At 42.3% G+C, this 72,089-nt stretch overlaps 1 protein-coding gene and 1 pseudogene across 2 annotated transcripts in view; one reads left to right on the top strand and one right to left on the bottom strand.

The window, feature by feature from the left end:
* The first annotated feature begins 10,079 nt into the window (after nucleotides 1–10,079).
* On the top strand, nucleotides 10,080–58,467 carry LOC309717984 (calpain-7-like; annotated as a pseudogene). The gene is made up of 13 exons (XR_014280708.1): nucleotides 10,080–10,419; nucleotides 10,679–10,782; nucleotides 11,957–12,114; nucleotides 12,254–12,321; nucleotides 12,477–12,710; nucleotides 13,734–13,740; nucleotides 13,830–13,915; nucleotides 14,047–14,140; nucleotides 14,573–14,719; nucleotides 15,106–15,212; nucleotides 15,326–15,446; nucleotides 58,088–58,237; nucleotides 58,340–58,467. The product of XR_014280708.1 is annotated as a calpain-7-like (transcript).
* A 12,682-nt stretch (nucleotides 58,468–71,149) lies between these two features.
* The window catches only part of LOC309716565 (uncharacterized protein), a 2,285-nt gene continuing 1,345 nt past the window's right edge, over nucleotides 71,150–72,089 (bottom strand). The window contains exon 2 of the mRNA XM_082550433.1: nucleotides 71,150–72,089. This exon is cut by the window's right edge and continues 715 nt beyond it. The gene's annotated coding sequence lies outside the window, so the exon portion shown is untranslated.

Below are 72,089 nucleotides of genomic sequence, written 5' to 3' on the forward strand. Positions count from 1 at the left end.
AGGGAGGAGGGTGACATTCTAGTCTGTCTTTAGTAAGCCCCAGTCAACATGAGTGTAACACTTGTTACCAGAACCCTGGCATGACACACACTCAGAGACCGTTGGATGAGTTTGAGTGCACTTTTATTAACAGTGTTGAGAGCTGGAGGCTCTGTGGAATCTGTAGCTTCAGCTCAGCTCTTGTATGCTTCTGCTCCACCAGCCCTCGGCAGCTACTAGAAATATGGAAGTCTTGGTTAGCATGATGAAAATCAGCTGTGCCAGCCGGCCTTGCTTGGCACTGTCCCGTGAACCCAGATCTCCACCCTCCCTGCAGGATAGCCTCAAACCACCCCCTCCTACAACAAGGCATTATTTCATACCAAGACCTTTATTTTGTGAAAGACAGATACGATTTGTAAATCTAAAATTAAAGCTCTCAGTTGACCCAAGCAATTTAAACCTAAAAGAATAATGTTAAAACATTTTATTTTAATTAAGGAAACACAGTTCTTCAATACAAAACATGACAAAATTCTCTCCCCTCCCGGTTACAGAAAGAAAGAAAGAAAGAAAGAAAGAAAGAAAGAAAGAAAGAAAGAAAGAAAGAAAGAAAGAAAGATTTTTTTGATTTTTAAAAACACATTTATTACCAATAAATAAACATTAAGACATCACAAGTTTTGTCACAGGGGAAAAAAACAAAAAAACAAAACTGTCACATGAACATAGGGCTGAATTACAAATGGCCATCTATAACAGAACACACCACATTCTTAAAACACCACTGAGAAGAAAAATATGTTAAATTATCCATCAATGAGTAAAACTGAAACTCTGCTTTAACTCTATATTTAACCAGCAAAATGAAAATAGTTTAAACCCTCTTCTTTGAAATATTATCAATTAGGGCAGGGCGATATGGCCAAAACTATATATCACGATATATATTTGAAAATTTGCGATAACGATATAACTGACGATATAATTTCTGCGAAACAAAATACAACTCCACAACTTTACTAGCGCAGAAAACCCCCATCCATTTATTTTCACTTAAACAAGCAGCTGTTTTTATGTGCATTAAACCTATATAAAAATGTAACAGTGCAAATGCAAATTCCTTGCTGAAAGTTTAACTTCTTAAGCCCCAACGCCCCCTGATACGGGGGCAAAAGGCAGGAGATCAGGTAGGCTTGGGGCTTAAGAGGTTAACCAAAAGGCATTTCCAGTAGAAATGGGCTGACATATCCTGAGCATAACCATGTATAATATCCACTGAAGTTAAAAAGAGGTGCTTTGCAATATTACACTGCAGTGTGCCAAATAAAAAAGTCAAATGTGTATTTTTCGGACCATAAATTGCACATAAGGCACATTAAGCGAAACAAAGCAGTCAGATAAATCAAACTTTGTTCAACTCATTCTTCTTGCTTCCTCCACTTCCGTACTTTTGATTCATTAATGCTGTTTTCTATCACAGCTGCTCTATTCCCATGTTGTTGCAGTATAGTATAGTTTAATGCTCTCATATCTTCAGCATTTTAAGTAGATTATACTGCACAGTTTTCTCATCAATAAAAGAATATTTACTGCATCAGTTTGTCTTCATTTCATCTGAAACACACAAGGATCAAATCTTTGACTTTATGTTTGGGATATTTTCCCAGGAGGAGGAGAAGCATGTTCTTCCACTCACAGAGACTGAAACCAAACGGCCCGTTTCCTGTGTTTAACCTCAGTCCTAGTCTCATGATTCGACCCCTGTGACATTGTTTAGGTCCAATTCACAGCCTGTTCTGCCAGACGTTAGTCTGTTTGCATCTGTAATAACTTTGAATAAGTCATCTTCAGTTAAATGACTCTGAGCATCTTTAAACAAATGCACTTTAATGAACACTGGGCTGCTTTCTAAAACCACTTTTACAAAGTCTCTGATAGATGTGGGAGGAGGAGCGAGGATGACATATATATCAGATGAAGAGTTCTGACTGTGTCACAGCTTAACAGACGTCTCATTGTGTCAGGTATGTTATGCATATGTTTGTTTTGGTTTATTTGATAATCTCACACATTCATTATCTGGTATTCTAATAAACAAAATGATGATAATTGAATAAAGACAACACTTTTTAAAGTTGAACGTTTCAAATGTTAAATATGTTTGATAGTTTTGTTTGAATCATTAGATTAGGATAGAAATGGAGTGAATGACAGAGACATCTGCCTCTTTGTTGATGCTGGTTTAAGTGTTATGATTAATAATGATAGAGCAGCTGCAGATGAGATTCATGAGGACATTCTTCACAATTTTTCAGCTCTCAGCCATGAAGGGGTGTGGACTGATCCTCCTGCTGCTCTCAGGTCTGTAAACTCATCTCAGTCGCCTCATTTATAGTTTGAATAAAACTTCATATCAGAAAATCAATGAAAGCACAAACTGAACTGCTCCATAGTGATTATTTTAAAGGTGTCTGTAAACAAGCTTCAAGCAGTCACAGAAACACTCGTACAATCTCCAAAGATCTTTGTCAAGTCAACTAAACTTCTAAAGGTTTCTTTGGGTCCAGTTAAAAGTTTGATTGACAGTTTAATAGTCGGTAGTTTGTAACAGTTTGTATAAAGTGAAGTAAAAGAGTAAAAAGAGAAAGACAGGAGGGAAGAGAGAGTGCATGAACGTGGCTCTGTTTGTGTGCACTGCTGAGAAAAACACGTTTTTATTTTGGGGTTTTTTTGCCCTGGAGCAGGAAACCAGTGTGTAGGTGTCCACAGGCATTGTAAAACACATTTTAACCAGTATACGAGTTACAGATCCTTTGAAGGACACATATATTAACAGACCGCAACACTGTTCAAATCTCTGTAAATTCTCCTGACGAGTAAAATCGAGCTGAGATGAGTCTGTGACCGCGCTGACTGACTTGTGTCCTCTCTCAGGTTACGTGATGGTCTGCCATTTTCAGTCTGATCAGTTAGTCAGACAGCTCCACCTCGTTGACCTGCAGAAGTCCTGGAACGACGCTCAGCAATACTGCAGAGATGAGTACATTGACCTCGCCATCGTTAACAGCTCAGCTCTCATCCAAGAAGCCCAGAAATGGGCGGGGAGCACAGAGGTGTGGATTGGACTCTCCAAGAGCGGCTGGAAATGGTCTCGCCTCGGTCCAGTTCAGTCATCCTGGTTTCATTCCTGGTCCCCGGGACAGCCAGGGACTGGGGAGTGTGTTACAATATCTAGTGATGGATCATGGTCCACAAGACAGTGCTCAGAACAACATAGCTTTTTCTGCTTTACTGGTGAGTGTTTTGGACTTTGGAACCAGGGTTTGACAAACTGAACATTTGAGCTGCAGGTCTGAATCCGTCTGATCTTTTGTCTTTCAGGCACGGATAGCAGCTTCATCCTGGTGCCGACCTTGATGACCTGGCCTGATGCTCAGTCTTACTGCAGACAGACATACATAGACCTGAGCACCATGACTGATTCAAGTCTAAACACCAAGGTTGCTAACACTTTGACACCTTCTAATCAGGCCTGGATTGGACTGTATAGAAATTACTGGACGTGGTCAATCTCGAGCACAGCCTCAAACCTGCCGTGGGCGCCCGGGCAGCCTGATGACACTCAAAACTGTGCCACAATAGATGCATCAACAGGCTCCTTCTACAGTCATAATTGTAATGAACAACGCCCCTTCCTCTGCTCCAGAGGTGAGTCTGTCCTCTGTGTTTCTGCACGGTCTGGTCGTCCTGGGCTCATCTGGACACTCTTGGCACAACACTGTCGATCCTTTGAGTGGCGCTGTCATTTGATGTTCGCTCTCTCTGTGGTAGAGTATCACTTCCTGTTCCTGTTCCAACACAGGAACAGGAAGTAGTAGTTGAGTAGCTTATCTGCATACCAATTTAATTAAAAACCTTTAGATAACTTCCGTTTTCATAGTATAATCTTCATGTGCAGCATGGCCTCTTCACCTGTCCCTCGTGCACTTTCCTGCTCATTTGTCAGATGTTTAGTTATTCCTCAGCCTCCTTTAGCAGTAGTGATACTTGTAACATATGTAGCATATCTGCAGCTCTGGAGGCCAGGATTACTGAATTGGAGACTCGGCTTCGCACCCTTGAGTCACCCGTAGCTAGCCAGGCCCCTGTAGCCGGTGCAGCTGAAGATAGTGTAGGCCCCGCTGGCTGTTCCCCGGCAGACCCTAAGCAGCTGGGGAAAGAGAGTGGCTGGGTGACAGTGAGGAGGAAGCATAGTCTTAAACAGAAGTCCCAGATACACCACCAACCTGTTCATGTGTCTAACCATTTTTCCCCACTCGGCGACACACCCGCCGGGGGTCAAACTCTGGTAATTGGTGATTCTGTTCTCAGACATGTGAAGCTAGGGACACCGGCAACCATAGTCAGTTTTCTTCCAGGGGCCAGAGCAGGTGACATTGAGAGAAATTTAAAGCTGCTGGCTAAGGGTAAACATAAATTCAGTAAAATCATAATTCACGTCGGCAGTAATGACACCCGGTTACGCCAATCGGAGGTCAGTAAAATCAATATTGAATCAGTGTGTAACTTTGCCAAAACAATGTCGGACTCTGTAGTTTTCTCTGGTCCCCTCCCCAATCAGACCAGGAGTGACATGTTTAGTCGCATGTTCTCCTTAAATTGCTGTCTGTCTGAGTGGTGTCCCAGAAACGATGTGGGCTTCATAGATAATTGGCAAACCTTCTGGAGGAAACCTGGTCTTGTTAGGAGAGACGGCATCCATCCCTCTTTGGATGGAGCAGCTCTCATTTCTAGAAATATGGACAAATTTATTAAACCCCCCAAAATATGACTATCCAGAGTTGTGACCAGGAAGCAGAGCTTACATGCCTTTCTGCAGCTCCTCTCCTCCTCCAGACAGAAATGTAAAGGAGGCACATGGTGGCAACGGAGGCAAGAAAGGGGTAAGGGTTGTGTGGGGTGTTCTGAATAACTGTTTTTGTCATGTAATTGGATTGCACTTTGTCAGACCTCTACCCTAAAACCTGACCAACTTGGGTGTCCCCCCTGAAGGCTTAGCTTCTGCAGGTCTAGCTCTTAGTGTCACTGAGGCACACAAACCCCCTGACCACATTAAGGTGGCAATCACTCAGGGGGAAAACTGAAAAACAAAATAACAAATAATAAAATAAAATATTGCTCATCAGATTCTAACAACTAAAAACATGACATTTACCTTAATTAGATGCCCTATATTAAATACATTTGAATCCAACCATAGTACTTCTCACTATTGCCAATATTAACAAAACTAAAAAGGGTAGGCCAAGTTATATAAAAAAGGCAAATCTCCAAGTCTTGAAAAATAGAAATAAAGAATACATTAAAATATCCATCCAGATCTTCGGAACCAACAACATAAAATCTATCTTAATTTGACAACGGCTGTTGTTGTGATTTGGCGCTGTATATATAAAATTGAATTGAAATTCGGCCTTTTCTTTCTCTGCAGATGTCAAATCTTCTCGAGCCTTGAGGTCAGTGAAGGTTCAGCTGAGGGCAGGATCTGCAGACCTGAACGACCCCACAGTGCAAGAATCCATCCTGCAGCAGGTCAGAGGATACACAGGCCCCGATACAAGGAACAGACTGCTATGACTACTGTGAAATGATAGAGAGCAGTTAGTCTGTGCAGTCCAGGTTCAGGGAAACGTGACAGCACACAGCTGCAGACATACGGGGCTCCTTTAATGGAATCCCATTGGTTTTTGTTATTTAACCTTTTTTCATTCTTAACTTGAAGAAGTCATTTAATTTCTGATTACTGTGAGGAGACGAAGTGACCCAATGACAGGCAATGAGGCCTAATAACAAACTTCAGTTTCATCACCAGCCAGTTCATTTAGTACATTTCCCCCAGAAACAGCACGAACAACGTTTTCTGCTCACTACAGAAACAACGGCTGATTAATGAGGAGCTTCTTTTAATGTGTGAAAACTGTGTTTCAGGTGAGGGAGAAGCTGCTGGAGCAAGGGATCAGAGAAGAGGTGAAGCTGAGGTGGAAGGTGCAGCCTGATGGGAAGATTTTCCACAGAGAGGAGGAGACAGCCGGTTACTGTGAGAAGGAAGACTGTGGGTCGGTTTAGTCTGAACGTTATTGGCTGATGTTCCTCAGATGATCTAATTCAACTAATTTCCATCTCTATACTCTGACTGCTGGACTATAATAGCTTTGCATGACTGCTAGTTGGAAATAATCCTTATTTATCCTAAGCTTAGATCAAAGAGTGTCTGATGAGCTGTTTTATGCCTCTTTGTTTTTTCTGATTGGTGAAGCTAAAGTTTGCAGGTGGACAGGTCGTATCTTTGTTCATCTCTGTTCCTGGACTTTGTGAAGCAATTCTTACCAAAGGCCATTTGTGGACAGAGCATTTAGAATAGAAATGTACCCATGCAAAGTAACTAAATGTTTAAAACTGTGTAACCTTTGACTGAAAATAAATAAAAAATATTATACAATGGAATACAAGTTATTGACCATGTTTATGAATTTTAGGGCTTTTCAAACAACATTTTTTAAGATGTAATATCTCCCACAAAGATACAAAACACAGAAATGACAAAAGCTGTCATTGACCCTGAGTTTTTTGCCTGAGTTTGGAGTTTTTGTATTTACATTTTTGCCTTTTTCTGTACATATAGTGTTCTGAGTTTTGGGGGTCTGTATTACATTTAACAAGGTTTAGCCTTAGTTTTGTCTTTAGGTTTTCTGGTTTAGTTTTCTTTGTGATTATAGATCTGTTCTAAAGTTAAATAATTTTTTGACACATTTCATTTTATTCTCAAGAAAACTATAAATAATTTTAGTTGTTGTAATAAATCTTTTCCATCACTAGCAACATGCTGGGGAATTCTAATATTATGGTCCTTCACATCTACTGTGAGTATAACTTTAAAACTTACACACAAAGTAGTGTGATGTTTTATATTTGATTGTGGGTTTTTTTTAACAGTTATTGTTGCATTAATTTATAAGAAACATGTAAATATATTCAAACCACTTAAAAAAACTAGCTGCTGTCCTTTGTAACCTTATAGTCTCCACAGTTTTAGAAAAACAGATCAAAAATTTGACTGCAGAGACACAGATGCTCAAAATGAAAAATGAGGTGCTGGAGACACAGAAGAAAAACCTAACAGAAATAATGCAACAGATGTCGACATCATGGAGTGACTTCAGTGTTAGTCAAGCTCAATGGAGCAACATCAGCTACAGAGCAGGAACAACAGGAGGCTCAGCTTTAGAGGACTCTCATGTTGTGTATTTAGGTTTTATGCAGATCACTGTTATTTTAGTGTTGTTATCAAAGTTTTGATTTTATTCATTTACTTCTATCTTCTTGTAATTTTATTTTTCCCCACATTAGTTTAGTTAATTTTCAAAGTAAATTTATGCTTTTGTCTCAGTAGTTATTTCAGTATAATAAACCAAATTATTAAAAACTTTTGCCTGAAAGTCTGCTGGAATATTCATATGGTAGGCTCAGAATTTGGCATAAACAGCACGGAAATATGGATCCAACCTGCCCTGTATCAGCAGTTCAGACTGGTGGTGTCAAAATAATGGTTTGAGAGGTATATTTAAATGGCACACTTGGTGTCCTTTAATGCCAAATGAGTCTTGATAAAATTAGTATTGTTGCTGACCATGCCCATCTCCTCATGGCAGCAGTGCACCCATTTTTCTGATGGCTGATTCCAGCAACATAGTACATCATGTGAGTTCACTGTAGTCAAATAGCCCCCATACTCAACAGGTCTCTATTTCAATAGAGCACTTTTGATAGAGTCTTACAAATCTGCAGTAACTGTTTGAAGGTATCATGCTAATATGGACTCAAGTGTCTCTAGATATTTATATAGAAAATATTTCAAGTATCCTCCACATAGAATTAAGGAAGGTCTGACCATAAAAATGGCTCCAACCAGGTATTACTGTGGTGCACTTGATAAAGTGTTTTCTGAGTGTATATAAGAACATACAAGGGGCAGAGTGAGAACTATGCCTCAGACATGTTCAAACAAATAAATAATTCCCATCAACAAATAGATATGTGTGAAAAAAAGACTGACAATCTGGTCCCTATTGACATGAGATACGTTGTTACCACATGCTCACATCTAACAGACAATTGCATTATGTGTATGATGCACATTAAGATAGTTGTATTTATGTGAAAGGTTAAAATCAGAAGCACTGAGAATGAACAGTTTAAAAGATTTTCCTATTGAAAATGTATATCCTGTTTTAGTTTTGGATATACTAAAATCATAAAGAAGATTATTTATTGGGAGTCAAAATAATTTTATTCTGAGTATTTTTATATGTATTGAAAACTATGAGTCACCTCAAATGGTTCCATGGCTTCATGGAGCTATTGGTATTTTATGTACAGAATATATCTGATCTGCAGCAAGCAGATAAAAACAAAATTCTAATTTCCCCATTTGCTGTTTTGAGGTGGCAGAGATTCTCTCTAGATTACATTTTTATATTGAGTAATGCACAAAAATTTTTTCGATTTCCAGTTCCCAAGGATAGTTTTCTTCAAGAGGTATATAAGGCATTCAGAACTATGTTTGCTGTATGCACATCCATAGATAATTCACTTACCTGACCTAAGACTCACAGTGAGGTAAGGTTGGAAAACAGCAACTAAACCATGTGCATAGGTATTCATATATACTCTGCCAGAAACTCTGAACAGGCGTACAAGACCTTAGAGCTTGCATATAGTTCTCAGATTAAGGAATTTAAACACATTTGTGTTGAGAAGTTTTTATCTTGAGGGATTGATCTTGCTCCCATTTTGCAGTTGGGAAGGAAATTGAGTCATCTATTTTAAAAATAACCTCAGTTCAGTTGATTGGTATTAAATCTTGCCTGTGTCACAGGTGCCTCTGTCAGTGCGCCCCAGGGTGGCTGTGGCTACAATGTAGCTTGTCATCACCAGTTGTGTGACTGTGTGTGTGAATGGGTGGATGACTGGATGTGTAAAACGCTTTGGGGTCCTTAGGGACTAGTAAAGCGCTATACAAATACAGGCCATTTACTAATCATTTACTGATATTCAAGAAATTTACTGTTGCTGATTTCATAATTTGATACATGTTATTGGAATTGAGTAAAGTTTCTGTCTTGAATAACATGTTCTTCTTATTGTATTCTAATTTTTGCGTCATAACTTTTGCACTGTCCACTTCCTGCTGTGACAAAACAAATTTCCCACGTGTGGGACTAATAAAGGTTATCTTATCTTATCTTATCTTCTAGATTTTTTATATTTGTAATTCTTTTCTCGTGCCACGAGGGAAAATGTTGCATTTTCTTTTTCTGATATCTAGACTCCAAATGGGTGTTAGTTTACAGAGGATAAGTGAAGATTTAAAACAGTTTTAAAGCAGATTTCTACTCTTCAACTGAGTGCTTGTTCTAGCCCTAACCATGAGCTCTCTAAAAATCTTTGTTTTGACCTATTTTTAAAACATACTGCAATCTATTTTTTTCCATAAAAATTTTGAGATGTTTGAGTGTAGTGACTTAAACCAAGAAATAGAGGGTTTATTAGGGATCAGCAAGAAAAAAATATTTTTGAGACGGGTAAAGTTTTCCAACAGGTAAGATCATCCTCTACCATTTTTAGCAAACAAATGTGATTCTGGAAAAAAAATCCTCATAAAAACGATTGCTCTTCCCCCTTTTCTCTTGATTGGCAGCTCCATAATCAAAATCCTGTGTCCAATGTATCCACTATCCCTCTCATAACCATGTAAGCCTGGTCAGACATAACTTAACTCATTCTGACCCTTTGTATACTTCTGCATCATCCTCTTTCCCATATTTTCATGGTATGGCTCATAAAGAAAAAAGAAAGACTAGACTTATACTACAATATTTTACCAATTGCGAATAAATAACGTTAGCTGTATTTAAAAAAAATTATTCTTCCCTGCTCGTGAACGCAACGTCGTGCTCTTGTTCAACAGTGCTAGCGTTTCTACTGCGACTGCGCGAATTGTCTCCCGGAAACAGTATGGTTGTTTTGGTGTCTGCTAATGTTGTAGTCATTTGATAAAAGGCAGAGGAAAACTTTTACCGTGGTAGTTTTGGCTGTGGGATCAACACCACGTATCAGCATTATCTTTACTATGTTTTTTCCGAGTTGATAGAATGAACAGTGCCAACAGGGAAAAGCAGATATTTTGTTTGTAGACATTTTATAGGTAGCTAACGGTTAGCTAGCCTGTTCTGGCTAACTGAGAGATTGTCACTCTGTCAACAAGTTTTGTTCGACATGGACTCCGCGGCGCTGGAACTTGATGCTGTCACTTTTGCCAAAACAGCTGTAACATATGACCAGAATGGCAAATATAACGAGGCTGTATTTTATTATAAGGTAAGTGCCAATAAGTTTTACCTGTATACGTATGCTATTTTTCAGGGTTAGCATTTTGCTAATCTTAGAAGTTCAAACTCACTTTCATTTCTGTAATAGCCGCAGGATTAGATTTAAGAAGTCTACTACTTCACGAATCAACAGTTTACAGATATATTTGGTCAAAGTTGAGGGTTGCTAGTGTCCCTGGATGCCAGTACTTAGTGACCGGATGTGATACTTTTCTAACCGCTGCCTCTTTTATGTTTGATTTCCATAGGAGGCAGCTCAGGCCCTCATTTATGCTGGCATGGCAGGGTCCAAACTGGATCCAGGAGAAAGTGAATGAATACTTGGATCGGGTTCAAGCCCTCCACAATGCAGGTAAGCTCACCTCACAATAGGCACAAAGGGTTTTGCTTCTGATGGCTTTTCAGATGACTTACAAATGAAGGCTTAATGTGAAATATTAATCACATAAAAGCTACTCTAGTAATATAGAATGAAAATATAGACCTGGAACTGAATATACTCCCATTTTAATTAATGTATGGATAGCTGGAAACTATTATAATAAACACACTCCACATGTTGTTCATTAAACTTGTTGTCTAAAAGACACTCATTATCCTGTTTTACTGGAGTTGTTGATTTATCTTGAGCAACACCTTTAAAGAGGTGAAGTGTTTAATGGGTAAGAAAATGTTTCTCTTTTTTACTGAAAAGGACAGTTTCTCAGTTTCTGTCTGACCAGTTTTTTCCATGACTCTCCTCATGCTCTTGATTTGTGTGTTCACATGGGTGTGGCCACAGAATGTACAAGAGTCCTGTTACCACTAGATGATGTGTAATGCTGGTTATTGCTGTTTAGTGATTTCGATGATATGAAATGTAGAAATTGATTGCTCTTTTTTTCTATCATCTTTCTATCATTTATCCAGAAAGCTACCAAAAAAATCACAACTAAGTTAACTTAGCACCTGTCTGAGCCAGCGTTAACAAAGAATAATAATTACTTCATGACATTTTTAAAGGTGGAGTTTTTGTATGCTGTTGTATTAAGCTGCACCAGTAAACTTACTAAACTGATAGTTTAAGTACTATTTCTGCACTGTTCAAGAGATTAAAGGTGGCTCAAGAAAAGTTGTTGGAAGGTTAAATTCTGTTTTACTTACTGAATACAATGAGAGACAAATATGGGCAGACAGTACTTAAGATGAGTCTTTGGGTCAGATAGGAGAGACTAGGGAGCATTAATCTCCTTATCTAGTGTCTGGTCTTAATCTGGACCTGTCCAACAAGTCTTTGGTGTTTTTTCCTGCATGTTGTTCAGGTTTTAGCCAGAGACAAAGAAAAGCGGTTGCTTTGTAATGAAGATATTCATATTTCCAACTTTCATCTTGAGTTTTCATTTACTCAAGTATAATGTGCTAAAAACAGGTTTGGATAACTTGGTGTCCATTAAAAATCCTCTATGTAATTAATACTCCATGGGAAAATGAATTAGGTCAAATTACCTGTTGTCTTAACCATTCCTTCCTTTGACCTTTGACATTAGTTCAAGCACAGAAAAGTGACCCACTGAAGTCCCGGCACCAGGTGGACCTGGAACGTGCCCACTTCCTGGTTACCCAAGCCTTTGAGGAAGATGAAAAGGGAAATGATGATGAAGCTATTGAACTGTACACTCAGGCTGTGGAGCTGTGCATTAAAACGGTTAGTCTCTCACTAGGCCCCTTTCTGTTTTTCATTATGTCACTCACTGACTGACACTTAGACTTCCCTCATATTATCCCTACTCATGCTCACATTAATTCCTCTTCCTGATTTCTTTTGTTTGTTTTGTTTTCACCAGTCCAATGAAACATCTGAGCAAGTGCTGCAGAACAAACTGAAACAGCTGGCACGTCAAGCTTTAGACAGGTACATATAAAATGGTCCTGGTTCTGTGTTGTAAACTAGAATGTTCATCATTCATTTTAATGCTCTAGAGGTTTTTGTTTTAATGTTGTTGTTTTCACTTTTTGCATGTTAAAAAAACGAACAACAAAAAAACTTCTTCCACTATATTTTCCCAGAGCCGAAGGTCTTAAAGAATCCCAGTCCAAATCGGCTTCAGCTCAGGACAGGACAGGGGCTCCTGGAACCAAGCCCAGCACTGGTGCCAGTTCAGGAGGACCTGTCCGCCAGTTCCTCCCTCTTGGGCCAGACTTCAGCCTCAATGACCGACAGCAATCCCAACCTGTCCGGGCTGTGCAGTCCAGTGAGCCCCAAGGTCAGCGCTACACATCTGAGGAGATCGAGGTACTCAGGTGAGAAGGCTCACTGAATATGTTATAAAGCCCAATGTTTCTGGGTATCCCTTTAGTATACCCTTCTAGTTGCTGAAAATTTTTAGAAAGTATAACATTTACATTTTTTTTAATGTAGCTTTGTGCTAAATCACTGCACCAGGTGGCAAATGAAATAACTGCCTCAACCCATCCATCCATCCCATCCATCTTCATCCGCTTTGTCCGGGGCCGGGTCGCGGGGGCAGCAGCCTAAGCAAAGAGGCCCAGACCTCCCTCTCCCCAGCCACCTCCTCCAGCTTATCCGGGGGAATACCAAGGCGTTCCCAGGCCAGCCGAGAGATATAATCTCTCCAGCGTGTCCTGGGTCTGCCCCGGGGCCTCCTCCCGGTGGGACATGCCTGGAACACCTCACCCAGGAGGCGCCCAGGGGGCATCCTTGTCAGATGCCCGAACCACCTCAGCTGGCTCCTTTCGATGTGGAGCAGCAGCTGCTCTACTCTGAGCCCCTCCTGGATGGCCGAACTTCTCACCCTATCTCTAAGGGAGAGGCCAGCCACCCTTCGGAGGAAGCTCATTTCTGCCGCTTGTATCCGCGATCTCGTTCTTTCGGTCACTACCCACAGCTCGTGGCCATAGGTGAGGGTAGGGACGTAGATCGACCGGTAAATTGAGAGCTTCGCTTTTACACTCAGCTCCCTCTTCACCACGACGGACCGGTGCAGCGTCCGCATTACTGCAGCTGCAGCCCCAATCCGTCTGTCGATCTCCGGCTCCCTTCTCCCATCACTCGCGAACAAGACCCCGAGATACTTGAACTCCTCCACTTGTGGCAGGAACTCATCCCCGACCCGGAGTGGGTCTGCCTCAACCCATTATTTTGAAATCTTTGGATGCAAAAGATGCCTGGAAAACTTATATAGGGCCTTTTAATGCCGTAATGGTTTTATCCTTTTTAAATATGTAAATACTACTGCAAAATTATGTGCCAAAGCTTTTCTGTTTCATTAAACTGAACATTCAGTGTAAAAAGTCCAAACTCAGACTTAAAGTAATGGTGATTTTATGCAATGTATTTAAATGTATGTAATTATATATTAACCCGTTCACATTGATTTCCTCATTTCATCTTCTGTCCAGACGGTGGTATCTGACTGTTCGTTTGTGGCCTCTTTAGCCATCAGTGCAGCCTACGAGAGACGCTACAACAAAAAACTCATCACCAGGTGCTGTGTAGCTTCTGTTCTTTACTGATATTGTTTTTATGGCACATCAGCATGCAGTGCATTTTAATTTAAACTGTCTTTCATATAAAAAGCAAAATAGCCATTGAACCTTGCATGTGTGTGTGTTGCAGCATAATCTACCCTCAGAACAGACGAGGAGAGCCAGAATACAACCCCTGTGGAAAGTACATGGTCAAACTCCATATCAACGGAGTTCCCAGGAAGGTAAACAACGAATTACAACAGTCAGTTACCTGTTGGTTATTTGCATTGCAAATATTTTGTCTTTACAATGTGAGTTGAAATGAGCATAAAAAAAGTACTTTGTGAAATGTTTACGCTCATGTCACCTGTTCACGATGGAAAAGAAAATATCTTGTTTTGTTTTTTTGTTTTGGGTTTTGTGTTGTTGTGGGGTTTTTTTTGTAGATTTAATAATGCATTCTGATATTAATTTAAATATAACAATAGTTATTTTTTTAAGTATACAAATTCATCCTCTTTTTTTTCTTTTTTACTTCAAAAAATGGAAAGTGGGGAAAAAGTCTTACTTCTATCTGATAACTGCTGTGCATGAGAAAAAGTTATAGTTTATGTTCTTTGTTATATTACTCCTGCTTTCCTTAAACTGAGAAACTGACTCTTTGCCTGTTCCAGGTTATTATAGATGACTTCCTCCCAGTGGATCGCAATGGAGAGTTATTGTGCTCCTACTCCAGCAACAGGAACGAGCTCTGGGTGTCCCTGATTGAGAAGGCCTACATGAAGGTGATGGGCGGCTACGACTTCCCTGGTTCCAACTCGGTGAGTAAACCGGGACATTTGTTAATTAGTGATTTCTCCTGGTGTAACCTGGTAACATCTAAAAACAGCTCCCCAATAAAAAGTAATTAAGTAAAATATTTTGTGCAGGGATTTGCTGGAACTGAGGAGAAGGGGATGTACAGTTGCAATAAGTTTAAATATATTTAAAAATAAATATGCATTTTTTTAGCTTGATAAATTTGTGTCTTTGTAATTAGTTCACTTCCAGGTTTAGTAACTCCAAGAAGCTTGTTTTTTTTCTAAATTTTGCAGCCATGCTGTTGAACAACTTTCTGCATATATTCTGAATTCGAAAAAAGTCTGATGTCAAAGTCAATAAATTCGTTTTCTTAAGAACTGTTTTCATAATAGCCTAATTTTTACAGAATATTGATCTGCATGCTCTCACTGGCTGGATCCCTGAACGCATCGCTATGCACTCTGACAATCAGTCGTTCAACAGGGACGACACCTTCCGCATGCTCTTCCAGAGGTAGGTGCACAGACTTGCACAGGCATAATTATTTTATAGGCCATAATAAATTCCTCAACTAAACATCTGTGCTTATTCTCACTCTGTATCTGCTTCTCTCTCTCCTGTTTAAGGTTTCACAGGGGTGACGTTCTCATCACCACAGCAACGGGTGTAATGACAGAGGAGGAAGGGGAAAGATGGGGTTTAGTGCCAACACACGCCTACGCTGTTCTTGACATCAGGGAATACAAGGTTAGCATTGGTTGTTTACATTATACTGTCAGTTTATACACATCAAGCCATTAGTGGCCCCTCATACACAATGGATAGTGGACTTTCTAATTTCCAGCAGGGGAAACTGATTTTGTTGCAAAAAAAAAAGTCAGATTGATGTTTGTGAGAAAATGTTTCTACTTTTCACCTGGTTTGTTTCTTTAAGCACTTATCAAGTTAAATTTGTATACAAAGATGATCATAAAGGAACGATGGGATTGTCGTACTATTGCGGTTGCACATTCAGTGTTTCCTTCAATTTTTCATCTGCCTTATATTGACTCAGAGATGGAGTATGGGGGGTAATCAGACTTATGACATTTACAGTGGGGCAAAAAAGTATTTAGTCAGCCACCGATTGTGCAAGTTCCCCCACTTAAAATGATGACAGAGGTCAGTAATTTGCACCAGAGGTACACTTCAACTGTGAGAGACAGAATGTGAAAAAAAAATCCATGAATCCACATGGTAGGATTTGTAAAGAATTTTTTCGTAAATCAGGGTGGAAAATAAGTATTTGGTCACCTCAAACAAGGAAAATCTCTAGCTCTCACAGACCTGTAACGTCTTCTGTAAGAAGCTTTTCTGTCCCCCACTCATTACCTGTATGAATGGCACCTGTTTGAACTCATCATCTGTATAAAAGACACCTGTCCACAGCCTCAAACAGTCAGACTCCAAACTCCGCCATGGCCAAGACCAAAGAGCTTTCGAAGGACACCAGGAAAAGCATTGTAGACCTGCACCAGACTGGGAAGAGTGAATCTACAATAGGCAAGCAGCTTGGTGTGAAAAAATCAACTGTGGGAGCAATCATCAGAAAATGGAAGACATACAAGACCACTGATAATCTCCCTCGATCTGGGGCTCCACGCAAGATCTCATCCCGTGGGGTCAAAATGATCATGAGAACGGTGAGCAAAGATCCCAGAACCACACGGGGGGACCTGGTGAATGACCTGCAGAGCGCTGGGACCAAAGTAACAAAGGTCACCATCAGTAACACACTACAACGGCAGGGAATCAAATCCCGCAGTGCCAGACGTGTTCCGCTGCTGAAGCCAGTGCATGTCCAGGCCCGTCTGAAGTTTGCCAGAGAGCACATGGATGATACAGCAGAGGATTGGGAGAATGTCATGTGGTCAGATGAAACCAAAGTAGAACTTTTTGGTATAAACTCAACTCGTCGTGTTTGGAGGAAGAAGAATACTGAGTTGCATCCCAAGAACACCATACCTACTGTGAAGCATGGGGGTGGAAACATCATGCTATGGGGCTGTTTTTCTGCCAAGGGGACAGGACGACTGATCCGTGTTAAGGACAGAATGAATGGGGCCATGTATCGTGAGATTTTGAGCCAAAACCTCCTTCCATCAGTGAGAACTTTGAAGATGAAACGAGGCTGGGTCTTCCAACATGACAATGATCCAAAACACACCGCCCGGGCAACAAAGGAGTGGCTCCGTAAAAAGCATTTGAAAGTCCTGGAGTGGCCTAGCCAGTCTCCAGACCTCAACCTCATAGAAAATCTGTGGCGGGAGTTGAAAGTCCGTGTTGCTCGGCGACAGCCCCAAAACATCACTGCTCTCGAGAAGATCTGCATGGAGGAATGGGCCAAAATACCAGCTACTGTGTGTGCAAACCTGGTAAAGACCTATAGTAAACGTTTGACCTCTGTTATTGCCAACAAAGGTTATGTTACAAAGTATTGAGTTGTATTTTTGTTATTGACCAAATACTTATTTTCCACCCTGATTTACGAATAAATTCTTTACAAATCCTACCATGTGAATTCATGGATTTTTTTTTTCACATTCTGTCTCTCACAGTTGAAGTGTACCTCTGGTGCAAATTACTGACCTCTGTCATCATTTTAAGTGGGGGAACTTGCACAATCGGTGGCTGACTAAATACTTTTTTGCCCCACTGTAGGTGTGTTTTGGATCACTGCTCAGCTTTGTAACCCAAGTGTGCTTAAGATTCAGGACAGAAATTGATGGCCAGATATTCTCCTTCAGGATTTTTGAAATTTTTAGACAAATTTTTTTTTTCCAATTTTAAAATACAAAAAGTCATTCAGATACCAAAGGAGAAACTTTTAACTCATTAGTCCAAATGATATTTAAGGTTTTGGGGATTAACATTTTTTGTAGCAAATGTGGTGTATTGTGAGTAGTGAGTAGTGGTTCTCTCCTTGGGACATATTGGGACAATGCACTTTTGGAGTAATTTCGGTAGGCCAGCCATGCCTGGGAAGTTTCACCACTGTTCAGTTTTCTCCATTTGTGGATAATCGAGTTCATTTAAAAACAGTCCTTTGAACCTTGATAGCGGGATGTACATTGTCTAAAATTAAAAATTAATTGTGTAAAATATTTAAGTGTGGGAAATATGCAAAAAACTAAGGAATGCCAAAAGGGGAAAATTAGTTTTTCATGGCACTGTATATGAAACATATGCCTTAAACTTTGCCATATTATCAAAGAGATGATGATATGTTGCTGTTATTTAATATTGTCCCCTTTATTAATGTATTATATAAATTAAAAGAAATAGTTGACAGTAAACACAAAAAGGTTATTATATTCAGCCATGTTCATTGTTTTTTGTTTTTTTGTTTTTTGTTTTGTTTTGCCTGTCCCATTTGGTTCTTTAGCCATCAGAATTGTTGTCTGAAGACCAACAAAGACTTATTTTGCCAAATGGATCATCGTGGCATTGCCGTATTGGTCCATTTGATCGACCTTTGTTTTTATTATTTATTTTATTTTATTTTCAGTTGTTACAGACGGGACAGACATGAGTGAGGGATAGGAAAGGGAGAAAGAAAGAGGAAGGAAAAGAAAAACAGAAGGGGAGAGGGACAGCGAGAAAGGGGGGAGAAAAAAAAATCTCCTGGATCACCTGTTGAGAGAAAAAGAATAGAAAACAAGCAAAAAAACCCAAAGCAACATGCTAAACACAACACCATCGCATTAATAGCAGTAAATACTAAATATTCAATGTTGTTGTGCAGCACGCAGGACAGACAGCGCACAATGTGCTTTGAAGTAGCAGCCAAGAAAGGTGTAATTTAGGTCTATGTGCACACCTGTGTGGATCAACACGCTTATATTCAAATGGTTTCCACATGTAATGGTCTGCAAGAGGATGTAGAGAGCCATAGCCCCGTCCCCCAGGGCATGAAGCAGGCATGGAGGAGATCCAGGCCCCAGACATCCAGAGGCCCCAGAGTGCGAGAGCCCAAGGAGGACCACCGGAGGGGCATCCGTGCCACCCTCATGGGAAGGGCTGAGGATCCCCAGACAAGGTGTCACCCAGTAGCCACCGAGCAGAAGCTAGAGGGGGCTGCACCGGCGTGCCCGCCGGCTCTGCCGGCAGCCAGCTGTGCCAGAGTGAACCGGGCCGGAGGCCCGAGGGCCCCCGCACCCCGGAGGAGGCCTGACTGAGCAACAGGTGCCAGGCCCCGCCAGGTAGCCACCGGGAGTGAGCTGGTACATACCTGAGCGCCCAGCCCCGGACACCAAGAACCACCAATGCACCGACCCCTGAGGGCATCAGTCACCGGCAGGGAGTGTGGTGAGGGGAGATAGGCCTTGGAGGGCCTGGGAGTTCCCAGAGAGGTGGAGTCTAAGACCTGACCTGACATATAGACACAGACAAACAGGCACACACAGACACAAACATGCATTCCCACCCTCATGCACACATATACAAACACTCAGCACTCACCCAACGTAAGGATTTACATAAATGGACATGTACACACAATCACACTCCCCAAACATACTCTATACCCCGGGTCCAGGTACCCTCGCCCCCAGAGGGGGAAACAGAACCCAGACCCAAGAGATGTTACCCTTCCCCTCGGGGTGGAGGCAAGCAGACCGTCCCAGGCTCCGCAGCAGCAGGGAGGCCAATCGAACAGCCAACATCTCCTCCCAGCCCCCCCGCCCCGATGGCTAGCAGAGAACGGGGGTGTGTGAAGACCCCATACCTCCCTCCTCCCGCTCATGTGTAGTGTTGCTGCGTGTTGTTCTAAAGTGCATTTAAAACAAGGGAGAGCATGGTGCTGCTGCCAGAGAGCAGCAGGTGTTAGCACGGCCCCTCCCGAGAACCCTCAATGTCTACATGGATTTAAAATTGAGAGGTGGGCACCAGCGCCAGAGGTAGGTTTGAGTACACAGACCGTCCACTGGACGCCGTTAACGTGCCCACCCTCAAGGCCCTATATATATATGTGTGTGTTATGAGAGTGTAAGTAATGTGGATGTCTAAGTTGTGAGATAAAATTGAGGCACAGGTGGCCAGAAGGGGACAGAGGGGGGGATGTCTCCCCTGCACCCTGGTGACACACCCGCAGCCCAAGGCCCTACCTGTGTGGGTGAGTGTGGTGGAGCGGGAAGAGGGAGGTAGCCAGGGATGGGGAGGAAAAGGAGGGAGGGGAGCCATGTTCATTGTTGATGTTTGAGGAATTTGTATCGTTGCAATAAAATTGTTTTAAAATTGTGGGGCTGAATTTACTATTTGAATGCCAGTACATAGTCTGTAGGTAATCGGTCTGGTAATCACTATGATGACAAATAACACTATAACATGAAGTAATGCTTGTCGAGTAACTTGGGGTAAAGAGACCCCTGGCTGAATTGCAGCTTTCCAAGCTTCTTGCTGCTTCTCCCAATATTAAGAAGGTTTGGGGTCTCTCTGTACTCCTGAAGGATTGAATATTCAATGCACCCTGCTTCCCTGTTAGATCCTTTCCATTAGCACAGACACAGAGATAAGGACATCTGTGGCCAAAGTGTACTCATACTCTTACCAAAGATAAGAACAAAATCAGAGTAGGTTAATTACATAGTATAACTGATGTGATTTCATTATTATTTTGTGATTATTCTTGTTTTTAATTCTGCTTTTGCTTTGTCCTGCCAAATTGCTTGAATACATTTTTCAAAAATTTTCAATGACTTTTTAGCCCTTTGTGAAACAGTAAAAGAAAAAAAGTATTATTACCAACACTACAAAACAACAACAACAAAAAAACAAAAAAACAAAACAACCCAACCTTCCATCATGGCTGTAGAAACTCACTGATCTACTTCTATACTCACCTCCTCCGTATACTTCCATTCCTTAAGAATGGCTTCTTGATACTGACAACCACACTTCCCTGAAAACCATTTTTATGAGATTTCAGTGAATGGTCAGTGGATCAACTGAAGGGCCAGATGCATCTCTCAGGTCCTATTTCAGGTCTTAACTGCATTTTCCCCCACTTCTTAAGAACATATATTTCAGATACTGTTCATCTCTCATTGACAGTATCAAGTCCTGCCGTTCTTTTGTTCTCCACTTCTCCAGTTTTCAGATGTTAACTTTAAGTGTAAATATTTTAATTGACTGTTCTTTGATGTTTTAACTTACAAAAGTTCTCAGCAACAGCCGAGTCAAAGTTAATTCTTATTATTGCTTTTGTCATGGTCCTGAGTCTGTGGACTCATTGGTTTTGGTTTTGATTATTATCTTGTGTTTTAGATTCATTCTTGTTGGGAATTTCTTGCTCTCAGGTTTTGTTTCTGTTTTGTATTTCGAGCAGTTAGTGTACAGGGAGAAGAGCAGAGGAGAAAGAACACAGCCCTGAGGGGAGCCGGTCCTGATGGTCCGGGAGTCCGAGACATTCTTTCCCAGCCTCACATGCTGCTTCCTGTCCGTCAGGAAGTCAGTGATCCACCAGCAGATGGGATCAGGCACATTCATCTGGGAAAGCTTGCCTTGGAGATGGTCTGGAAGGATGGTGTTGAAGGCAGAGCTGAAGTCCACAAACAGGATCCTGGCGTAGGTTCCTGGGGAGTCCAGATGCTGCAGGATGAAGTGTAGAGCCATGTTGATAGCATCGTCTACAGACCTGTTGGCTCTGTATGCAAACTGCAGGGGGTCCAGGAGGGGGGCCGTGAGGGTCTTCAGGTAGGAGAGAACCAGGCGCTCAAATGACTTCATGACCACAGATGTCAGAGCCACAGGTCTGTAGTCATTTAGTCCAGTGATCCTTGGTTTCTTGGGGACAGGGATTATGATAGAGGACTTCAAGCAAGCAGGCACATGACATGCCTGCAGTGAGGAGTTGAAAATGCCAGAAAACACTGGGGCCAGCTCATTTGCACAGTGTCTGAGGGTGGCAGGAGACACACCATCTGGTCCAGGAGCTTTTCGAGCATTCAGACTCTTAAACTGCTTCCTCACATCTGCTTCATGAATATGAAGAGTTGTGGTGGGAGGAGGTGGTGTGAAATCCTCCTTGGTGTGGGGTGTGGAGGGGGGTGTTGTAGGTGAAGTGTTTGATGGTGGTGATGGCTCTATGGAGGGGGGAGAGGTGGGGGAATGAGTGTCCAAAGTGTCTCTATTGTTGGGGCCGTTGGAGGTGTGAAGGCTGCTTGATGGCTCATCAAAACGGCAGTAAAAGTTGTTAAGGGTGTTGGCTAAGAGCAAGTCAGTGGGGGGTTTTAGGATTGTAGTTGGTGATATTCCTAAAACTTTTCCACACAGAGGCCGAGTCATTCTCTGAGATCTGCTGCTGCATCTTCTCAGAGTGCTGATGTTTAGCAATGTCCACTTCTTTAGTGAACCTGTACTTGGCCTCTCTGTAGCAGTCCCTGTCTCCGCTTCTGAACTCTTTTGTCTTTTCCAGCCACAGCTTTTTGAGCTTAGGAGTAAACCAGGGTTTGTCATTGTTATAACTCACCCTGGTGCATGATGGCACAATGCTGTCCTCACAGAAGTGGATATAGTGACAGTGTCCATAAACTCATCCAAGCTGTTAGAAGCAACCTTCAGGGGTCGACCGTGGCTTAGGGGGTTGGGAACTGGAAGGTCGCTGGTTTGATCCCCGGGCTCTCTGTCCTGGTCGTTGTGTCCTTGGGCAAGACACTTTACGCTACCGCCTACTGGTGCTGGCCAGTAGGTCCATGGCAGCCTCGCTTCTGTCAGTCTGCCCCAGGGCAGCTGTGGCTACAACTGTAGCTTGCCTCCACCAGTGTGTGAATGTGAGAGTGAATGAATAGTGGCATTGTAAAGCGCTTTGGGGGCCTTGAAAAGCGCTATATAAATCCAGACCATTATTATTCATTGTGTCCCAGTCTATAGACTCCAAACACGTGCGAAGCTCCTCCACAGCCTCGTTGCTCCACAGTTTTTTAGTCCTCACGACAGGTTTGGAGAGCTTCAGCCTCTGTCTGTATGCGGGGATCAGGTGGATCATGACGTGGTCAGAAAGTCCGAGTGAAGCGCGGGGCACCGCGCAATAGGCCCTGCTGATCGTGCTGTAACAGTGGTCCAATGTCCTCTCCTCTCTGGTCGGGCATTTAATATACTGCTTGTATTTGGGAAGCTCTTGGCTCAGATTGGCTTTTTTAATAATAATAATGGATTGGATTTATATAGCGCTTTTCAAGGCACCCAAAGCGCTTTACAATACCACTATTCATTCACTCTCACATTCATACACTGGTGGAGGCAAGCTACGGTTGTAGCCACAGCTGCCCTGGGGCAGACTGACAGAAGCGAGGCTGCCATATCGCGCCATCGGCCCCTCTGGCCAACACCAGTGGGCAAGTAGGGTAAAGTGTCTTGCCCAAGGACACAACGACCAGGACAAAGAGCCCAGGGATCGAACCGGCGACCTTCCGGTTACAGATGCGATTCCCAACCCCCTGAGCCACGGTCGCCCCATATAAAGATCCCAGGAAGAGCAGTTCGCAGTCCGCGTCTCCTCAGACGCACGAGTTTGCCAGCTCGCTTTCCTTCGGCGTCTCACTTTCCTGATCAAGGTCTGTAGTAAATTTGCCGCAGATGCGACAAAAATTGGAATTAAATCCACAGGTGTTGTAGTCCTGTAGTTAAGAAGCTCTTCCCTGGTGTAAGAATATCCAGAGGAGTGCCCAGACACACAAGTTATGCACAAAAACAAAACAGAAGTAACGCACTGAAGTACCAGGGCATCCATACGCGGCGCCATCTTGGTATGGTGTGGACAATGTAATGCAGGAGTGTCCAAACTTTTTCACTGAGGGCCACAAACATAAAAATATAGGAGGGGCTGGGTCACTTACTAGAAATATAACCTTAACTTTAGTGTATTAAAGTTAGAAAAATCACTTAAAAGTGGTCAAATATGTTATATTGTTGAATATAAAAGACAAAACTGCCTTCATCACAGCTTTCCATAAATGGATCTTTATTGATTTATTCAGAAAAAGCTTTGGTAGCTCATTCTCATAACAGCAGCCTCAGATTTCTTCTTAGACAGAAGATTTACAGCACAGAGAAAAAACAATAAAGGGGAAAATGGGACGGGTACATTTCAAGTTTGTTATTTAAGTTATTAGTCTTAGCAACACACCTATTAACGTTCGTTTGAAACCGTTATCAACATTAACAGACTGAACTGGACTTAATAACAGGAGTCCATATAATTTTAGTAAATTATTCTGTGAGTATCAGCTGTGCTGGGTATGTAAATCTGGCCATCCAGCTGCGGTGCTGATTGCCACTCGTGGCAAAAATACAGACAAATGTCACTTGATCAAGGATGAGATCAGCTGACTTCGCGTGTGCGTGCACTGTGCACAGCGGTGTGTACTCTGTGTGTTAACGAGAAAAACGCATTTAAGAAAGTGGTGCGCAAAAGCAGGGTAGTGACAGAATTGATGCGCATTATTGATGTTTGAAGCATGTGTACCTGCAGATTAACACACGGGTACTGTGGAATATATTTTTTACTCACCTAAAGCGCTCGTGCTGTCGTCCACTCCCCGCAATAAATGATGAGTTGGGCGACCTCATATCTGGCTATTGTAGTCTTTTCCTGGACCTTTTGAGCACGAAAAAAATACTGTTGCTGACCCCGCAGGAGAGCTACACTTTGCTTTAATTTCTGCTCTCGCTCAGCACCAGTGTAGGATGCATAGGCCTGATGTTTGGTTTCATAATGACGCCATACATTATACTCTTTCATAACTGCTATAGTTTCAGTGCAGATCAAACAGACACACTTCCCCTTGAATTCTTTGAAAAAATATTCACTCTCCCACAGTGTCTGAAATTTTCTGCATTCACTTTCTACCTTTCGCTTCTTTGGTTCTGCCATCTTTAGTAACTTGGGGTAAATTTCTTCTGTGATTGTCCTTTTTGGTGGAGCAACTGCCTTGATCAACAGCAGCTCCCCCTGGTGTTAAAACTAAGAAGTGCAATACACTCAAGCAAAAGTTGAAGTGCGGGCCATATTCTATTCTATTTATAAAATTACTTGTGGGCCAATTAACCCTTTAAAACCGGTCAGAGTGGACACGCTCCATTTTGCGTAACTATTTTTAAATCCCGGTAGCACTGCAACCACGTAAGCTAGCGCAATAATTTTTTTTGCATATGAAACCAGAGGAGTTGTACTTACATCTTATGCCATCAGCTTGTCCTAGGTCACAGTTTTCTTCCATATATAGCTTTGCAAAAACTGCATTAAAAAGCACTTGCAGCAACAAAAATATAATATTCCAGAAACACGCTTTGCCGATCCGATCAGCTGTTCGTAACACTTCCTACTCCATCAGCGTGAACTATCACATGACCGCATGACCTGCCCGAAACCGGAAGTGACGTCATTTTGCGGAAATGTAGTTTTTAACCATCGTGGCCTTATGAGCCTATTTTTGTGTTTTTAAAAGTTATGTTTGACTTTATGACTTTCTGTGTCGTTTCTGGGATGCTGAGGACTCATATTGCAATGCTGGAAATAGTTTATTTTGATGCATATGCTGTTATTTTGCGAATTTGCACTATAATATATTTTTTCGTTTTTCCTGTAGTATATGAAAATTGGTGTATCTCAAAAATAAAACTATGAAGACACTTAAAATAAATTTCCTTTTGGTGGGAAACTAGTTTGTGCAACTTTTTTGTATTTACAGTTTTGAGGGATAAGCCTCTTAAATTTCTCTAAATATATGTTAAAAATCAAAAACGATTTTCAATTTTTTTGTAGTTTATTGCACTTTTTTGCAATTTATGTAATTACTATGCACTTAATGCATACATATTATTAAAATTTGGGCTATAATGGTTGTATTGATGTATAGCAACTTGAAATGCTCCAAAAAATGGCTTCACAGCATGTAAAAATACAGGGAGTGCAGAATTATTAGGCAAGTTGTATTTTTGAGGAATAATTTTATTATTGAACAACAACCATGTTCTCAATGAACCCAAAAAACTCATTAATATCAAAGCTGAATGTTTTTGGAAGTAGTTTTTAGTTTTAGCTATTTTAGGGGGATATCTGTGTGTGCAGGTGACTATTACTGTGCATAATTATTAGGCAACTTAACAAAAAACAAATATATACCCATTTCAATTATTTATTTTTACCAGTGAAACCAATATAACATCTTCACATTCACAAATATACATTTCTGACATTCAAAAACAAAACAAAAACAAATCAGCGACCAATATAGCCACCTTTCTTTGCAAGGACACTCAAAAGCCTGCCATCCATGGATTCTGTCAGTCTTTTGATCTGTTCACCATCAACATTGCGTGCAGCAGCAACCACAGCCTCCCAGACACTGTTCAGAGAGGTGTACTGTTTTCCCTCCTTGTAAATCTCACATTTGATGATGGACCACAGGTTCTCAATGGGGTTCAGATCAGGTGAACAAGGTGGCCATGTCATTAGTTTTTCTTCTTTTATACCCTTTCTTGCCAGCCACGCTGTGGAGTACTTGGACGTGTGTGATGGAGCATTGTCCTGCATGAAAATCATGTTTTTCTTGAAGGATGCAGACTTCTTCCTGTACCACTGCTTGAAGAAGGTGTCTTCCAGAAACTGGCAGTAGGACTGGGAGTTGAGCTTGACTCCATCATCAACCCGAAAAGGCCCCACAAGCTCATCTTTGATGATACCAGCCCAAACCAGTACTCCACCTCCACCTTGCTGGCGTCTGAGTCGGACTGGAGCTCTCTGCCCTTTACCAATCCAGCCACGGGCCCATCCATCTGGCCCATCAAGACTCACTCTCATTTCATCAGTCCATAAAACCTTAGAAAAATCAGTCTTGAGATGTTTCTTGGCCCAGTCTTGACGTTTCAGCTTGTGTGTCTTGTTCAGTGGTGGTCGTCTTTCAGCCTTTCTTACCTTGGCCATGTCTCTGAGTATTGCGCACCTTGTGCTTTTGGGCACTCCAGTGATGTTGCAGCTCTGAAATATGGCCAAACTGGTGGCAAGTGACATCTTGGCAGCTGCACGCTTGACTTTTCTCAGTTCATGGGCAGTTATTTTGCGCCTTGGTTTTTCCACACGCTTCTTGCGACCCTGTTGACTATTTTGAATGAAACGCTTGATTGTTCGATGATTACGCTTCAGAAGCTTTGCAATTTTGAGACTGCTGCATCCCTCTGCAAGATATCTCACTATTTTTGACTTTTCTGAGCCTGTCAAGTCCTTCTTTTGACCCATTTTGCCAAAGGAAAGGACGTTGCCTAATAATTATGCACACCTGATATAGGGTGTTGATGTCATTAGACCACACCCCTTCTCATTACAGAGATGCACATCACCTAATATGCTTAATTGGTAGTAGGCTTTCGAGCCTATACAGCTTGGAGTAAGACAACATGCATGAAGAGGATGATGTGGACAAAATACACATTTTCCTATTAATTCTGCACTCCCTGTAGTTTGACCCTGCAGCCAAAGTGAGTGAAAGTTGGCAGACGTCAGTATTTACTTCAAAGAGTTTAGTAGATTTTAAAGTTGTGAGTTAATATGCGTGAATATTTCAAGGGAATTAATGAGATGTTAAAATACCCTGTGCCATTTTCACAAGGCGGTGATAGACGCTACAGATGTATTGTTTATTTTTATCTTTTTAAATGATACATTAAAAGCCAATTGAAGTAAAAAATATTTTCTGTATTTTTAAGTTTTAAGAACTGAAGATGTTAAGATTTAGATCATTAGAACTGAGTGTAGAGGAACAGAGGCACAGCTCAGGTTGAGTGTTTTCAAATTCAAATTTTATTTGTCACATACACAGTAATACACGGTATGATATGCAGTGAAATGCTTAGACAACTGCTCATGACCTAAAAAAAAAAAAGACTATGAATAGGATAGGAAATAAATATGAAAATTAAAATGAAGGGTAAATTTAACTAGGAAGGAATAAAATAAAATATAAAAATTAAAGTTAAAAATAAAATAACTGTGCAACAAAATACACAATACACAAATACACAACATAGAAAATATATCAGAATATATGAAGAAATATAGAACAATAACAGCAGCTGTACAAGTACTAAATGGCAATGAAGAAATATAATGTCCAGGGTTGTGCAATCCACATATATTTTTCATATTTTTCGAGATGTAATTTGAGTGGCATGGCTACATTTGGAAGTGTGTAGTGATAGTGCATATACTAGAAAAAGGATGTTGAACATGGACCTAGGAGGAGGAAAAGAGGAAGATCACAGAAGATATTAATGAAGAAGGAGGACATTCAGAGGCTTGGGTTCACTGGGTAAACTACTAAATCATAAATTATCACTGACTTGGTAAGTCAGTATGTGATGGATGAAGTGCTGAATAGATAAATATGGCTTTTCTTGTAAAGTGTACCAAGTGGTACATAAAACTGAATATATGGCACAAGATTTTTATTATTATGTCAATTTTTCTTATGGTTTCCAGGAAATTCCCCTAAATGGATCAAAAACTAACTCACATTCTCCTCTTCTTTGGTAAGAACCAAAACTTTTATTTACACCAGTTTAACAGATAAACTATGAATTCTGTTAATTTTTGATTTATGTGTTGTTGAATGCATAAAATACTGAGACAAAAAAAACATTATTTTAGCAGATTAAATAGCACGGATAGCTGTCTGCTACTATCAAATGATGCAACAACAGATGCACCCAAATCACAGTTTACAATACAAGACATTTTAATTTTTTTGTCTTTCATTTACTGAAACTGTCATGTTTGATTTCATGTACATATCTAAATGACCTGTCTAAAGCATTTTGATATGCAAGAAAAAAACAAACAAGATGAAAAAACGGACTCCCTTCATGGTGCACAATGGGTTTTGATTGTTTACACCTGATCCCTGATATTGACTCAAACGAAAAATATCTCAATGCAAATTATTTTTCCTCTGCATATTGGAGGCCTGTTACTGCACCCCCACTAGCTGCCACTTTTCCAAATGTTAATATTATTCAGTATGATGTGATATTCATGTCTCTCAGGATGAGTGTCTTGTATTTCTGTCAGAACATGTTTAATCTAATTATGTTACTGTGTCATCACTCCCAGGACTTTGCATACCTTCCTCTTATTAAGACAACAAAATCAGCTTACTATCACCTCAAGAATATTTCAAGGATAAAAGATCTGATGTCTCAACAGGACCTGGAAAAACTAGTCCATGCATTCATCTTTAGTAGACTTGATTACTGTAACAGCATCTTTACAGGTCTACCTAAAAAAAATCAGTCAGACAACTACAGCTCATTCAGAGCTCTGCAGCTCGAGTCCTCACTAAGACCAAAAAAGTGGATCACATCAGTCCAGCTCTGAGGTCTTTACACTGGCTGCTTTTATGGGATTTAGTGTGTTTGTTTCCAGCATTGAAGAATAAATAAATCAAACATGGTTGGCCACCGTCAAATCAGAGAAAAGTGTGTTAATCTTTTAAACGTCCCTAAACATCTCCCTAATGTCTAATTTGATCATCTATTTAGAGCTAAAGTCCAGTGATCAGCTATTTTCAATTTAGCAACACTCAATACGACTGTGACATGAATGAGTACCCACACACATGGCGTTGCAAATTGCTTTGCGTTCTATTGTTTATAGATTTTTACACTCTCTGTCTGAGCAACTTTCCAGCTGCCACACCATTGTCCCCTCCAGTTCCAGCAACATCCTTTAAAGGGAAGACATGATTCAAGGATGGAGGTCAGGTGTGTGAGTCAGCTTCTTCTGACACCACCACAACCTGCTGCTCCATTTCTCCCCTACAGCTGAGCTATAAACCACACCCCGCCAAACCACCAACAAATGTCATCAGGGGCGACCGTGGCTCAGGGGGTTGGGAATCGCATCTGTAACCGGAAGGTCGCCGGTTCGATCCCTGGGCTCTCTGTCCTGGTCGTTGTGTCCCTGGGCAAGACACTTTACCCTACTTGCCTACTGGTGATGGCCAGAGGGGCCGATGGCGCGATATGGCAGCCTCGCTTCTGTCAGTCTGCCCCAGGGCAGCTGTGGCTACAACTGTAGTTTGCCTCCACCAGTGTATGAATGTGAGAGTGAATGAATAGTGGCATTGTAAAGCGCTTTGGGTACCTTGAAAAGCGCTATATAAATCCAATCCATTATTATCAGTAAAATGTGTTGTGTGGCATTAAATATTTTAAAGGTTTTACTGCCTAATCAGCTGCCACTACTTGCTACTGTTCAGTTATAAGCTTGTTCAGCATCACATCCTAAATGGCACCTGCGGACCATGACAGAATTTGCTGTGCCCTCTTTGATGTGGCAACTTAAGCAGCTGTTATTTGTTAGCTGGCTCGTTGTCAGCTATCCATAGATGGGAGAGTCTCATATCTAATCTGCTAACGTGAAGCATTTGCCACAATATTGGAAATAAGGGAAGCAAAAGAGAAATGGTGGAGGAGAAGAAAGACATATTAAGATGATGATAATATACATGTACAAATGCTAAATGGTTATATGTAGTTTTAAAGATCTATTTGTGATCTTTAAATTAATAGTAAATTATAAGGTGTAATGTTTTTAGCCGCTCTCCAGCAGCATACATAAAATGCGATTAGGCAGAACAGAGATGCCCAACAACAGCATCGTATTTACAGTTTTTTCTGATTGCTTAAGCCCTTTTTTTGCAACTATTGGCTAATTTTGCAAAACTCTTCACACAAATAAGAAAACCTGTCACCCAATCATCAAAACATTGTAGTTCTCTTGCAAAAGCAAACACAGCTAGATTAACTCTTCACACCTTCGTAAAAATGGTGTTTCCGTATCAAACAGTACACACAAGCCATCATCTACTAAGCACACAATGTGCCAACTGCACACTGATGGTATGAATACAAAACACATCTGGCTTTTGCTTTCTCTGTGCACAAGGTAGGCTATGTCAGTTTGAGCTCATACTTCTGTCATAGATCCATAAGCATAGAGGGATCCAAACTTCAAGTACTGGTGTTTATTCAAACACATCAAAACAAACACAAGTGTGTATTACCAAGTATAGGATTATTTGCAATCGCCATAATGACTATATGGGTTACTTGGTCTGCAGTGAACATGCTTCCTCTGCCCCCAGCATCTGGTCATCTAGCAATTCTGTAAAGTAACAATTTCAGTATTTTTACATCAATGGTATTGGTGTGTTTCTCATTGGCATATGGCAGTGCTACAGATCTTTGTGCGAAGTGACTGTACTAACCGATTCTCATTTCAAGATGTCCTTATGGTACTTGCTACAGTGTAGCGGCTCGAGTTAGGCTGGACCCGTTGGCCAGCTACCCTCAGGGTCATTCCACGGTTGATTACATGGTCCACTATTGTAGCTCTGATGTCATCAGCAATTCTATTTCTTACTCTTCTTACCCTTCCTCTCCCCCTCCTCATCTTCCTCTCCCCCCTCCTCGTCTTCCTCTTGCTCCTCCTTGTCCTTGTCGTCCTCTTCATCCTACTTCTTCACCTCCATGTCCTCTTCCTCGGCCTCCTCTACTTCTCACTCTTTCTGCTCCCTCCATTGTACTCCGCACACACAGCTTACCTGTATTATAGTTCTTAGGCTGATTGCAAAGTGAACGAATTATCTAAGAAAGTTTTCACATGTGAAAGTGTGCCAGACAGTTGGCAAGTTAGTGTTAATGATAGCCATACATGTGTATACTTTTGCTAGGAGTGTGTTGGAAATTTGGTAATTGAGTGTTGTGCAGTGAATTGTGCCTACAGTTTTGCAAAGTGTGTGTTACAAAATTGCAAACTGAGTGCAAAGCAGTTTTTGTGCTTTTAGTTTTGCAAACTCAGTGAGTGGTTTTGCTATATGTCTGAATAGTTTTAGGAATTGTGCTACAGGAATCACAGTTAGGGTCGAAGCATTCAGAAAAAACTGTAATGGATTAATGCTAAGCTTCTGAAAATTTACTGAATTTGCCGGAAGAACCAAACTGAGGGATTAATGACGTTTTATCTATCCATCTATTTGTCAAGTCATTGGAATACATAACTATACAGCAGTCTATGTATATTTATGAGTACAGCAGTCTTCCTTCTATTACATAACTTTTAAAAATTACTTTAAACAGCTTTTAAAATGCTTGCTTTCAACGACTGAATTCGGTTTACTACGGTTAATAACATGTACAAAACAGACAGTACTGTTTTTCATCTCTCCTTTAACTGCTGGCATGACTGGGGCAGCAGCCGTGTGATGTGTGGAAGGAGGACTCAAATGCAGCACTTATTCAGATGTGAGGGTGGTTTATTAAGAATACCAAACATAAAGTGAGGATGGCAAAACGGAACTACGGATGGACTAAACTGGGAGAAACTAAACCAAAGAGTAGCAAACCTGAACATTAGTGATGGCCCGCTTGAAGCTGACGCTCCGGAGCGTGTGTCGAAAAAAACAACACACTGGTTCAGAAGCACTGTGTCGAGGCTTGCTTCGTTTGGCAAAAGTCACGTGACCAGTGACGTCCGAAGCTTCATTACGCACGTAACTGCTTCGGTACCTGATTCAAACAGATATAAGGAAGTGAATCATCCACGGGATTCGTGGAGTGTGTTGATGGTGACAGATAGCGACGAGGTGATCATTCCACTGACAGATATGGAGCCAGCGAGGAAGAGAGGACGTTCTGGCGTGTGGGAATATTTTGAGTTGATTTTGCTCAATTCATTTTATCTGCCGAAGTGAAAAACTTGAAATGTCCAAAATCACGTTTTCATAATGGAAATATCATTACAGCATATGACTTTAGGAACACTTCCATGTGAATTAAAGCTAATGAAGACTACAAAAATGTATTTGACACTATACGTACATGACATTGCTACAGTTTAGAAAATCATTTTGTTTATTGTTTTTAGGTGATAGTCTGCAGGACCCAGGAATACCTGCATATCTACCAGCTTGCAGTGTAGTTCCTGCACTCCACAGCCTCTTCTGTTCCATGCAAGTGGATTTTCTCCAGGGCAGGAGAAACTATTTCTAAGAAAAGAAACAGACTCAGCCAGCGCACAGTAACACTAATCCTCTTTTTAAATGTAAATAACAAAAGGGCTACCTTACATTGATCATGTTTTTACTTTGCAAGTTCTTGATTAGGGGTGGGTTTTGATTATCGCCTTTCTGATTACAATCCATGCTAAATTGAATAAAGTGATATTGATTCATTAAAATCCCGTGTCGATTTGTAAATTAACGTTATTATGCCTGAAACGCCAGCATCTCAGGTTAAACCTCACAACATGTCGTCAAACACCATGCAGCTAAAACAGTAACTAGGAGCAGGTTTACGGATTCTGCATACAAACGTGAACACAGAGCGCGGACCCGACGCGTCAGAGTCAGATTTTGATGTGTCGGCGGGTCCGCGCTGTGTTTGCCTCTTTTTTTTTCGCTGGCTTCTGCAGCTGCAGGTTTCATAACTCTCTGTTTACATCTCTAATTAAGTCTCACATGTGTCAGCTTTCTTTTAATAGATACGAAATTATGGATATATACTGTTAAATGATCAGAATTGTAATATTTCTGACTGAGGCAAAACTTTCCAGATTCCAATCAAATTGAATCGGATCCTGTATCGAATCAAAAATGATTCTACAAATCAGTGACGATGCAGCCGTACTCAGCTCCCTAAGCATTTTCCCTTTCCAGTTCACAATCAATCCCACCCCTAGGTCAAAAATATGTATAGGACAATTGGCCTAATCTAATATTTTGTATGAACCTGTCCAGCTGTCCAGTGATTAAACGACAAGTAGATGGAGGCAGGACTTCACAGCAGGGGCATACTCCATAATGTGCTGTGCATTCTCATATGTATATTATATATATTGCTCACTTATTGTATTTACCAACATCAAGGAGTTATGAGCAAAGAAAGGCCACACCATAGTGCATGTTTAAATAGGGAAAGTTTATTGATCAAAATGTATTACGCAAATACGCATTACATTTTTTTCAGCCCCCCAATCGAGAAAACAAAACCAATTACATGTTCAAAGCAACGGAACGGTGGCCCAATATCAGAGAGAACTCCACTCTTGAGTGAGCAGTGATAATTGAGCAGTCCGTTTTATTTTGCAGATTCAAGCTGCTCTTCAAAATTTTCACCACCAGATGTCACCGGAGAGGACTGTGTTGAAAAGCTTCGAGTAATGAACCGTTTTTCAATACAAGCTTCAGTGCTTCGGAAAGCTTCATTTGGCCATCACTAGTGCAGACACTTGGAGGCAAAATGTAAACTCAAAATGTAAACCAGCTTTAAAGCTGAACTCAAAAGTTACAAAAATAAAAATTACAAAATAAACTCACGCTGGCAGACAGCACACACAGTAAGATGAGGGTAGATCACGACACGGACAGATGAAAACACAGGGCTTAAATACGCAGAGGGAGCAGTCAGGGAACGAGAGACAGGAGGGAATACAGCTGGGGCAAATCAGGGCTGACGAGACAAAGGAAGCAAAACCAGACACATTAACATGAGATGCGGCTTTTTAAAGTAAAACAGGAAAACACAGAGACACAGACTGAGAAGGGGATACAGCAGACAGGGGAGACAGAGCAAGGAACACAGACAGAAACCAGAAATCACAAAGAAACCAAAAGATGAGAAATGATAAATAATATCAAAATCACAGTTCAATAATAAAGTAAGCTTAAAACTGGGTCGACGACCCAGGTCTCCTAACACTTGAAGCCTATCGCTTATTCACACAGGGTTACCACATTTGATTTGTTGGGTTTTTAAAGGATGCTCTTCCTGATATTAAGAGGGGATTTGTGCCTTCCCAGACTCAAATCACTTTTTCTGTTTCACTTGTTTGGCAAATGTGTAAACCACTGCACTGTGTAGCCAGTCAAGCCCACTATGAAGGTGAAAAAACTGCTATGGGACCCAGTTATTATCTGGATTTTTCAGTTGGCAACACACAGTGATCTCTTCAGGAACCAAAAGGACCACAGAGCCAGCCTTCCTGATCAGTTTTTCCAGCCTGGATGAGTCCTTCTTTGCTGTGCTGCTCCCCCAGCACACCACAGCATAGAAAAGTACTCCAGCAACCACTGACTGGTAAAACATCCTCAGGAGCTTCCTGCAGATGTTAAAAGACCTCAGCCTCCTGAGGAAGTACAGTCGGCTTTGGGCTTTTTTATACAGGTGCTCTGTGTTGCATGACCAGTCCAGTTTGTTGTCCACCCACAGCCTGAGGTACTTGTACTTGTTGACCACCTCCCCCTCCTCCCCCTCTATCTGAACTGGCAGTGGACCTGCTCTGGACCTCCCGAAGTCCACAACCAGTTCCTTGGTCTTTGAGGTGTTGAGTTGCAGGTGGTTTGTGTGACTCCATGTGACGAAGTTCCTCCCAGACTTCTGTACTCCTCTTCCTGATCATCCCAGATACACCCCATGATGGCTGTGTCGTCTGCAAACTTCTGAATATGGCATAATTCAGAGTTGTAGCAGAAGTCAGAGGTGTACAGGGTGAAGAGGGGACAGCACAGTTCCCTGTGGTGCTCCTGTGCTGCTGACCACAGTGTCAGATGTGATGTCCTTCAGTCTGATGTACTGTGGTCTGTCGGTGAGGTAGTCGGAGATCCAAGCCACCAGGCAGGGGTCCACCTCCATCCTGTTCAGTTTTTCCTGGAGCATACAGGGCTAGATGGTATTAAAGGCACTGGAAAAGTCAAAAAACAGGATCCTGACCGTGCCTTTTCCCTTGTCCAGGTGTGAGTGGGCTCTATGCAGGAGGTACAGGATGGCATCCTCCACTCCGACATCCGCCTTGTATGCAAACTGTAGTGGGTCCTGGGCGTGTTGTACCTGTGGTTGGAGGAGGTTGAGGAAGAGCCGCTCTAGAGTCTTCATAAGATGTGACATCAGTGCCACCGGTCGGAAGTCATTCAGCTCATTGGGCCGGTTCCTTTTGGGGACCGGGACGATGCAGGATGTCTTCCATAGGGCGGGCACTCTCCCCAGTTGCAGACTGAGGTTGAAGACTCGTTGTAGCGGCTCCCCAAGTTCAGCAGCACACGCCTTTAGCATCCTAGGACACACCTTGTCTGGGCCTGCTGCTTTTCTGGGGTGAAGCTTCCTCAGTTGTCTCCTGACCTGATCCACTGTGACACTGGGAGATGATTGGAAGGAGGGGGGGGGGAGATGTCCTGCTGTTGAGAGAGGGGTTGGAGGAAGGGGGTGTCATAGTGTCAGGAAGGGGGGGAAGCGAGGGAGGTAGGAGAGTGGGGAGAGGGCTCTGTACTAAACCCGCTGTGTTGCTTTCATCTCCTCCTTCACTTTGCTTGTGAAAGCCTTCTTTTTCATGTTGAGGACAGTTTTGACTTCCTGTGTTACCCACAGTTTGTTATTAGGATAACACCGTATCGTCTTAGCAGGGGCGACCGTGTCCACACAATTAATAAAATCTCCCAAATTCAAATTTGGAGCTGTTCCAGAAGAGGGTCCTGACAAATGAGGGCTTTGTCTCTCATTCTAGTTTTAAATATCCTGGAAATTACATATAAGCTTGCAGTCTGATTGCATTTATTTGTGTATGTGATTCAACTCTTGAGCGATCGTGGCCCAAGAGTTGAGAGGTCGCCTTATTATCAGAAGGTTGCTGGTTCGAGCCCCGGCTTGGACAGTCTCAGTTGTTGTGTACTTGGGTAAGACACTTCACCCGTTGCCTACTGGTGGTAGCCCGATGGTGCCAGTGTTCTGCAGCCTCGCCTTTATCAGTGCCCCAGGGTGGCTGTGGCTACAACGTAGCTTACCATCAGCTGTGTGTGAATGGGTGGATGACTGGATGTGTAAAGCGCTTTGGGGTCCTTAGGGACTAGTAAAGCGCTATACAAATACATGCCATTTACCATATAATAATGAAAGCCTCGGGGTTTTGTGTCTGCAGTCTTGCTGTAACTGTGTGTATTTCCTCACAATTTGAAGCCTACATGGGATAAATGTGGGTTGGCCCTGCCCACACAGCCCCACAGAGTTTCCCGATACTGGTTGAGAGTGCATCTACACAAGATGAGAGGCTTATTGCCTTCCCTTCAGTTGAGCTGTAATGTTAGTGAGCTACATGCTTCTTTTGGTTGGCAGTTGTAGGTTATGATGGAATTTGTCACGTTTAATCTTTTGAGGTCTAAGTTGTCATTGGTAAGGACCTCAACTCCAACACTAACCTGAGACAATCAGAAAACTAATTTTTGTTTTCATTAAATTGTTTTGTACATCAGGAAATAAATAAAACGATCATCCTAACTGACACAAATCAAAAACTATTTGTCTGTTGTCACCTTCTCCAACTTATAGGGTTAGGTTTAGAGCAGGAGTATTAAACTAAAATTTGAGGAGGTTCAGTGGGAGAAAATCTTCTCAAGCGCCTGTACCTACTACAACAAATGACACAGCTACAACACAGGCACTGTGGAGAGCATCCTCACACAGAACATCACATCCTGGTTTGGGAAAAGCTTTGTTAAGGACCAAAAAGCACTTCAGAGAGTGATCCGTACAGCAGAACGCTGCTACAGGATTGCTCTCCCCCCGCTTCAGGACACCAGACTAGAGCAGCACAGATACTGAAGGACCTGTCCCATCCTGGCAACAAACTGTTCCAACTTCTGCAATCAATCACACACACACACACCTAAACCTACCGGCACAATTTACATTTCCCTCCAAGGTGCTCAGGAACTTTTACTCATGCACCATAGAGAGCATCCTGACGGGAAACATCTTAACCTGGTTCGGGAACAGCACCATGCAGGACAGACGAGCTCTACAGAGGGTTGTGCGATCAGCTGAGCGCACCATCCGCTCCGAGCTCCCTGACCTGCACTCAATCTACAGCAGGCGGTGCTGGACCAAGGCCAGGAAGATCGTGAAGGACCTCAGCCATCCCAACAACGGACTGTTCTCTCTGTTGAGGTCAGGAAAGCGATTCCGCTCCCTGAAGACCAACACAGAGAGACTGAGGAGGAGCTTCTTCCCGCAGGCGATACGGTCTCTCAATAACACCACCACACAGTACTGACCCACACATATAGTTCTTACACACACACTGGACATTCTGGACATTGTTTTCACTTCATCACTTAAATCACTTTAAGCATATTTGCACTGCACAAGACATAATGTGGATTGCACAACACTGGTCACTATATTCTTCATTTCCAGTTAATACTTGTACAGCTGCTGTTATTTTGTATATATTTATTTATTTATTTATTTATTTATTTATATTTCTTCATGCATTCTTATATAGTTCTATACTGTGTATTGTGTATTTTGTTGTACAGTTATTTTATTTTCAACTTTAATTTATATATTTTATCTTATTCTTTCCCAGTTAAATTTACCCTTCATTCTAATTTGTGTTGTACAGTTATTTCATTTTTAACCTTAATTTATATTTTATTCCTTCCTAGTTAAATTTGCCCTTTTTAATTTTTCATATTTATTTCCTATCTTATTCATAGCCTTTTCCTTTTTTTTTTCTTTAGGTCACGAGCAGTTGTCTAAGCATTTCACTACATATCGTACTGTGTATGACTGTGTACGTGACAAATAAAATTTGAATTTGAATTTAATTTTAAATATCTTCATATTGTCTATTCTGTAAAATAGTCAGATTGCCTATTCTTATTTAATTCACTTAATGTACAGAATTGACCTTCTTGCTGTTTATATGCTACTACTGCACATTCATCTAATGTATATATTATATATAATGCTCTCCCCCCCCCCCTTTTGCACAAGTCAAAAAGAGAGACGCGAACTTGAGACGCGAACTTGACACGGTGGAGACAGAGCAACTAAGAAACACAGAGATATAACCATAAGGCAAAGAACCAAAAGACTAGAGATGATAAATAATACACAGAGGGAAATCCTGGAACACAAGAACACTAGACTGGAGGGAGTAACAAAAGACCAACCATGAGAACATAATTCACAATACAGAGTGACAGAAAACACAAGAAACTCCAAACATGCGAAGACACAGACCAAGGAACACGGACTTTACACAGAACAGAGAGGGCACAGAGAAACATGAGGGGCAAGGGATCAAAAATAGAAACCACAGAGTACTCGAAAAAAATACAAAAATCACAAAGAACTAAAAACGCTGGGTGAGGAGACCCAGGATCCTGACAGGTTATCATATTTGATTCAAACTGTTTATTGTCATGTGTACAGAAGAAATAGCATTTCTCTGTGCAATGAAATTCCTCCTTTGCTGTCCATATACAAATGCCAAGTTAGGTAAGGTTGAAAGCAGAGGTTCACAGAAACGTAAAGCAGAAGATGAAGTATTGCCAAATATGTTTCCAAACCAACTTCATTCTAAGCCAAAGCCTAAAAATATGACGAAACATATTTTGCTGAGGTAGGTCTCCGCGACAGAATTAGTTTGCCCTGCGTCGGAAGCATGTGCTGGGCTCTTCAAATCACAGACAAACAGTATCCCACATTCTTGATTTTTAGTTCACAAACACTTGTTGTAATGACTAACTACATTTTTGAGATGTTAGCTCTTTATACAGTAAAGTTACAGTGGGATACAAATAATATCAGTCTGATCCTGCCACGATTTGTTCCCCCTGTCCGAATCACGGACAAACAGTAAAGCATAGTTTTTTATGTTTTTCAACTCATTTTGCACAGAGAGGCATTTTTTTGAAAAATGCATTAATAGCAATGTTGAATATTATTACACAGGAAAAAACACTACACATAAAATAATTACACTATGACGCCTCTGTCTTTCTAAATGGAGGGACAGTTACTGTGTGTGTATATGTAAGCATGTAAAAACTGCACATAGTCAGATTAACAGTAACAGCAAAAAGTTTGGGAACCACTGGGTTAAAGGAACAAGATAAATAGGGATAAAAATAAGACAAGATATTGAGATAAATAAAAATAAAAATAAGAATAAAAAATAATGAAAGATAAATGAATAAGTACAAAAATAAGTAAGTGAAGACAAGTGAGGTATGCAGATGTTGAGGTAGATGATGTACAAAGAAGCTTAATGTGTAAAATTAACTTAGTGTGCAAAGTGTCCTGATGTGCAAATTGCAGTTGAGGTAGGTCAGCTGTTCAGTCTGATACTAGTGGGGAAGAAGGAGATGTTGTCATGCGGCGGCTGTGTGAAGGCAAGAGAGGACCCAAATGCACGGCTCAAGACACGCGGGGATAAACTCAAAAGGCAGGTCTTTATTAATAGGAACATAAGAAGTCATACAAAACTATACTGGGAGAAATTAAAGCTGAGGCGCTGGGAAGACACGGGGGAACGCACACTACCTAGAGGGACGACACAACACGGAACAAAGGGATACTCTGACATAAATACACAGAAGGTAATGAGGGAAGTGGGAACACACGGGGAACACAGTTGAGGACAATTACTCATGACCGAGCGGGGAGGACACGGAACTGAAAATACTGACACCAAGATGTGGACCTTAAACACAACACAGTACACAGAGAAAGAGGCAGAGAGAGAGAGAGGCAGAGAACAAGGATGAATACACGAGAGGACGAGGAGAACACAGAACACAAAGGACGGGAACACAGTACCAGAACAAACACCACAATAAAAGTATGGACACAAGGGGAATCCAAATACCAAACCAAACAATCCAATGAACATAAGGAACAAAATACAAAACCACAGGAAAACTAAGAACACTGGGTCAAAATGACCCAGGACCATGACAGATGTTGAGTTGGGACATTCTGGACTTCACACTTCTAAACCTTCGTCTCGAGGACAGAAGTGTGAGTGTGTGTGAGCAGGCTGAGTGTACAGTTTGTGGATGAGTTTGTGAGGGATGACTGTTTTGAAAGCAGAGATGTAGTCAACCAAAAGTACCTTGATGTAGGAGTCATTATTTTCCAGGTGGAAGAGGGAATAGTGAAGGGCATTAGCGATGGCATCTGATGTGGACCTGTTGGGCCGGTAGGCATACTGCAGGGGATCCAGAGTGTTTGGAATATTTCTCCTAATGTAGGCCAGCGCCAATCTCAAAGTTGGTGTAAAACACATTGAGGTCATCCGGCAGACCACCTGGAGAGCTGATGATGTTGGTGGTGGCCCTATACTCTGTGATGTGCTGCAGGCATTGCCACATCTGCCTGGGGTCAGCAGAAGAATAGAAGCCATCCAACTTCTCTCTGTACTGCCTCTTTGCTGCTGTAATGGCTTTCCTCAGTCCATACTCAGGCCATGGAGAAGATCATAAAACAGCACATCGTAAGAGCAACTGACCCCCTGATGGACCCACTCCAGTTTGCTTACCATGCATGCAGAGGTGTTGATGATGCCAAAATCTTCATCTTGGACTCCATCCACAAACATCTGGAGCTCCCTGACTCCTCCGCCAGACTTCTGTTTGCTGATTTCTCATCAGTGTTCAACACTCTGCAGCCTCATATCCTGACCACTAAACTTTACACCCGATTTTACCTGGATGATCAGCTAATCCTGTGGATATTGGACTTTTTGACCAACAGGACTCAGAAAGTTCGGGTCAACAAGTCTCTTTCCGGTTTCCATTCCACCTCCACTGGCTCCCCCCCAGGGCTGTGTGCTCTCCCCCCTGCTCTTCATCTGACTGCAGATCCATGCAGCCCAACTGTCACCAGGTTAAATATGCTGACGACACAGTTCTGCTGTCACCGCTGTCAGGCCCCTTACAACACCATGGGCCCGCTCTGCAGGAGTTTGTAGAGTGGTGTAACAGCTCCAAACTTGAATTGAATGTGAGTAAAACCAAAGAGATGGTGACCTTCTCCAGTAGACAGAGGGATCTGGCTGCTTCAGTCACCACCACCATCAACAGGAAGCCAGTGGAGGTAGTTGAGGAGTACAAATACCTGGGAACCATCTTTGACAACCTCCTGAAATTCTCTGCCAACACAGAGGAGATTCTCAGGGGGTGCCACCAACTGCTATACCTCCTTAGGAAACTCAACTCCTTTGGAGTCAGCACATCCATCTTTTTACTATGCCTTCCTGGAAAGCATCATGACTTTCTCCATCACCTGCTGGTTCACTCCCTCAGCCTTCAGAACAGGAAGAGACTGCAGCACACTGCATCAGTGTGCTCTAAAATCATTGGACTGCCTGTCAGAACTCTGGCACAGGTTTTCAGCCAACAGGCCCTTAGACAGGCAGCCAAAATCATCAACGACCCCTCTCACATTTCAATGGCTCCCCTTAGGGTGACGCCTCTACTGCATTTCCTGCAGGACTGAGAGGAGGATAGCCACCAAAGCCACCCTGGTTTTTAACTCCAGCTTGTAAGAACGTTTCCCATACCAGAAACATAAACTACCCTCTTCTTATACTACTGACACTTTATTTGCAGTTATTTATTCACCTTTAGTCACTTTAATTTTAAAACTGTGTAATTTTAAAACTGTATATACTGTATATTCTGTGCATTTATTATTATCTTCAATGTTCAATATTGTTTGTTAATTGCCCCTTGGGGATAAATAAAGTCTTCTGATTCTGATTCTGATACTTCGCGACTTTGTACTCCGTCTCATTGCCTAATATGAGTGCAAGAGAGCGAGTACGCAGCATGGGTCGTACCTGACTGTAGGGCTTCTGCTTGGGGAACCTTCTGATTTGTGTGGTGGGCACAATATTGTCAACACAGGTGCTGATGTACCCAGTCACATACTCAGCATAGTCCTGTATGTTGACAGAGCAGTTCTCCATGGTGGCTGCAGTTTGAAACACATCCCAGTCTGTTCGAGCAAAATAGTCCTGTAGGATGGGCTCAGTCTCTGGGGTCCAGAGTTTAACAGGTTTGATGACAGGGTTTGATTGTTTCAGCTTCTGTCTGTAAGCCGGGTACATGAACAGAGAGATGTGGTAAGACTGTCCAAAGTGGGGATGTGGTGCCGCCCTGTATGAACCGTGTATGTTGCTGTAAATGTGATCCAAGGTGTTCTTGTCACGGGTATGAATGGCCATGTGTTGGTCATATTTTGGGAGTACAGTCCGCAAATTGCACTTATTGAAGTCACCAGCAACAATAAAAGCAGCATCTAAATGTCTCTAATGCACTGATGACTTCATGACGCTGGGTTCAGTCTGACTTCAGTCAGCTCGCGGCAGGATGTAAACAATGGCCAAAAATACAGCTGAGAACTCCTGTGGTCTGGTCTCCTATGCATTTTAACATTCATGTCTGCTGTATGAATGACCAATTGGCTAAAGACTTTCTTGTGCTGACTGATTCTTTTAATCTTATTCAGTGGGTGAATGAGCCTACCCATGTTCAAGGCCACACCCTTGATTTGGTTTTTTCATTCAATGTGGACATTTGCATTAAGGAAATCAGGAATACTGGTCTCTCTGATCATTCCCCGGTCATCTTCGATGTAGACCTGGGTGATACTGGTCAATACCTAAACTCTCCTCTTTATCCTACGCGCACTATTAATGCCAATACTGTGGTCAACTTTATTACGTCTTTTGTTAACTCCCCATTTAGTATGCTGGATTGTTCTTCCCCACACACACTTGAGAACTCTACTAATACTCTTTTTACCACCTGTTCCTCGATTCTTAACATTGTTGCACCCATCAAAATGAAACGCCCTAGAACTTTCTCACAATGCTGGTTAAATGATTCTGTTCGTGCCCTACGACGTATATGTCGGCGTGATGAGAGGAAGTGGAGGAGTGATAGACTTCAGTCTTCTTATGATATTTTACGTATTAGCCGCTCGAAGTTCCAAACTGCTGCCAGAACGGCTAAAGCGGCTTTTCTCTCTAAAATTATTACCACTAATGGTGATAATCCACGAATTCTATTTAAAATTTTTAACTCTGTGGTGAACCACCGTCCCTCTATGCCACTGCTGTCTTCCCCGGGTCTTTGTGGAAAATTCTCAAACTATTTTTTAGATAAAGTTTTATCCCTTAGATCTACTCTTCCTCTGGTGACTGATTGTATGTCTACTCCTGATTGTTCGGCCACCTTTTATCAATTTGAACCCGTTTCTCTCTCCACTCTGAAGCGTCTAATTGATAAATTGAACAATACTAACTGTGTACATGATGCTCTCCCATCCCGTATTGTTAAGGATTGTTTCAGTGTAATTGGACCCTGTTTATTGTCCATATTGAACTTCTCCTTGCTTTCTGGCTATGTACCTTCAGCTCTCAAGCATGCCATAATCCAACCTGTTCTAAAAAAAAGGAACCTTGAGCTTAGTGATTTTGCCAATTTTAGGCCAATTTCTAAGCTTCCCTTTCTGGCTAAAATACTTGAGAAGGTGGTTCTGCTCCAACTGCAGACCTACCTTGATGAGAATAATATAAATGATAAATTTCAATCGGCCTTCAAACAACATCACAGTACAGAATCAGCATTGCTTCGTGTTTTCAATGATCTCCTACTAATGGCTGACAACGGACGCCCCTCAGTCTTAGTGCTTTTGGATCTATCATCGGCATTTGACATGGTTGACCATAATATCTTATTAGCGAGACTTGAGCACACTGTAGGCATCAAGGGCGCTGCCCTGGATTGGTTTAAATCCTATCTCTCCAATCGGCTCTCTACGGTACATCTGGCTACATCCTCTTCCTCGGCTGTACCTGTTTGCTGTGGTGTCCCCCAGGGATCTGTGCTGGGCCCTACCCTTTTCTCATTATACTTGCTTCCTTTAAGTGCCATCTTTGAGAAATACCATATTGCTTATCACTATTATGCAGATGATATCCAGCTCTATTTTGAGCTAAACGACGATCTTGCTCTGTCTCTGAATAGCCTCCGAGAATGCATGTCTGAGGCCAAGAAGTGGTTGTTGTCGAATTCTCTTATCCTTAATGAGAAGAAAACCGAGATTATGATTTTTGGTAGTAATGCCCTTCGTGCCAAACTCCGGGATGCCTTTGGTTTTCTTAGTTGTTCTCTCTCTGATACTGTCAGGAATCTGGGTGTCTTATTTGACAGCTCCTTTTCACTTGACAAACAAGTGTCTGCTGTTGTCAGATCTAGTTTTTACCAGCTTCGTCTTATCTCTAAGGCTAGGCGCTATATCCCGCATAAAGATCTCGAAAAGCTCATCCACGCCTTTGTAACGTCGAGGCTAGACTATTGTAATTCACTTTATTGTGGTCTCCACTCTTCCCTTTTACAGAGATTACAGACAGTTCAGAATGCTGCAGCTCGCATTCTAACCAAAACCAGCAAGTTTGCCCACATTACTCCTGTCCTTGCCGATCTGCACTGGTTGCCTGTCAAATATCGTATTCAATTTAAAATTTTGTTGTTTACTTTTAAAATTACTAACAACACTGCACCCAGCTACCTTAAGGACCTTTTAAACCCTTATGCTCCTGCTAGGGCTTTAAGGTCATCGTCACAGTTACTGCTGGCTCAGCCCAGATCTCGACTTAAGACTAGAGGTGATCGATCATTTGCTCTTGTTGCACCTGTGCTGTGGAACAATCTCCCGATTGGCATCCGGGCATCTGATTCTATTCATTCTTTTAAATCACAGCTTAAAACATATCTTTTTAAACTTGCCTTCTCCACCTTTTAATTGCTGGTTTGTTTGTTTGTTTGTTTGTTTGGTTGCTGTGACCTATTGACCTCTTGTATTAATTCCCTCCTATCTTTCTATTGGTGTCTTTTATTATGGTGGTACAGCTTTTATCTTGCTATTACCCATGTGCTGTAGTCATTCTTATTGGTAGCTTTTATCTATGAACATAACTCGTTATTTTTATTTATCCTTTATCAATGTTTGAACCTTTTGTTGTTTTATGTAAAGCACTTTGGTATGCCCAAGGCTTTTAAATGTGCTCTATAAATAAAGATTGTTGTTGTTGTTGTTGTACAGAGTGAGTCTGCAGCTGGACGGCGCATTCCAGGACTTTATCTGAGAGCCAGGTCTTGGTGAAAATAAGAGCGCAGCATTCTCTTATCTCCCTCTGTGTTGTGATCCTGGCTCGTATTTCGTCGAGTTTGTTTTCCAGGGATCGCACGTTGGTCAATAAGAGGCTGGGTAGCGGTGGTTGGCTAGCCCGAGCTTTTAGTCTTGCCTTGTTTGCGTCGCCATCTCCGAAGCACTCTCCTGGGGTAGGGTGGCTCACTTGGACTCGGTGCTTTGTGGCCTTTCTGGGAGTGGTGGCGTTTGTGGTGGCTGCCGGGGAGAACGATGGCTGAAAGCTCCAGTGGTAAAGCTGAAAGCTCAGGTGGTAAGAAAATAGTAGAATCCAGATGATTGTGTGAGTTGCCGATGTCTAGTAGTGCCTGTCTCATGTATGTTAACAGTGCACAACACTTGTCCAGTGCAAAAAGAACAGAAAACACAAAAAACAAAAGAAAGTCGACATTCGAGAGTGGAGCGAGCAAACATGTCTGCCTCGAGGGTGCCATTGTCTTCGGTAAGGTAATATGGATTTTTAATAGAATTTTTACAGGTTGACATTATGTGGTCTGAACATTTGAATGAATCATTAGTGGAGGTTTGCATGCACATCAGCACAACCTTGCAATTTACCCAAATGTTTTTTCAGTGTGTGGAAAGAAAATCAACCTGATTCATGACCTGAAAAACAAACAATGAAAAAATTACAATGTAAGTTTACCACTGATGTAATTTACTTTGGTAAAACTCAATATAAACACAAAATGTGACTTATGTTGGTGCTTTGAACACATATCTTAATAGATATGAATAGAAGATAGAATGCCTTTATTGTCGCTATGCAGTTGTACAATGAGATACAGAGCACAGTTCTGCAGCACTATACACATATTGGCAGTATTAAATGGTAAAAAATGGTAAATGGCCTGTATTTGTATAGTACAGAGGAAAAATATATAAAATGTACAAATATACAAGCCAGTTTTAAAAAGTAATATGTAATAAATAGCATTATGTAATTTCACATAGAATTAGGTATTGCACAGTAGTGATTCATAGAGGAAATGGGGAAAAACTTAAATTACATCAGTGGTAAAACTCCACATTGTATCTATTTAATAACGTGAAAATTTTATTGAAATTGAGCACTGAAAAAACTTTTAGGAATGTTGCAAGCTTGTGCGGCTGTGCATGCAAACCTCCACTGATTCATTCAAATGTTCAGACCACATAATGTAAAAATCTATTACAAAATCCATTTTACATTACCAAATACGATAGCTGAAATGTAACAATATGAAAAGTCTTCAGAAGCATCACCTGATGTGTGAGGAATTTTGGAGGAAATTAAATTAAATTGGTTTGTAAATAGAGTTTGCATCATTATTTTTTCTTCATTAGGATTTTAAATTGAATCAACTTCAACAATTATTGCTATTATTTGTTTGTTTGTTTTTTAAAATTATTTGGGGGTCACAACCGAGTTTTTTAGTTAACATAAGTAGCATCCGTCCATTGTTTACACATACACGTAAAACTAAGAACTAACAACTAAGAATTTGTTGTAGTTTAAACAAGTTATTATAATAATAACTATGATTATGAACATGTAAATATTACATAAGCTCATAGCTGCTAAACATTAGTATTGTTATTGAGTGACAGTTATATTTCCCTTAAACAAATAAAAGAATAACATTTTTTGATCATATTTGTCATAAAAGAGGCTCACAAGAATAAAAATAAGACTAATGTGATAGGACCATGATTGCACTTAATTTTTTACTTAATTGTAGGTCATGAGAATTATTTAACGAAATTATTTTCTCAATTATCATGAAAGTACAAACTGGAAACTCCAGAATTTTGATCTATTTGGATAGCACAATCTACCAATATTGTTTTTAAGTACAATTTTTTAATACAATTTTTCATATTTGAGCAGTGCAGCATGAAAGTTGAATGACTTTTTTTTTTTCATTTTTGGGATTATTGATTTCATGCTATAAAGTATTTTGTGCTTTATTTAGCAATTTTGTAAAATGTAACTATATATCATCTAAATGTTTTTTTATCAATTTAAACTGTTAAACTATTGAACATTTTTAATGTAATGGTCCCAAAACAGCTCTTGATTTATTTTGATGGCAAGAAAGATCAGGGAAAATTTTAGGCGCTTACATTTAGTTTGTGAAATATTAATTTTCAAACATGGTTTGTGTGGAAACAATGGCTTTAAAGTGGGCTGAAAGACCATTTTTCAAAAGAATGTATGCTAAAGTGTTTTATATGTAAAGCCAAAATTTCACAGCGCTCAGTATAAATGTTGACATTTTGATCATGAAAGGCTTCCTTTTCCTAATCACTTAATTTCAATAAAAAACATCATGACATCCAGAAACTGTGTGGAAAAGACTTTCATAAGCACTCGGGACAGGAGCTTGTGACTGCAGTTAGAGAAGGCTCTTCAATAATGCAATGGAGGATGTTGCTGTCGTGGGTCTACTGCACTGAAACAACATCATGACAAAAAGCCACAAAAAGCTTATGTAGATACTTTGTGTATATATCATGTTGTTGCGTGTGGGTTATAAAAGAAAACCACAGATGAAACCACAGATCTTTTAATTAAGGTTGTAATAAAGGAGCATAGTACCCTGTCAGTATGAGATAAGCAGTTCATCGGTTAATGCACGTTTTTCCTTCCTGCTGGAGTAATGATCCAAGTCAATTCTAAATTTGTATGACTGAACGTGTTAATGAATCCCAGGTTTTCTACAGACACTTTAAGGATAGATTTGGGGGAATGTTTTAGGCCGATTATGAGTGTATGCCAACCTCTCCACACTGAACTAAAGAACTGAACTAACTGTGACCTCTGAAAACAGACTGAAGCTCAGTAATATTTCACAGTAATATTTCTGTGCTTGATCTGAATTAATTTGTCAAAGGTATTTATGTAATTTTTTAAAATATTGCTTCCATATACTAAACATAATGCACTTTTCAGTCAACTAGTACTCTGCAATACAACTAGAGATGTACAATTATCCCCACAGTACTGATTATGCTTCGTCTATTAAATGATAGTAAATACTATGATGATTTGGAGATGTCCTCAAATGTCATTTAAAGGAAAATTCTGCAGTGTTGTGGTCTTATTGGTCAGTTATCGTATCCCTTGAAAGTTCAAGGTGGGAAAGAGCACTGAATTATTACTTGATGAACTAGAATTTAACAAATACCTCACAGCAAGAAAAGTTATGAATGAACACAGAAAATCTTAGACTTGCAAAAGTGTGATGGAAATTTTTACTTTTGAATAAATGCATATCAATGAATGAGCCTGAGGACATAACATCATTAATAAAATGAGTAAAAATGAGTGTGGCGCTTGTTTGTTTTTTCTTAATTCGTTTTTTAATTGTTTGTTTGCTTGGTTGAGCTTTTTTCTGTGTGTGTTTGCATTCAAAGCTCCCTTGAGGTATCATTCAAATCCAAAGGGTTGCACAATGCCAGCTCAGACGTAAGAAAAAAGAAAGCTACAACATTCAAATTAGCTTCAACATAAAATCGCCATATATCTAAGCTCTCTTAAGCATATTTCTCTCTCAAGAATTTAGGTGTTGTGCAATTACTGTACTATATAGATTAAAGCTGGAGTTTCCTTGTAAAAATGTGCGCTTACATTGAGTTTTCCTCATTCCTAAAACATGGTAGATATTTCATTGTTTGTGATTGTCATTACACAGGTACCTGAGCACTGACAAAACATTCAAGCAACTCGAAAGCTTCAAACCTCCATTAATGATTCATTCAAATGTTTGGACCACAAAACGTCAGTGGTTGAATGTAAGAATAAGAAAAATCCTGGTAGTTTAGGATAATCAGCTGCACGATCAAACTGTCTGGCCCTGACACACTGCGTTATCTCGTTACATATATTAAATTATTGTAAATGTCTACACAATACCTCATAATAAACAACATATTGATACAATAAAACAATTTAATCTTTAAATTATACCTAAAAACCCACTCAGTTATTTTGCTAAAGTACAGGTTGATTGCACCTCATGTATATTTCTGTCATGCTGCTTTCTACTTCTATTCAACTGTATTTTGAATTAAAGTATCGTACTTTGTGTTCAAGGTTATTTATTTTTAAAACTTTAAGTTTCAGATTTGAAACTACTCAAGCTTAAAAATCCAAATTTGGCAGCCTGAACTCTCTTTGCCAGTTTTCTTGAATTTTCTTTAAGTAGTCTTCAGGAATAGTTCCCCAGGCTTCTTGAAGGACATTCAAAGTTTTTCTTTGAATGTTGGATGTCTTTAGTTCTTTTCTCCACCCCACACTGCTTTAATAATGTTGAGGTCCAGGCTCTTGGGAGGCTAGTAATGGTGATCCATGGTAATTGTTTTCTATCCAGGTATTCTTTTAGCATTGTGTTTTGGATCATTGTCATGCTGAAAAATGAAGTTGCTGCCAGTCTGGTGCTTTCTAGTTGTTTTTGTCTGGTAGATGAAAATCTGACTGTACTTTTCTGCATTCATTAGAAGCCACAGGCTGAAATGAAGCCCAGGCCATGACAGAGCCTCCACTGTCTTTTCCTTCTTTAAGAATGGATTCTTGGGTGCCAGTTTATCTCACTAGGTTGATCAGGCGATGTACCAGCCTGGATTTGAGTCTGACCCAAGGCCCTTTGCTGTGTGTTATCCCTGACTCCATGCTTTCCTGTCTAATCTTCACTGTGTGTTATCACACATGATTCCAAACATTTTTTACAAATAAATAACTGCAAAGTGGGGTGTGTGTAATTCTTCAGCCCTCTTTGGTCTGAGTGCAGTCAGCTGCTCATAGACGTTGCCTGATGAGTGCTAATGACTAAATAGAGTGCACCTGTGTGTAATCTAATGTCAGTACAAATACACCTGCTCTGTGATGGCCTCAGAGGTTGTCTAAGAGAATATTGGGAGCAACAACACCACGAAGTCCAAAGAACACACCAGACAGGTCAGGGATAAAGTTATTGAGAAATTTAAAGCACGTTTAGGCTACAAAAAGATTTCCCAAGCCTTGAACATCCCACGGAGCACTATTCAAGGCTTGAACAGTGCTCTGAATGATCGCTTGAAGTTCAAGCGAAATGGAGGGAGTATGGCACAACTGTAAACCTACCAAGACAAGGCTGTCCACCTAAACTCACAGGCCGAACAAGGAGAGCGCTGATCAGAAATGCAGCCAAGAGGCCCATGGTGACTCTGGACGAGCTGCAGAGATCTACAGCTCAGGTGGGGGAATCTGTCCATAGTTCAACTATTAGTCGTGCACTGCACAAAGTTGGCCTTTATGGAAGAGTGGCAAGAAGAAAGCCGTTGTTAACAGAAAACCATAGGAAGTCCCGTTTGCAGTTTGCCACAAGCCATGTGGGGGACACAGCAAACATGTGGAAGAAGGTGCTCTGGTCAGATGAGACCAAAATGGAACTTTTAGGCCAAAATGCAAAATGTTAAGTGTGGCGGAAAACTAACACTGCACATCACTCTGAACACACCATCCCCACTGTCAAATATGGTGGTGGCAGCATCATGCTCTGGGGGGGGGGGGGCTTCTCTTCAGCAGGGACAGGGAAGCTGGTCAGAGTTGATGGGAAGATGGATGGAGCCAAATACAGGACAATCTTGGAAGAAAACCTCTTGGAGTCTGCAAAAGACTTGGGACTGGGGCGGAGGTTCACCTTCCAGCAGGACAACGACATAAAGCCAGGGCAACAATGGAATGGCTTCAAACAAAACATATCCATGTGTTAGAATGGCCCAGTCAAAGTCCAGATCGAAATCCAATCGAGAATCTGTGGCAAGATCTGAAAACTGCTGTTCACAAACGCTGTCCATCTAATCTGACTGAGCTGGAGCTGTTTTGCAAAGAAGGATGGGCAAGAATTTCAGTCTGTAGATGTGCAAAGCTGGTAGAGACGTACCTTAAAAGATTGGCAGCTGTAATCGCAGCAAAAGGTGGTTCTACAAAGTATTGACTCAGGGGGCTGAATAATTATGAACACCCCACTTTGCAGTTATTTGTAAAAAATGTTTGGAATCATGTATGATTTTCGTTCCACTTCTCACGTGTGCACCACTTTGTGTTGGTCCTTCACGTGGAATTCCAATAAAATTGATTTATGTTTGTTGCTGTAATGTGACAAAATGTGGAAACGTTCAAGGGGGCCAAATACTTTTGCAAGCCACTGTATTCAGCTTTGTAGGGAATTCTGATCTACACAATTAGGAATGTGTTTGACACTAAGAAGGAACATTTCAAGGATTTGTTTTGTGAGTGTCCTCTAACATTTGCCACTATGAATCTATTTATTGTCTCTCTCATTTAGTAAGCACTATTTTTCCCTCTTAAATACTATAACCTGTTTTATGAAAGGATTATCAAATTAAGTTGTATTGTTTATTTATTTCCTTATTTATTTTAGGAGATCTGAAAATAAATTCTCCTGTATGTGTGTATTATAAGCTTAGTCCCTCACCCAAGACAAGTAAAGTCACTCTGTAACAATACCAATTTTTAGTTGTTGTTAAAACTAAATACATAGTACAGAATAAACACAACATTATAAAAATCCATTCTTGGGTCTGGTCACTGAACTGGGAGTTCAGATAAGGAGGGTGGAGTGCTCACTCCAGGTCAGCTCACTCAATAAAATTACAGATTTTTAGTAGTTGTAATTTATTCCTTTGCATTTGTCAAAACTAAAGACAGATACAGCCTATTCATAAAGGAATGTAATTCGTTTTTGAGCCATGCAATCCAAACTAGACTCATATAGTTATATAGGTGAACGTAAACATTAATTCCCAGGTGAGGTCACTAGACTTCAGGAAGAGAAAAAAAGAACTACTTGCTTGACTTATGAAATAAAAACAAAGGATGTTTCCACATTTACCTCATTGCTGTTATTCAATTCTTTACAGTTCAAACTCTCATTTTTATTGTAATAATAAATAAATAAACAATTTTTTTTAAAACTTTCTTTTACTGCCGTATAAATAAATGGTCTGTAAAGCGCTTTACTAGTCCCTAACAACCCCGAAGCGCTTTACACATTCAGTCATTCACACACTGGTGATGCAGCTACATTGTAGCCACAGCCACCCTGGGGCGCACTGACATAGGTCAGGCTGCCAGATACTGGCACCACCGGGCCCTCTGACCACCACCAGTAGGCAACAGGTGAAGTGTCTTACCCAAGTACACCACAACTGAGACTGTCCAAGCCGGGGCTCGAACCAGCAACCTTCCAATAATAAGGCGACCTCTCAACTCTTGGGCCACAATCGCTCAAGAGTTGAATGACATACACAAATAAATGCAATCAGACTGCAAGCTTATATGTAGTTTCCAGGATATTTAAAACTAGAATGAGAGACAAAGCCCTCATTTTAAAGTTCTTTTATTGGTTTTTAAATGTCTTAATGGTCTTGGGCCTTCTTATCTCTCAGATCTGCTTTTATCATATGAACCCTTGCGGACCCTGAGGTCCTCTGGTACTGGCCTTTTGAGAGGCAGCTTTTCAATGGTATGGTCCTCGCCTGTGGAACAGCCTGCCGGAGGACCTCAGGGCCGCAGAGAACGTACATGTTTTTAAGAACAGGCTCAAGACCCACCTTTTTAATTTAACTTTTATTTAACGTTTATTGATTTTATTCTTATTCATTTTTTAATCTTCTTACTCTATTTATATTTATATTGTATCCCGTTCTCATTTATTTTATCGTTTTACCCTGTATATATCCTATTGTGTCATATCTCCAGTGTTTCCTCAGAGGGCGCTCTCTGCACCGGGGCTTTGATCGACCGTGGCTGCTGGGGCACAGGGGTCCTCTCAGCCCGGCTGGGAGGCTTCTTTGCCTCCCTCCTGCTGTGTGGCCAGCCTGGAGGCTGCGGTCTGTGACCGGCTCCTGGTGCAGACGGCTCCCCTGTTATAGTGTTTCCTCACTTGGCTCATGCGTACCGAGCCCAATTTAACTCTTTGTGTGTGTGTGTGTGTGTGTGTGTGTGTGTGGGGGGGGGGGGGGATATGCGTGTATTCACATCGTTTATGTTAATGAGAGTGTGGGGAGTGAGTTGGAAGGTGGGGTGCGGTGGGCTGCTTTTAACCATGTAAAGCACTTTGTGCTACATTTTTTTTTTGTATGAAAAGTGCTTTATAAATAAAGATTGATTGATTGATTGATTGATTGGTCAGGACCCTCTTCTGGAACAGCTCCAAATTTGAATTTGGGAGATTTTATTAATTGTGTTTTGTCATCAGACTTTCATCATTTACATGCAATACCTTCAAAAGGTATCCTTTTTCGCGCTGAAGGTCCTAACATCATGAGACAATTTCTCTTCCCTTACTGCCCTCCACAAACAGATGTCCCCAGAAGTTCAACAACCTGTAAACTGAGGTCTGTGTAGATTGTACAAAGAATATCGCACAAACATGGAAATACAAAGGAAATACATGGAAATACATTTTTAAAATAAAATTTCAAGGGTTTGTTAAAAAACAAACCTTTTTGGAAATACTTTTGTGTCTTTATGCATCATAGCATTTTATCATTCATCATATGTAGCAAGTTCAAATTACAGATTTGAATATTTGCACTATAACAAAGTCCAATTTTTGTTGCTTATCAACATTCACATTTTGGACAGAGAGGACAGATGGTTTGAAAGAGGAGTGAAAGAAGCCATCTATGTCCACTGTGAGCGACCATCTTTGAACAGAGGTGGGGGTTTACGACACCAACTCTCTGCCATCTATAATCCAGTTTTGAGATCCCTTCCCAGACGCCTTAACGCCCACTCACATCCTGGGCCATCTGATCTCAGGAATTCGCATGATAAGGTGGGGCCAGGTTTCACAATGAACCCACCCGAAACTCTGGCTGATTGGGGCCCACACCCAGTTTCACACCTTGGCTCAGGCGATTAGAGGATCATCAGGGGGTCCTTTTGTCCCTCTGTGGGGGGTCACTCCCACTAGGTTTATATCTGGGACTCTCCACCATTTGACCTTAGAACTGAAGAAGCTTCTCGGATGAGAGGTGAAACGTCTTCAAGTAACTTAAAGAAGTCCAGACGCTTTTCTTTGCAAGCTCCTTTGACTACGATGACCTGGATGACTGAGAACATTCACAGACATGTTGCTTATCAAGTTTTTCTCCTTTCCCCCCCCCAAATTCTACTTCCTCTCAGTACTGCAGTGTCATTTTTATCATTTTCAAACCATTTTATTTTGGAAAATCTAATTGTACAAGCTAGCCAGGCTAACTCAACTAAACAGTATGTGAGGACTCAGGGCTGTGTGTCGGACAGGGTCGTCTGCAGTACGGGGGCCCCACAGGGAACGGTTCTGGCTCCGTTCCTCTTCACCATCTACACTGCAGACTTCTCCCACAATTCCACCCAGTGCTTCCTGCAGAAGTTCTCTGATGACTCTGCAATAGTCGGCCTCATCACTGATGGGGATGACAAGGAGTACAGAGGTCTGACCCAAGACTTTGTGGACTGGTGCCAGCTGAACTACCTCCAGATCAACGCCAGTAAAACCAAGGAACTGGTGGTAGACTTCCGCAGGCACAAGCATTCTCCACTGCAACCACTGAACATCCAAGGTATGGACATTGAGACTGTGGACAGCTACAGGTACCTTGGTGTTCATCTGAACAATAGACTGGACTGGACTCATAACTCAGACGCCCTCTACAGGAAAGGGCAGAGCAGGCTGTACCTGCTGCGGAGACTCAGGTCATTTGGAGTGGAGGGCCCACTCCTGAAGACCTTTTATGACTCTGTTGTGGCTTCTGCTATCTTTTATGGTGTGGTCTGCTGGGGCGGCAGCATCTCTGCTGGGGACAGGAAGAGACTGAACAGGCTGATCCGAAGGGCCAGCTCTGTTCTAGGATGCCCTCTGGACCCAGTGGAGGTGGTGAGTGACAGGAGAATGGTGGCTAAGCTGTCATCCCTGTTGGACAACATCTCCCACCCCATGCAGCAGACTGTGACAGCACTGAGCAGCTCCTTCAGTGGGAGACTGCGGCACCCACGGTGTGGGACGGAGAGATTTCGCAGGTTTTTCCTCCCCACTGCTGTCAGACTCCATAATAAAGACTTTAACTGATCAAGCACACACATCCATACATATGCAATAATACTAAGTGCAATAATCCTTTCTGTCATCGTTGTATTCTTACTCAGTTGTATATAGCATTTGTATTTGTATTCTATTTTTATCTTATTGTATATTTATTTTTTTTTATTCTACTGTATATAGTATGTTATTACACCACATGCACTGCCAAAGCTTGCTCTGCTTTTAACGATGTGAGGGACCTACCTCAATGGTGTCCAGATGACCAATACAGAATAATGTTTAAAGCCAGATGTTATAGATCTTTCAGGGGTGAGAGTAAGGAGTTTCTGGATCCGGAGAAGGGAATGTTACACGTGAAAAAGACCGACTTATCGACTGAAACTGTCGGATGAAAGTGCACTACTGGTTGACTCTTGTTTATAGCCAGTCCCAGATGATGTGGAGCGTTGCAGGACGGAAGATTTGGTGGACAGTGCAATTACATTGCAAATCTTGTTAAGGCTGGACAAATAACCGATTACACTACTTAAGATGTTTATTAAAGAACAAGTTAGTGGCCCAGTCAATTCCACTCCTCTTCTGTTGGCTGATCTAATCTGCGCGTGGTCTTCATGCCGCACCAAACCTAGTTCATGCTCTTGTACTGCACTTTCCACTTCAGCGTCCTGCTGTATCTTTCATTGGCCACCGTGACTCAAGGCAACAATTCCCCTTGTACTCTTCTCAATTCCAACTTCTAACTCTGTTGCCACCACTGAAGGCTCTGAGCTTCTGGTTGACAAGCTCTTTAATGTCCTTTGCTTGGCTAGCACACAACCTATAGAAGACAAAACTAGGAGTCTTGTTTCTCAATAGGGACGCAAGTAAAACAGAGAAAATGCTGGACAAGCAGAGTTGTCTAAACAGTGAACATCAATTCCCTTGTGACCAAAGAAGCAAAACACCCATGTTTCTGCCCGGTTTCGTAACGGGGACCTTTCGCGTGTGAGGCGAATGTGATAACCACTACACTACGGAAACGGTGAGTGATGGCTTGCTTGGCTTTGGAATGTCTCTCAATCAGTAATCTGGCCAATCTGACAAATCTGATGGCAGGTTACTATCATGCCCTTGAACAGAAGGAACCATGGAGAAGAGACAGACGCTCGCTAGCAAGGAATCTGAACTATAGTCTCGATGTTAGGCTCACTTAAACTTTTGACATTTAGGAGTTCTCTGAAGCAAGCGCAGCTTGACATATGCTGCCCTAAGAAGCCCAGAACTGTTAACTAAAGAGGCCATGCGGTTGATCACGTTGTGCATTGGCTGAAAATAGGCCCAAGTCCTGGGCGGGCCAGCTAGAGACACTCATTTCCAAGAGCTTAGTCTGTGCCTGCATCTTCAGTAAATATGGTGACTGGAGACATGTTGGTTTGTGTGAAATTTCCTGAAATTTGGGCTATAGACAACTTTTTACAACATGAGCATCCAAAGGTTACAAGCGTCAGAGCCCTGTACAAGATTTGAGTACTTTCACTCCTCTTTGTGCCAAACAGCAGTACAACCCCATAAGATAAAGCAATGTCTGCAGGCAGACACTTTTGTATCGGGAAACAAAGACACATGTTTCCGCCTGGTTTCGGACCAGGGACCTTTCGCGTGTTAGGCGAACGTGATAACCACTACACTACGGAAACGGAGCGTGCATGCCCTCTCGTCATTAGAGGGGCAATTCGATGCCTTCTTAAATTTGAGGACTTTTATGACAGATCATGTAGGACTAGTGAGAAGCGGGGAACTCCCATTTGTGTCATTTTTCAAGCATTCCCCCATTTATGGTTATATTGACAATCCAAATTGTGATCTCGAGATAGCATCTCTTCAAATGGGAGCTGATCTTCTTGTTGACAAGCTCTTTGATGTTCTTTGTCAGGCTAGCACACAACCTACAGAAGACAAACACACGAGACTTATTTGTTAATAGGGACGCAAGTAAAGCAGAGAAAACGCTGGACAAGCAGAGTTCTCTTGGACAAGCTTCTCTTCTCATGGGAGCTCTTGCCTAGAAGACATTTTTGACTTATGAGTGCACAGGTGGAATTGATGTTTTTTCAAACCCATTATAGGACTAGATTGTTAGATCGACTAGGATGTGGTGGAGAAATTCCACAGGGTGTTTTTGAATGATGGACTCTGTGCAAAAAAAATGCACGTAGCGTGCGATTAACGGGTGTGTGGTCATTCCAGGTAAAAGGAAGAGCAGAGAAGGAGACTGCTCACTCCCCGTCGGGGAATCGAACCCCGGTCTTCCGCGTGACAGGCGGAGATACTGTCCACTATACTAACGAGGACCTGCAAACCTCTGTCGGCATCATGTCAAGGTGGGATTCGCAGCAGGTATGACACGCAAACTCTCGTCGGCCATGTAAAAAACCCCATCACTTTACCAGGAACTACAGTTTTATGGGTGTTTGACAGAGAACTTTTTTCTGCTTTCAGCAGGGTTCCATGGTGAAACGGTTAGCACTCTGGACTTTGAATCCAGTGATCTGAGTTCAAGTCTCAGTGGAGCCTCATGGTAACGGCCGTGTATGTACCACCCGATGCTAATGCTAACTCTGCCATGGAGGAGCTGCACAAGACAATAAGCAACCAGCAGAACTCCCATCCAAACGCAGTGCACATTATAGCTGGGGACTTCAACCATGCTGATTTAAGGTCAGTATTCCCCAGATTTGAACAGCATATTAAATGTGCAACGAGGGGGAAAAACACATTGGATAAAGCCTACAGCAACATCCAAAAAGGCTACAGAGCAACCCCTCTACCACATCTAGGTTTGTCAGACCACATGTCCATGCTGTTGATCCCTGCATACACTCCCATTAGGAGAAGAGCCCCCCCAGTCACAAAAACTGTGAAAACCTGGCCAGAAGGTGCATCACATCAGCTGCAGGACTGTTTTGAAAACACGGACTGGAGCGTGTTCGAACATCAGGACCTTGAAGAGCACACAACATCAGTGCTCTCATATATTAACTTCTGTGTCAACAGTGTCACTGTGGACAAACGTCTCCGGGTGTATTCCAACCAGAAACCCTGGATGACTAAAGAGGTCCAGGTCCTGCTGAAGCAACGTGACGCCGCTTTTAGATCCGGTGATGGTATGCAGTACAGTGCAGCCAGATCTCAGTTGAAAAGAGGCATCAGAGAGGCCAAGGCAGCGTACAAGAGAAGGATCGAAGACCACTTCACCACCAACAACTCACGACAGGTATGGCAGGGAGTTCAGCACTTAACCAACTACAAACCTGGTAATACCACGTTGACTGAGGGTAACGCGGAGCTTGCAGAGGAGCTGAACCACTTCTTCGCACGCTTTGAGGTGAAGGGACCAGAGGCAGCAGCAGCAAAAACATCGGACAGCAGCAGCCCAAGCCTCATAGTGCAGGAATATGAGGTGAGGCGCACACTGAGGGCAGTGAACCCCAGGAAGGCCACCGGACCAGATGGGGTAACCGCAAAGGTCCTAAAAGAGTGTGCAGACCAGCTGGCTGGGGTCTTCACTAAGATCTTCAACACTTCACTGTCCCAGTCCTGCATCCCGCCGTGCCTAAAGTCAGCCACAATTGTCCCACTGCCAAAGCGTACTAACATTAGCAGCCTCAACGACTACCGACCAGTTGCTCTAACACCTGTTATAATGAAGTGCTTTGAGAAACTGGTCCGACGTCACATCATGTCCTGCCTGCCACCCACACTCGACCCGCTCCAGTTTGCATACAGAGCTAACAGATCAACTGAAGATGCCATTGCTACAACGCTCCACACCACCATCTCTCACCTGGAAGTGCAGGGCCGTTACGCCAGGCTGCTCTTTGTTGACTTTAGCTCTGCTTTCAATACGATACTCCCGGACAGACTAATAGATAAACTGCTGGAAATTGGACTTCCTTCCACCACCTGCCGCTGGATCAGAGACTTCCTCTCAGACCGTGTACAGAGAGTTAGAGTGGGGCCTCATCTTTCCTCAGCCCTCAGCCTCAACACCGGCTCTCCACAAGGCTGTGTACTGAGTCCCCTACTGTACACTCTGTACACACATGACTGTGTTAGTTCCCACCCAGACAACACAGTCATCAAGTTTGCAGATGATACCACTGTGGTGGGGCTCATCTCAGGGGGAGATGAGACTGCATACAGAGCTGAAGTTCAGAGGCTGTCAGATTGGTGTGCAGACAACAACCTGGACCTCAATACCACCAAAACAAAAGAACTGGTAGTTGACTTCAGAAGGAGGAAGTCCGAGCTGCAGCCTGTCAGCATCAACGGGGAGTGCGTGGAAAGGGTCTCCAGTTTCAAGTTTCTGGGTGTGCACATAGACACAGACCTCCAATGGAGCTCTAACACCTCTGCGGTCTTAAAGAAGGCCCAACAGCGTCTCCACTTTCTGAGAATCCTCAGAAAAATGGACCTGAAGAAGGAGCTGCTGACCGTCTTCTACCGCTGCTCCATTGAAAGTGTGCTGACATATTGCATCGGTGTGTGGTTCTCCAGCTGCACCACAGCACACAGAAAGGCACTCCAGAGGGTCATCAACATGGCCCAAAAAATCATTGGACATCCTCTTCCCTCCCTGAAGGACCTGTACAGCACTCGCTGTCTCAAGAGGGCACGCAGCATCCTACGGGACTGCACACACCCAGGACACCGGGTGTTTAAGCTGCTGCCGTCTGGCAGGAGGTTCAGGCTGCTGAGGTCCCGAACAAATAGACTCAAGGACAGCTTTTACAACAGGGCAATAGCCCTGATCAATGTAAATAGCTGACCTGACTGGATACCTCCCTGGACTTTTTAGGGGGAGTTTACAATGTTTAAAACGATAACAATAATATTTATATTTATAACAAGGTGCAATAATAATTAATGTGCAATAATAACAGTGTGCAATACAAATACACTTATTCTTCTTTTTTATACTAAGTTAATATACTGTGTTGTGTTGTTTGTTACGTTGTGAAGTGTCATATCGTGTCGTGTTGTGTTATATGTAGTGCCGACGTAGGACAGTTTTTCCAATTTCATTGTACTACTGTACTATGTATGACTGTGCAATGACAATAAAGAGTTATCTTATCTTATCTTATTTGGCTTTCTAGCCCTTTGCTCCGGATTAGCACAAGCTAGCATGAGAGTTTAATGACTTAAAGACAAGTTAGTGGCCCAGTCAATTCCACTCCTCTTCTGTTGGCTGATCCCATCTGCGCGTGGTCTTCATGCCGCACCAAACCTCGCTCATGCTCTTGTACTGCACTTTCCACTTCAGCGTCCTGCTGTATCTTTCATTGGCCACCGTGACTCAAGGCAACAATTCCCCTTGTACTCTTCTCACTTCTAACTCTGTTGCCACCACTGAAGGCTCTGAGCTTCTGGTTGACAAGCTTTTTGATGTCCTTTGCTTGGCTAGCACACAACCTATAGAAGACAAAACTAGGAGTCTTATTTCTCAATAGGGACGCAAGTAAAACAGAGAAAATGCTGGACAAGCAGAGTTGTCTAAACAGTGAACATCAATTCCCTTGTGACCAAAGAAGCAAAACACCCATGTTTCCGCCCGGTTTCGGACCGGGGACCTTTCGCGTGTGAGGCGAATGTGATAACCACTACACTACGGAAACGGTGAGTGATGGCTTGCTTGGCTTTGGAATGTGTCTCAATCAGTAATCTGGCCAATCTGACAAATCTGATGGCAGGTTACTATCATGCCCTTGAACAGAAGGAACCATGGAGAAGAGACAGACACTCGCTAGCAAGGAATCTGTACTATAGTCTTGATGTTAGGCTCACTTAAAAACTTTTGACATTTAGGAGTTCTCTGAAGCAAGCACAGCTCGACATATGCTGCCCTAAGAAGCCCAGAACTGTTATCTAAAGAGGCCATGCGGTTGATCACGTTGTGCATTGGCTGAAAATAGGCCCAAGTCCTGGGCAGGCCAGCTAGAGACACTCATTTCCAAGAGCTTAGTCTGTGCCTGCATCTTCAGTAAATATGGTGACTGGAGACATGTTGGTTTGTGTGAAATTTCCTGAAATTTGGGCTATAGACAACTTTTTACAACATGAGCATCCAAAGGTTACAAGCGTCAGAGCCCTGTACAAGATTTGAGTACTTTCACTCCTCTTTGTGCCAAACAGCAGTACAACCCCATAAGATAAAGCAATGCCTGCAGGCAGACACTTTTGTATCGGGAAACAAAGAAGAATGTTTCCGCCTGGTTTCGGACCAGGGACCTTTCGCGTGTTAGGCGAACGTGATAACCACTACACTACGGAAACTGAGCGTGCACGCCCTCTCGTCATTAGAGGGGCAATTCGATGCCTTCTTAAATTTGAGGACTTTTATGACAGATCATGTAGGACTAGTGAGAAGCGGGGAACTCCCATTTGTGTCATTTTTCAAGCATTCCCCCATTTATGGTTATATTGACAATCCAAATTGTGATCTCGAGATAGCATCTCTTCAAATGGGAGCTGATCTTCTTGTTGACAAGCTCTTTGATGTTCTTTGTCAGGCTAGCACACAACCTACAGAAGACAAACACACGAGACTTATTTGTTAATAGGGACGCAAGTAAAGCAGAGAAAACGCTGGACAAGCAGAGTTCTCTTGGACAAGCTTCTCTTCTCATGGGAGCTCTTGCCTAGAAGACATTTTTGACTTATGAGTGCACAGGTGGAATTGATGTTTTTTCAAACCCATTATAGGACTAGATTGTTAGATCGACTAGGATGTGGTGGAGAAATTCCACAGGGTGTTTTTGAATGATGGACTCTGTGCAAAAAAAACTGCACGTAGCGTGCGATTAACGGGTGTGTGGTCATTCCAGGTAAAAGGCAGAGCAGAGAAGGAGACTGCTCACTCCCCGTCGGGGAATCGAACCCCGGTCTTCCGCGTGACAGGCGGAGATACTGTCCACTATACTAACGAGGACCTGCAAACCTCTGTCGGCATCATGTCAAGGTGGGATTCGCAGCAGGTATGACACGCAAACTCTCGTCGGCCATGTAAAAAACCCCATCACTTTACCAGGAACTACAGTTTTATGGGTGTTTGACAGAGAACTTTTTTCTGCTTTCAGCAGGGTTCCATGGTGTAACGGTTAGCACTCTGGACTTTGAATCCAGTGATCTGAGTTCAAGTCTCAGTGGAGCCTCATTTGGCTTTCTAGCCCTTTGCTCCGCATTAGCACAAGCTAGCATGAGAGTTTAATGACTTAAAGAACAAGTTAGTGGCCCAGTCAATTCCACTCCTCTTCTGTTGGCTGATCCCATCTGCGCGTGGTCTTCATGCCGCACCAAACCTCGCTCATGCTCTTGTACTGCACTTTCCACTTCAGCGTCCTGCTGTATCTTTCATTGGCCACCGTGACTCAAGGCAACAATTCCGCTTGTACTCTTCTCACTTCTAACTCTGTTGCCACCACTGAAGGCTCTGAGCTTCTGGTTGACAAGCTTTTTGATGTCCTTTGCTTGGCTAGCACACAACCTATAGAAGACAAAACTAGGAGTCTTATTTCTCAATAGGGACGCAAGTAAAACAGAGAAAATGCTGGACAAGCAGAGTTGTCTAAACAGTGAACATCAATTCCCTTGTGACCAAAGAAGCAAAACACCCATGTTTCCGCCCGGTTTCGGACAGGGGACCTTTCGCGTGTGAGGCGAATGTGATAACCACTACACTACGGAAACGGTGAGTGATGGCTTGCTTGGCTTTGGAATGTGTCTCAATCAGTAATCTGGCCAATCTGACAAATCTGATGGCAGGTTACTATCATGCCCTTGAACAGAAGGAACCATGGAGAAGAGACAGACGCTCGCTAGCAAGGAATCTGAACTATAGTCTCGATGTTAGGCTCACTTAAAAACTTTTGACATTTAGGAGTTCTCTGAAGCAAGCGCAGCTCGACATATGCTGCCCTAAGAAGCCCAGAACTGTTATCTAAAGAGGCCATGCGGTTGATCACGTTGTGCATTGGCTGAAAATAGGCCCAAGTCCTGGGCAGGCCAGCTAGAGACACTCATTTCCAAGAGCTTAGTCTGTGCCTGCATCTTCAGTAAATATGGTGACTGGAGACATGTTGGTTTGTGTGAAATTTCCTGAAATTTGGGCTATAGACAACTTTTTACAACATGAGCATCCAAAGGTTACAAGCGTCAGAGCCCTGTACAAGATTTGAGTACTTTCACTCCTCTTTGTGCCAAACAGCAGTACAACCCCATAAGATAAAGCAATGCCTGCAGGCAGACACTTTTGTATCGGGAAACAAAGAAGCATGTTTCCGCCTGGTTTCGGACCAGGGACCTTTCGCGTGTTAGGCGAACGTGATAACCACTACACTACGGAAACTGAGCGTGCACGCCCTCTCGTCATTAGAGGGGCAATTCGATGCCTTCTTAAATTTGAGGACTTTTATGACAGATCATGTAGGACTAGTGAGAAGCGGGGAACTCCCATTTGTGTCATTTTTCAAGCATTCCCCCATTTATGGTTATATTGACAATCCAAATTGTGATCTCGAGATAGCATCTCTTCAAATGGGAGCTGATCTTCTTGTTGACAAGCTCTTTGATGTTCTTTGTCAGGCTAGCACACAACCTACAGAAGACAAACACACGAGACTTATTTGTTAATAGGGACGCAAGTAAAGCAGAGAAAACGCTGGACAAGCAGAGTTCTCTTGGACAAGCTTCTCTTCTCATGGGAGCTCTTGCCTAGAAGACATTTTTGACTTATGAGTGCACAGGTGGAATTGATGTTTTTTCAAACCCATTATAGGACTAGATTGTTAGATCGACTAGGATGTGGTGGAGAAATTCCACAGGGTCTTTTTGAATGATGGACTCTGTGCAAAAAAAACTGCACGTAGCGTGCGATTAACGGGTGTGTGGTCATTCCAGGTAAAAGGCAGAGCAGAGAAGGAGACTGCTCACTCCCCGTCGGGGAATCGAACCCCGGTCTTCCGCGTGACAGGCGGAGATACTGTCCACTATACTAACGAGGACCTGCAAACCTCTGTCGGCATCATGTCAAGGTGGGATTCGCAGCAGGTATGACACGCAAACTCTCGTCGGCCATGTAAAAAACCCCATCACTTTACCAGGAACTACAGTTTTATGGGTGTTTGACAGAGAACTTTTTTCTGCTTTCAGCAGGGTTCCATGGTGTAACGGTTAGCACTCTGGACTTTGAATCCAGTGATCTGAGTTCAAGTCTCAGTGGAGCCTCATTTGGCTTTCTAGCCCTTTGCTCCGCATTAGCACAAGCTAGCATGAGAGTTTAATGACTTAAAGAACAAGTTAGTGGCCCAGTCAATTCCACTCCTCTTCTGTTGGCTGATCCCATCTGCGCGTGGTCTTCATGCCGCACCAAACCTCGCTCATGCTCTTGTACTGCACTTTCCACTTCAGCGTCCTGCTGTATCTTTCATTGGCCACCGTGACTCAAGGCAACAATTCCGCTTGTACTCTTCTCACTTCTAACTCTGTTGCCACCACTGAAGGCTCTGAGCTTCTGGTTGACAAGCTTTTTGATGTCCTTTGCTTGGCTAGCACACAACCTATAGAAGACAAAACTAGGAGTCTTATTTCTCTTTTTTTTTTTTTTTTTTTTTTTTTTTAAATGACATCAGAAACAGCAGTATGCGACATTACGTGATGGCAGAGCTTCAGTTCATCCTTTGTCATTTTTTATTTTTTATTTTTTTAATAAATAGGACAGGGGGAATGAATGAGAGAGAGAGGGGGAGAGAAAGAAAGAAAACCAAAGGGGAGAAGAGACGGTGAGAAGGGGGGGGAAGAGAGAGACAAAAAAAAAAACAAAACTCCTGGGTCACCTGTATGGAGAAAAAAAACAAACAAACAAACAAACAAAAACAAACAGAGGAGACAGCAAACAACAAAGAGCAACATAATAATAGAGAAAACAAAGCACCATCACAATAAACTAGCTAGTCATAGATATCAGTATTTACTAAATAATAAACGATATTGTGCAGCACGCAAGATAGACAGCGCACAGTGTGCTTTGAGGCAGCAGCCAAGAAAGCTTTAGTCCGCGTCTGTGAATACCCATGTGTGCATACCTGTGTGGATCAGCATGCTTGCATTCCAAAGGTTTCTCCATGTAATGATCTGCTAGGGAGTGTGGGGGGGCCACAGCCCCGTCCTCCAGGGTGTGAAGCGGGTATGGAGGAGATCAAAACTCCAGACATCCAGAGGCCCCCAGAACACAAGAGACCATGGAAGACCAACAGAGGGGCAGCCGCGCCACTGTCCCAGTAAGAGCTGAGGAGAGTCCCAGATGAGGGCTCGCCCAGCAGCCGCGGAGCAGAAGTCAGGGGGAGTTGCAGTGACGCGCCCGTGAGTTCCGCCGGCCCCCAGCTGCGCCTGAGTGACCGAGCCCTAGGCCGAGAGGCCGGGGGCACCCCACCTCCAAAGGGGCCCGAGCGAGCCCCAGGCCCCAGGCCCCGACAAGCGGCCGCCAAGGAGTGAGCCGGTGTGTACCCGGACGCCCACCCCCAGACACAAAGAACCACCAACACACCGACACCTGAGGGAGTCCGCCACCGGCAGGGGAAGTGGTGGTGGGTGGAGATAGGCCTCCAAACCTTGGAGGGCCTGAGGTGTCCCCAGAGAGGTGGCGTCTGATACCCAACCTGACATATAGACACAGACATACAGGCACACACAGACACAAACATCCATTCCCACCCTCATGCTCTCATATGCACTCACTCCACACTCAACCAACGTGGAGACAGACATAAAGAGACGCTGTACACACAATCACACTCCCCAAGCGTACTCTACAAACCGGGTCTAGGTACCCTTGCCCCTGGAGGGGGGAATTGCACCCAGACCCAGGTGGTGTTATCCTTTTCCCTGCGGTGGGGAGAGGCAGACCACCCCGACTCCGCAGCAGCAGGGAGGCCCCACACCCCAGACCGCAGTCGGACGGCCAACTCCTCCTACTAGCCCTCCCGCTCCAGCAGGCCGCAGAGAATGGGGGTGGGAGAAGACTCCAAACCTCCCTCCACCCGCTCATTGTAGTGTTGATGCATATGTGTTCTAAGGTGCAATTAAAACCCAGGAGGGCATGGAGCTACCTGCCAAGGAGCAGCAGGTAAGCGCATAGTCCCTCCTGCTAACCCTCAATGACTAAGTGTATTTAAAATTGAGAGGTGGGCAACGACGTCAGGGGTGAGGTATACACCCTGATGGTGATTTGGACTCCGTGATTGTGCCCACCCCCAAGATCCTATATGTATGTGTAATGAGAGTGTGAATAATGTGAATGTCTAAGTTGTGGGATAAAATTGAGGCAGAGGCAGCCAGAAGGGGACAGGGGGGGGGGGGGGGTAGCCTCCTCTGCACCCTGGTGACATACCCCCACTCCAAGGCCCTGCATGTGTGGGTGGTTGTGGAGGAGCGGGAAGAGGGAGGCAGCTGGAGATGGGGAGGGAAGGAAGGGAGGGGCAGGTAACCCCTCCCTGGGGCCAGCTCCCCCGCTGACCCCAGTAGGCACTCCCACCCTCCGCGACCCGCCAGGGAAGGGGGGCCCAGGCCCATCAGACCGGGGCCCAGTGCAGTAGCGCCCCCCGGCTCCACAGAGCCCTGGACAGTCCACCCAACCCCACCACAGAGAAAACTGCACCCACCCCACCAACCACACATCTTCCAGACTACATAAGACGGTAAACGCCCAGGCTGAGATCTTCCTCCACCTCTCCTGTATCTCCCCCTCCTGCAGAGAGTTCCTGAGAGAAGAAAGCTCCTGCAAGATGTGACCATCCCCCCCACCAGTTGAAGAGCCCCCCAGGCGGCTCGATGCACCGGCGGCACCCTGCTCCAGGGCCGGGCCCCCATGCACCCACCCGCCCACAACCCCGGCAACACACCAACCAGGACCCGAGCCCCCGAGGCCCGGCCCGGGCCCCAGCCCAGAGACGGAGCGCCCCCAGAACCTCACGCCCATCCCGGACCCACCCAGGGGCAGCCAGGTTGCCAGGTCAGTAACCCGCGTCCGTCAGCACAGACCCTCCCCTAGCCCCGCTGCACGCAGCCGCGAGGAAACAGTCACCTGAGAGCCAACAGAGCCCTCAACCGGACGTGACCGCTACCCCGGGTTGAGCCCCCCAAGGAAGATGCCTCCGGGGAACCCCCCGACGCCCTAAGCCTGTCCCTACCCCCTCACCAATCACAACAGTGAAGGCGGGACCAAACTATGACCCCCCACCCCCACTAGGTGATGGAGCTGATAAAAGGGGCCCAGAGCAATTGATCTAATGTGGTGGCAGAGGCTGTGTCAAGACTAATGTAATCTAATAGATAATTTCTATATTGGTTAGAATTAAGATTATTTTTATTTTTCCAGTTCATGAGGACTGTTTTCTTGGCTATGCATAGGGCAGTGAAGATCATATGGGCTATATTCTTTTCTGAAGTGACATTATCTAAGCTGCCCAACAAACACACTAAGGGGGAGGTTGGAATGTTACATTTCAGACATTTTGATAAGTCTTCACATATCTCGCGCCAAAACTTTTGCACTGGTGGACAGAACCAAAGAGCGTGGATGTAATTGTCTGGTGTATTGCCTTGACAGTGTGAGCAGTTGTTGGAAGATGTAAAGCCCATCTTGAACATCCGATGACCTGTATAGTGCACTCTATGAAGTATTTTGTATTGTATTAATTGCAGACTGGGATTTTTAATTAATTTAAAAGTTTTTAAGCAAATCTGAGACCAGAAGTTTTGGTCTAGGTTGACTGATAAATCTGCTTCCCACTTTGCAGTAGGAAGGGATATTGATTCATCTAATTTAGAAAGTGTTCTGTATATTTTAGATAATAATTTGGGGGATTTAAGAGTAAGAAAATGTGCCGCACTTAGTGGTGTTTGTAATTCAACTTGACTGAGGTTAAATTTCTTTTTTACTATGGATTTAATTTGTTGATATTCTAAAAACCTTGTCTTGTTGATCCCATATTGTTCAACTAGTCTGTCAAATGGAATAAATTCTGTTCCCTCTAATATATGTTCTAAGTATTTAATTCCTTTACAACTCCATTCTGGGAAATTAATCATATTATTGTTTTGTAATATGTCAGGGTTATTCCAGATAGGTGTACGTTTGCATGGGATTAATGAAGACTCCGTTATTTTTAGAAACTCCCACCATGCTGTTAGAGAAAAGCTGATGTTGATACTTTTAAAGCATTCATGTCTTTTGATGTTTGAGCTAATAAATGGTAGGTCTGAAATCTCTAGATCCTTGCATAGTGCCTGTTCAACATCTAGCCAGGGCTCAACTAAGAAGGTATGTTTTAACCATTCTGAGATGAACTGAAGCCTGTTGGCTAAGAAGTATTGGTGAAAATTAGGCAGATCTAATCCTCCTCTATCCTTGGTTCTTTGTAGCGTTTTTAAGCTAATACGCGGGGGTTTATCTTTCCAAAGGAATTTGGAAATATATGAATCCAGAGATCTGAACCAATCTTGTGATGGTTTGTTAGGGATCATCAAAAATAAGTAATTTATTTTTGGCAAGATCATCATTTTTATAGTGGCGACCCTTCCCATGAGTGATATGGGTAAAGATTTCCATCTAGTCAGATCGCCTTCTACTTTCTTTAGAAGTGGGATGTGGTTTAGTTTAGTTAAGTCTGAAAGCTTAGGAGAGATATTAATACCTAAATATTTAATATTTCCGGATTGCAGTGGGGCAGAGGAAGAATTATGGAAGGAGCAGTTAATGGGGAGAACTGTAGATTTTGGCCAGTTAATTGAATAATCTGAAACTCTTGAAAACCAGTTTATTAAAGTAATTACCTCAGAGAGGTTGGTTTGTGTGTTTTGCAGAAAAAGCAACACATCATCCGCATAGAGACTGATTTTATGTTCTATGTTCTTACATTTTATGCCCTTAATTGTTGTAGCCTGTCTAAATGCTGCTGCTAGAGGTTCGATAAAAATTGCAAAAAGTGAGGGGGAGAGTGGGCATCCCTGTCTGGTGCCCCTCAGGAGACAGAAGCTGGAGGATGTCTGGTCATTTGTTCTGATACGAGCCGTTGGGGAATTGTATAATATTCTTATCCAGTTTATGAAAGAGTTTCCAAAACCAAATTTGTGTAAAGTTGCGAATAAAAATTTCCAATTAACTCTGTCAAATGCTTTTTCTGCATCTAGAGATAATATTATGGCTTCGATGTTTTTATCGTATGAGTAGTCTATTAAATTAAGTAATCTACGAGTGTTTGTTGAGGAGTGCCGACCTTTTATGAAACCAGTTTGGTCAGGATGAATTAAGAGGGGGGTCATTTTCTCTAATCTCTTTGAGAGAGCTTTGCAGATTATTTTAAGGTCTACATTTAAAAGAGAAATTGGACGATAGCTTGAGGGAAATAAAGGGTCTTTGCCTGGTTTTAGCAGGAGACTAATGTTGGCAGAATTCATATTTGGTGGTAGTCTGCCCTTTTCCTCGATTTCCTGCAACATGCTGTGGAATACTGGTGCCAAAATTGTCCAGAATTCTTTGTAGAATTCTGCAGGGAAGCCGTCTGGACCTGGAGCCTTATTATTGGGCATACTTATCAGGGCTTCCTGGAGTTCACTTGGCGTCAGTGGCGAATCCAATTCCATTGCTTGACTGTCTAGCAATTTTGGAAGAGTTACGTTGTCAAGAAACAGATCAATTTCATTTTTAGATGGGTTTATTTGTGGTGAGTATAAAGTTTCATAGAAATCCCTAAAAATGTTGTTTATTCTTCCAGGATCATATATTGTGTTCCCCGATAAATCTTTAGCAGCACATATAGTTGTTTTTTCTTTATTTATTTTTAGCTGGTTAGCTAGAAATCGACCTGATTTGTTACTGTGTTCAAAATTCTGCAAGCGAAGTCTTTGTATAAGGAATTGTGTTTTTTTATTAATAGTTTCATTTAATTCTAGTTTTGTTTTGCATATTTTGGTCAATGTTTCCTGATCTTGGTGGGACGCGTAGGCTTCTTCTAGTGATTTGATGTTTTTTTCTAATTCCTGAATATTTTTGTTTTCTTCTTTCTTTTTGTGTGATGAGAAAGAAATTATTTTACCTCTCATCACAGCTTTCCCTGCTTCCCATAGAACAGAAGCAGATATTCCGGGAGTGTCATTAAAGTCTAAATATGAAGTCCATTCCTTTTTAAAGTATTTAATAAAGTCTTCATCTTTAAGTAGTGATATATTAAATCTCCAGTTTTTACTTGGCGTAGTATTATTCTTGTGCATTAGTGTTAAAGATACAGGAGCATGATCGCTGACAGCTATAGGATGAATCTCAGTGTCTGAAATGTCACACAGCAGTGAGCTGCTGACCAAAAAATAATCCAGACGAGAGTAAGAGTGATGAACATGCGAGAAAAAAGTATATTCCTTACTGGTGGGGTGAAGAGAGCGCCATGCATCGCAAAGACCAAAGTCGTTCATATACTGTTTGATTATATTTGTGGACTGCCAATTACGCTGAGTTCCTGTTGTGTTGAGCCTATCCATTTCTTCATTTAGTCCAAGGTTGAGGTCACCGCCAAGAATGAGTGTGCAATCAAGGTGTTCAGAGAGTGCACTAAAAAAACCGTGGAAGAATGAGGGTTCATCAACATTTGGACCATATATACTAACAATACATAGTTTTTTGTTCAATATTGATAGTTTAATAATTAGAAATCTACCCTCTGGATCTATAACTGTATCGAGTACTGTAAAATTAACATTTTTATGTATTAAAATTGCTACTCCCCGTTGTCTAGAATTATAACCGGCTGCAAACACGTTAGGAAACTCAGGTGTTTTAAGTTCATTTAAACCTGTGACAGGTTTGTGAGTTTCTTGTAATAAAACAACATCTGCCTGTAGTTTTTTAAGCTGGTTAAATATTTTTAACCTCTTTCCTCTGGTGCCAGCTCCATTTACATTCCATGTGACAAACCTCAGCATGCCCTTAATTGTGCGTGTATGTTTAATGATGTATGCTGGGTGTTTCGTTTAGACAGGTGGAGAGAATATGGAAACATCCCTTGTTTGTAAATAGAAAGAGAAAAAGAAGTGTGGTGAGAGACTCCATAAGTCTGACTATGTGTGTGAATATTCACTAATATGAACAAGCGTGGCTTGCTTATGTGTCCTGCAAGTCTGTGCGTGCTGTGAGGCTGTT

This window comes from Aulonocara stuartgranti (assembly GCF_965226115.1).
Source record: "Aulonocara stuartgranti genome assembly, chromosome: 11".
NCBI lineage: Eukaryota > Metazoa > Chordata > Actinopteri > Cichliformes > Cichlidae > Aulonocara > Aulonocara stuartgranti.